This window comes from Bactrocera dorsalis, chromosome 3 (assembly GCF_023373825.1).
Source record: "Bactrocera dorsalis isolate Fly_Bdor chromosome 3, ASM2337382v1, whole genome shotgun sequence".
In the NCBI taxonomy this organism is placed as follows: domain Eukaryota; kingdom Metazoa; phylum Arthropoda; class Insecta; order Diptera; family Tephritidae; genus Bactrocera; species Bactrocera dorsalis.
The window spans coordinates 85,009,110-85,081,198 of record NC_064305.1 but is presented as its reverse complement, the minus strand read 5'-3'; positions in this window follow the sequence as shown (position 1 = coordinate 85,081,198).

The window sequence follows — 72,089 nt, the reverse complement described above, 5'->3', positions numbered from 1 at the left end:
TTTTTCCTGATAATTATCATCATCATACTAAGTGACAAAAAATTCTAAGAAATTCTAAAAAGTTCTAAGAAACACTTTGTAGTTATATAAAACGAAAAATCGTGTTGATTCGTGATCGGTAAGCAAATCGCAGCATGATTTTACATTTTTAACTGGAAGCAGTCATTTTGACTGGTGCTGGTATAAGTAACCATGATACGAAATTATTTTGTATTCATTGAATAAGAGAAAAAATGCTATTTATAATACTATTTCTTAAGCTATCGCTGGAAAAGTCAGACATTGTTGAGAGAAAAAAAATGTTACATCAAGGAGAAATTTTAAAACAAAACTACCACACCAGTCAAAATGACTGGTATGGTAGTTCTAGTGTTAACTGAATGGCACCGTCTTGTTGAAATCACAAAAAATTCACTAATTATGGCTCTATGACGTTCCCCATTCCCCGGTTCCACTTAGTTTTTTAATTGGATATGTTTTTTAGTCTTGTGACTTGATGTCGTAATGTGGTGCGATGTGATACTTTATTATGTTTTCTCAGCCTGAATTGCGTCTTTTTATTTGTTTGAGATCTTGATGTGATATTTTACTATACTAATCGTATGTGTTGATATCGTGATATGATTTTATAATGCTGCATTTTTTTATTTATCTTTGTGACCCTATGACATGATGCAGTGATGTGATGTTTTGATGTGATATTTTACTAATATATTTTCTCAGCAAAAACAAGTATTTATAGTACTTAAGTCAATATCCAAATTTGAGATCTGCCTTGATGTTGTGATGTGACGATATGATGTTATATTTTACTATATTTTTTTTAATTGAGGTTTTTTCGCTTGTTTTTGCGATCTTATGACTTGATGCCGCAATGTGATAATATGACTTTATTTGACTGCATTTCCTAATTAGAGTTTTTTTTGACTAAATATTAGTATATAATATTTTATCAGCCTGAATCGAGTTTTTGTGATATATTTGTGATCTTGTAATTTGATGTGGTGATGTGTTGATATGACATAAAATTTTTCTTTCTTTCTGAGTCTGAATTGATATATATTGATTTCTTTGTGATCTTGCGACTTGATGTCGTGATGTGATGATATGATGTGATATTTTACTGTATTCTCTCAGCCTGAGTTTGCTTTTCTTGATTTTTTATTAAATAGTATATCGTCACCTGAAATGCAAATTAACGTAACAACATTTTCAGAAATTTACAGTGGCATGAATGAAACACGGAATAAAATGGAACATGAGTGAAACAAAATATTAATATTGGTTAAAACTGGTTTATATATGACTGCAGAACCAGAAAATGTTGAACATATTTAATATTATGTATACAATTTGAAGTAGTGAAGCGTAATCAATAAGACACTCAATTTCGAATTTTTTGATGATACGTTATTTTGCATTTCAGGTGACGATATGTACTCGTATTGACAAGACTGTTGCTCAAATCATGATTCCTCCTTAAAGCTGTATGATTTTGCCATAATGAGTAGAGGGTTACTGAAACACCTAAATATCCTAATCCCTAAATATTTTTTTCCATTGTTCTCTTTCTATACTCATTGTATAAGTATACAATTTACACACTTTGTTAGCGATTGGTGCGCAAAATAATTCAAAAATGAGTTGGCAATCAAAAACATTCAACATTGTTGCATTTTGATTAATCCCCTTCGATCACACGCGGATCAGCGTTCGGCGCTGCACCAACGCCTTCGAAAACAACATTGATTTCCAAGGAAATGCAAAAACAAATTAATGAAAAGTAAAGCGCAACGTACATACGAAACAATATCATTTCAGCGTGGCTATAAAACCGCAGCAACACGCTTCGCCTGCGCACTGAGTGATCCTCTGCGCCGTGAACCGCCGCTCAGTTAATGACCTTAATCGTTAATCTCTGCCATAAAAATTTTGATTGAATGCGCGCCAAATATATCAAGTCTTCAATTTAATTTCATTTTTAATAACACACGGATTGCGGACTGCGGACTCCGTGAACGGTCGGTCAAACGGAGCGCGCGATCAGTTGTGGATCATTAAATTTAGATCTGCAACTGCAATGGCACAAAAGGCTGCGGTGGCGGTGGCGCTGGCGGCTTGACTTCACTTTTCGATGTTGCTGAGTTGGTGAGCTGGTGAATTGTATATATAAAAAAATATATTTCTTACTGGTGTATGTACATATGTATATATTTAGATGCGTAAGGACGATTGCAGTGCTCAGGGGTGTGTATGAGAGGTAGAGAGTGGAGGAGTGAGTGTGAGCTGAATCCGTTTTGATTTATGACATTGCTGCGGGGGCAAATAACATATATTCAGTTTTATTCGTTGCATTTAGGGGGTGTGCACTTGAAGAAGAAGAAGAATGATGCAAAAAATTTTATAATTAAAAAATACGTAGTACATATATACAGACCTATAAACAAACATAAACACATAAAAACCGCTTGTGTTGCATATAAAATAATTCAGAATTCAATTTTACGTGCCGCAGAATCTTATTTTCCGCGCTTGTAATCATTTTTGCCTCGTCTTAAAGTATATACACATACTTATATGTAAATTAGGGTGGGCCAAAGAAATATTTTTTTCATTAGATACTGTTAAAATATTCTCCGGAATGAAAGCAAGAAGAGATCCGAGTCCGAAAGAGATTCTGGCAAAGTTTAAGCTCTTCCTTCTGGCTATGGGGAGCTTCGGGAGGACTATACAACCCTCTTGGACTCTTAAGCCATGTTTCGAAGGGCCATGTTCCGAAGGCCAGAAAGAGTTCTCACGTCGGTGTCAAGGATTTCAGAGCCATTAGCCTCGTTTTTGTTGAAAACATTGAAGAGATTCATAGATCTGTACATGAGAAGCGGAATACACAGGGCTAAACTGTTACGGGCTCGCACCAACGGTAGTCTATCAGCTGTTCGAAACTGTAGACAAGCCAAAACTTGTTCCGTAGTGTATTCGTCTGGTGGAGGGCGCTCGAAAACTGAACGTGTTTAAAGAGCGACTCTCATCGGCAGTTTCGGTGGATTACGGCTTGCAACAAAATAAAACTGGATTCAGAGGCTACTCTTGGCGGACTTTTCTCTGCTTACATACCGAAGAGGGATATGTAGATGGGGAGGAGCCGCTGGTGATGAGGTGCAGTGAGCTCTTCCATGGATGGATCAAAGTCATCCGTCAGTCTTAGCTTTAGGCTATTTGTCAGGCAGAAGTGCCTACTTTTAAGGTGACTGTGGACTTTCTGCTTCGAAGAGCAGCAACTTTCAGGGATGTAAGCATTCACTCCGACAGCCGTGAACTCAAAGCTGGACAAAGATTGTCTGTTCTCACTAGAAATAGCGTCAACTTCTACTTCGCCATCAGACTCGTTTAAGGGCCTGGTCGAAGCAGTATCGCTGGCACCTTTGCCGCGTTCACATCGGAATGGGTTGGAGTTAGATCTTCATTGCGTTCTACCCCGTGGGCGTTTAGCAGGCGCTGGCTGACAACTCGCTCCTTTGCGACTGTGAGCTCCTTTTGGTCTAGAGTAGAATACAGGAAATATTCTGTAGATTTTGCTTTCTTATAATATACCAACATCTTTTATTGACCCAACCTAATGTATATGTATACATATGTACATATGTATGTGTTTTTTAGCACAAATCATTCAACGCTCGCCGCTCATTTTATTATTTATTATTATTTTTTAAAAATGTTTCTTAATATTTTTTCCGATTGTCTGCACGTTTTAGTTTTGATGCCATCGATGGATGGCCAACATACGGTTGATTGCTTGAATGCATGATTGAATGTCTGTGCGCACACATTTATATCTACATACACATACGCATACCTATAAAAAATATATACTTCTTTCGATCTGCGTTATTATTAATTTTTAAGCAGAAATTTCTTGCTCTGCCCCAGCTTTAGTCTCAGCGGCATCGGGCGGCTACCTCTCTGTCCCTCGCATTCGTATAAAACTTATTTTTGCGCTTAATGGCTTTCTGTCAATCAAATGATGTGTTGGTGTGTGATTGATTAAGTGACAAACAGTTGAAAAATAAATGAAATACAATAACAAACAATATATAGTGCGGCATATTGAAAACGAAATATTAAAATGAGATCAGGCGCACACACACAATGCCACATGCATATATGGTGCACAGATATAACTCACCGCCGACAGAGGAAGTAGTCGCAGCAGCAGCGTCAGCAGCACCGGCATCCTAAAATTGATGTGTGACTGGCTGACGTTGGGTTGTGGGGGGAATCTGTGAAATAGGAGAAACTGGGACTTGTCGCTGTCTGCGCATATACATACAAACATATATACATGCTTGTGTGTTATTTGGGCAGGAATATACATAATATAAGCAGTTTGGGGGAAAAATTGATGAACATCAATTTAAAGATGATCGACCTGTCAAGAGGGGGAAATAATAAGTTCACAAACATGCCTAAAATGTATCAAACTTATTTTGAATTTGTATTGCTTAAAGATAATAATAATTATTCTTTCTACCCATTATTGTGTGTGCAATAATATTGGGTACTAATCGCCTTCGCGCTGAGTAATTGAATACATTTTTGAAATTAACGGACCTTTACTACTTGCTGAGAGTCAATTCCTTCCCAACTTCTCATTTCTAATTCAGAGCAGGTCTCTTCTTTCATATGCGTGTTTTTTCTCTTTTAGAAACATTTTAAATTTTTGGAGTATATAACGGTAACAAGCATCCTATCAGGTCTGATCATAGGTCACCAAAACAACTATGTTATTGCTAATAAAGTTTAAAATTTGTAGCAACGATAGTCGGATCTACGTAACCGGAATGAAGCCGAATTTTTATCTTTTATCCAAGAATTGTCAACTCGGTAGTATTTTCTCAACTTAGGTTAGGTTAAGTCGGAGGTTCGATCCCATTGGACAGTGCCCAGTTAGAACACCTACAATTACAACGAGATTGACTTTACCAAGAGTAAATAATTCAAAGGACCTCTTACGGCTCAATCTGTAAGCTACAACGCAAGAGAACGAGTTCAAACCCAGTATAACTGAATGTACTACTCTCTTAAGGAAGCTGCGCTTTGAAGCAGTACATCTACTCTATTTTGAAGCACCCACCTACATACGCTTCAAAGACGCAACAGTGGTCTGATATCCTGCACCTAGATAGCTGGTGGAGAGTTTCACATCGAAGACTCCATTTCCTAACCTCTCTCTTAACTTCGATTGGTACTAGAAAAAGTTCACTGCGTTCTGTCGATGAGCGCAGAAAGAACCGTCAGAAGAAGGTTCTGCGCTGCAGTGATCTAGATTGTCACGATTGTAAACGAGGTCGTATAAAATTACCTTTTCGAACCCATATACCCAGCATCACGATCATTGGAATTGCTGACTGACAAATGATCGTAGGAGGATGGAGCTGGCGGAGCAGATAGACGATTCGACATTCCATCGCTAGTGGTGATCTGATAAATAGTAAAATAAAATATCAATATCAGAAAATCCTGCTCATGATTATCTCGATCGAAAAACCTTCCGACTTTATTTCTGTAGACAAGCGTACCTTCGTTAACTTTAACAAAGCTAACTAGGTAGGCTTCACAGTATTTACCAAGAGCACCTTCACTGCCCTATCCATTCCTGCGAACGGAAAAACGAACGGACAAATTGGATGGAACACCTGCAGTCTTGCAACATCTCCACCGGCGTAAGATTTGGACACTGGTTAAGGCATTTTCTAACCCGAAGTGACATGATGTCCGAGTTGAAATTCAATTCAATGCCCATTCCTCTTCGGTCCCGAAAAAGTGTGCGAGCTATTTTAGGCAATGCACACTGCACTCTTCGGTAGACAAAGCCAAACGATATGTTACCCAACAGCTGCAAAAACTGCCAAAAGACTGCGCTTCCTTTCCCCGATTTCATAGAAACCATCCCTGTGTCACCTGCATGAAGCCAAATCGCCTAGGAACATCAAGAGGCCCTTCCTTAGCTACGTCGCCGACATAAGACAATATGCCGACCAGAATTCGTACGCAACTATGTTGCTTCAGACATGCACTGACTGTCATTAACAGTGGACTTCTTCTCCGACTCCCCCTCAGTGATAGGAGTACTTGAAGTCAAACCACCACCCATTGCAGACGACGCGTTCGAGTTGGCGCGAGAATCGAGAGTGATCCCTTCACAGCTTCATTATAGATACTGTAGTAGGTTAAAGCCCTACTTATCCAGAATCGATACCCACATACCAAATATATCTCCATAATGCAACGAGTCCCCGCAGAACTCTAACCATCTCTTTGCATGCCCAGCTAACTCTATGGTCCGATCCCATCGAAACAGCACGTTTTCAGATTCCGACTTATCTGAACATTACCACCCCATATAAAAGTAACATTAACACGAAAAAATTGTTCAGATCAGAACACCATCATATATCAGCATTTCAAACAGACCGATCCAAATCGAGGTAAACATTTTTATTTATACCTTTCATTTAGCATGAATTTATGGTCTGCCTTGAAATTCAGCAAATCATTCAAACCTTCAATTCGAACTATCACATTGATTGAGTGATTTAAAATATAAAGTATGACATTTTAAGCGCCTCTAAAAATGCTCGTGTTCCTACCCCTACTTCCATACAGTTAAAGCTCTTCAGACTCTTGACATGAAAAAGCAGGTCGTGCCGACCATCCGAATGTCAAAATAAAACATTAAAAGTGCCAACTTTATAACGAGAAATGAAAGGAAATTACAAATCACAAGTAAATATGCTTTCAAGGAAGGTCGATTTCAGTTGAGGCCAACACCGCAGACACGGTGCGTCCATTACACTAAAGTTTTCCCATTATTAATCAAAAGCAATATGAAAAACACATGTTCGGCCCGGCATGGATCGTAGCACCGGAACAGGCGTACGATTTCCATATCGAATGTGCTGTGAATTGCGTTAGAGGACAACAAGAAAGAAAAAGAGATGCAGAGAGGAGAAATTCAATAAATGTGGGCATTTGTGTGTCAGAAAAGACGCGAGAGCGAGCAGGAACTATGAGAGTGATTACTTTGCCAGGCACAAACTTCGATACAGACACACGATCCACTCGCAATCAACTCGATAAGTATGCACCGATAATTAAAAGGAAATAAATGAACTCCCATAATGCACTCTTACTTCTTAGCATGTTTCGTTACACAAGCATATATACGATCTTGGAGTATTGGTGATATTTTTAGAAACGTCATTTGAAGCCGTGTGCGCTCACTATGTCCCGAAGGGAAGCTGTCAGTGTTGGATTCTGTGAAAGCGTTGATTGACGTATTCAAATTAAGAAATGTTGATGTTGATGCAATTGGTGTTGTTCTTGTTATTATTGCTGTTGATGGTTGATGTTGATGCATTGGATTTTAGATGATGCTGATGATGATGGTGAGGAAATTCAAAATCATTTAAATGCGTATTGAAATTTTATTCGTAAATTCTATGACAACTAAAAATAAATAATTCGAAAGCAATTTGTGTGCGCGAAACTGGGTTGCTCGTGTTCAGCTCCTGCTGCGGGCGGATATTCAGATAATTATACATTTAAATGTTTTAGACAGATCTCACACATTTTTTTAAATTATATTTTAAGTAAAATAACCCAAATTAAAACAAAAAGGTTTTTTGCTGACAGGAAATAATATGACATTGAGGTTATAGGTTTGAATTTAAGAAGCTCAGCAAATGATCGCAAAGCCAGGATTGACGCGTCGAAGGGTTATGCTGAGTGTATATTGGAAAGGAATCATCCACTATGAACTGCTCCAGCCGGGTCGAACGATTGATTCTACATTTTACTGTCCGAAACTGATGAAATGGAAGCAACCAATAGTTAAAAAAATGGCCAGAACTGATCAACAGAAAGGACTTCGTCTTCCATCAGGACAACGCTAGACCACACACATCTTGGATGACTCGGCAAAAACTGGGAGAGCTTGCCTGGGAAGTTTTGATGTATCCACCATATAGCCCTGACACTGCACCATCGGACTACCATTTCTTTCGGTCAATGCAGAACTCCCTTAATGGAATAAAGTTGGCTTCAAGAGAATCTTGTGAAAATTACTTCGCAGTTTTTCGCCGAGAAACCACTGAGAACTTTAAGAGAGCGACAATAGACAGTTTTTTTTAGAAGGGTTGCCACCTGGTCGAATTATTTTTCATTAAATTAAAAATTAAGTAAATTAAATAATACAGCGCAGGCATCAAAAGAGGCAGTTTAAAAAAAAATAATATTTTTGCTGGTGATATTTTCATGAAATGTTGCCACTAGTGTGAAAATTTTAATCTAACCGAAATTTAAGGAAAAAAATATATTACAATAATAAAGTACTGTTAAGTATTGAGAAGTTTTAGAGCATGTCAATAAAATATTTTTTAGTAGAAGGGTTGCCACCTAATTCCATAATTTTGAATTTAAACAGAAATTAAGTTAACTCTATATGAGAGCATAAGTATCAATTAAGCAAGCTTAAGAAAGATTTTTGGAGATACTTTTAAGAAGCGTTGCCACCTGATTAAAAACTTAATAATAACCAAAATTCATTTAGAAATATATAACAATAACGAAATAGTACTAAATAGTAAGCGAACTTTAAGAAAGCGAAAATAGAAGTTGTTTTGAAGAAGGGTTGCCACCTAATTAAATAATTTCTAATTTAATCAGAAATTAAGTTATCTCTACATTAGAGTATACAAATCAAATAAGCAGGCTTAAGACAGATTTTTGGAGGTACTTTTAAGAAGCGTTGCCACCTGATTAAAAACTTAATAATAACTAAATTTTAATTAAAAAATATATAACAATAACGAAATAGTACTAAATAGTAAGAGAACTTTAAGAGGGCAACAAGATACATTTTTTGGTAAAAGGGTTGCCACCTAATTAAATAATTTTTAATTTTATGAGAAATTAAGTTAACTCTGAATTAGAGTATAAGAATCAAATTAAGCATGCTTAAGACAAATTTTTGGAGATACTTTTAAGAAGCGTTGCCATCTGTTTAAAAACTTAATAATAACAAAATTTTAATTAAAAAATATGTAACAATAACGAAATAGTGCTAAGTATGTGCGTATTAAGAATTTTAAGAGAGCGACAATAGAATTTTTTTGTAGGAGGGTTGCCACCTAGTTAGAAAGCTTTTGATTTAATTGATAACATAAATAAAATATTAAAGCATATTCATCAAATTAGACAAATATTAAATTATTTCTGCCGCAGATATTTTGTTTTTGAAGCGTTGCCAACTATTTAAGAACTTTAATAAAAGAATTTATGAAATAAATTGAAGATAACAATATTGATATCCAACGCAAGGTGTGTAAGAAATATTTGATACACACAACATCTGTGATATTCACCAAAAGAAGAAATTCTCAACCGCATCGTATCTCGCTTTTTTGGTGATCGTGCAAACTTTTTTGTTATATTTCGTGGTAAAGTGCTATTTATCAGAATCTGTACAGTGGCGTTTTTCCTGACTTTAATATGAGAAATATTTTAAAAGACCTCAAATCCCTAACACTACATAAATAAACTCATTGGCCACACGTGCAATCAAAAGAAAGGCGACAGTTTGTCTACCCTGTGAGAGCAACTCCTGCTTTCGCTTGGCATGTTAACGCAACGCTTTCCAAATTTTATTTGCGCGTTCAGCAAGCATTCTTCCACCAACACAAACAAAACACAGGATGTTTCTATGTAGAGGAGTTCAAGAAATTGAAGGCAATTAAGAACTTAGAGTTTAATCAGCATTACAAGAGCACTTTACATTTGAGAGCTGTTAAACTTGCAACAGAGGAAACGACATAGAGAAATTGCAACAAATGCAAATATGTAGCTTGACCAGTGGTGTCTGGTGGGAACGGCACACATAAAAACGCCACCCAAATGAGTCCTAAAGCAAGCTGGCCATACACCAAAAGCACCAAACAGCTAATCGGTTTCATTTTTTCACACCACTTCAGCGCTCTAAACCGATTTTTGTTGCTTTTGTTGTTTGTTTGCCTATACGGAAAGATACTTCACGTGCATACATACAGACAAGTATGTATATACATATATAGTATGTAGGTACGTATTAGTACGGGAATTCTAAGCAGTCTTTATGTGTGTGTGTGTGTGTGTTTTAGGGCCTCTATGATGACTAAATGTTGCTGACAAGTATTTACCCTAAGTTGGACTTTGCGTTGCTGACAATTTTAGTTCATTTTTATTTTTTTCGGTTTTTTCTGTTGTACGTGTTGTTACTATTGTTGGTTCCGGTGCTACAATGGCACATTAACCGGCCAAAGCTAAGCAAAGATCAGCGACAATAGCAATGATAATGTTGTTGCCAACAATAACTAAGTGATAGAAGAAAATTCCCCAAAAGTTGTTACGTGCTTATGTAGATATATCTGTATGTAAATATGTACATAGCTCGTATAGAAGATTAGAATAAAATATTATGGAGTTTGAATTAGGAAAATACTCATATTTTGGGATATTTGAAGTCATCGAAAGCTTGACTCATGCAATACATGTCCATCCAACACCAACCTCCACATCGAAAAGATAAAGAAACAGTGATTGAAAATCGTGTGTTGTTATCATAGAGATAGCTGAGGATTCCAACGTCTCTTATGGATCCATTTACTCATTTGGTAAATGTTTAGGAAGGTGGGTGTCAATAGATCCTTTTACCAATTTGGTTAATGTTATGGGTATGAAGTTTTTAATGCTAACTAAAAGACCTAAATATTTTGTAAAAAACGACGTCAAGATAAGATCTGAGTTGAGAACCCTACATTCATTACGGCTGGCGAGATGTGGGTTTATAAATATGACGTCAAAACTATCCAACAATATGTTAAATGCCGCTTCAGCTTCAGGACCTTTTTTTAGAGGCGATAATGAAGAGCTTTGTAATAAAATTTGTGAAAGTTTGACCCGAACTGAAGGTAAAATTTAATTAGATGGTATATGTGATAAAGTACATAATTGTATATCTTTTCGGATCAAGAGTTTCCACCAGTAGATATATCAAAATACACCAACTGAGCACTTTGACAGCAGAAATACACCCGAAAATCTCTTTATCTTTCTGTTTATATTTCTCTTTATTCTGTCTCCCACTTTATGTTGTGTTTGACCAACGAAACCTTTGATGGTTGCAATGTCCGTCAAAAATATGTCCACCATCCCGAACGAATCAATGAAAGCTTTATGAATGTGTCCAATTTTGCGAACAACTTTGTCAATTTTATCGACTGGTCTAAATTGTAATAGTTGTTGTAGTTGTTTTTTACTTATATGCATTCACAATATTTGTCTACCGGCATGAAGCTAATGGAGTCAGTAACCTTTCTTTTAACTCATGAAAATTGATAATTTCCTCCAAACGTTACTGCTTAGATTAAAGTAGACAGGTAGTGGGTTCACTGGATGCAATGGTTCCGACTCTGTCAGGCAAAGTTGTTTCGGGAGGAGTTCAGTAGCTTCAAGCAAGTAAACAGTTATAAATTAAGCTGTCGTAATGGTGAGGTTATACTAGTCACTGCCAGCTAATCTAATCTGCATTAATATTGATACTCTTCTACAGATCTATGTCAGTTCTGTGATCATGCGATAAAGACACCAGAACACCACTTCGCCATCTCAAGAAGAAAAACTCAATCTTAGGATAATATATTCAGTTAGAGAGCATATTCCATTCATTAACTTATATAAACTGTTGTGACAACTTGTCAACTTTTAAACTCTTTTCAATTATCAGTTTAGATTTTCCTCGATACGCGATTTAATTAATCTTTCGGTGAATAAGAATGAACTACGCGTGGGTGTTTCTTTCAAAAGTACCTCGAAATGGATCACCCTTCAGTAGTACACTCAGAGATATATTATAATATTGTATATTCTCTTTTACCAAAGCTCTTCAAACTTCTTCAACAACTACAAAATAGAATTAAGCTCTCAGACCGAACTACGTCCCATCTCCATAAGAGCTGAGTTCAATAAGATGGGAGTACTTCTTAACGAAGAAGTTTCAGAACTCCTAAACGATGGATTTCCGTAGCCAACTGTAATACAAACAAGCAGTTATGGCTCAGCTGTAATAAAATAAGGAGCAGGTTAAGAAAACATACGGTATATCTGAACAAACCCTGGCTGTGAAAAAACAACTATTTTATACAAATCTTTACTATCGTTTTCAAAATAACGTTTGAGTTGATACAAGCATGCCAATGCTTAAACCATTTTTTCCATACACTCGTTCTAAGGCCTTTAAAGACTTCTGCGAATTTTGGTTTTCTCGGTTTCGGCTCAGCTTTGAAGCGCCATTCGCTAGATTCATGAACAGTTTCAAGATGATATTCATAAACTTACGTCTCGTCAACAGAAACGATACTTTTGATGAATGTGTTGAGTCGATCCATAAGAGATATTGATATCCTGTGCTTCCAAGAGGCGCTGTTATGAAGAGGGTGCACTTCACAAAGATGTTACTTTCGGCAGTACGGCGGAGTGGAGTGATTGCACGTTCGACCTACTACTGAGGAGCGGCACTATCTAGTGGTACACTAAAGGCTCGAAAACACTGGATTGGATTAAAGCAGGTATTACGGATCGGATCCTTCAAATGGGATGTTTATTTCATGCAGACGACTTTGCTATAAGTCAATATGCAGAAATCAATCTCCACTGCAACTATCGGAAGCAGCATATCGCTATACTCATTGATAGTCAAAGCGATCTCAGCTTATGAAGTCAAATCGCTGTTAGTGTAAAGAGCCAGAACCATGTATTGCGGTGGGGTCCCACACCATAAAAGAGGTGCTCTGCACGTAGGAGAAAGTGGGGAGACAACAGCACTGACAGCAGGCAACAGGAATATGCGACGCCAAATTTCTATTGAGAGGTTACAACCCAGCATGTTTTAGAGATATGATCAACCTCTCCCGAGACAAATTCCGTCTCTTTGTAGCGCTCTATACTGGGCACTGTAGGATCGAGAAAGAGGGGTCCAACATGAGTATAGTCTCTAGCGAAAACTTCCAGTTTTGCGACATGGAACCGGAAATTACAGAGCACCTAATTCTAGATTGTCCAGTAATTTGCAGGAGCTTGCTCTAGGCTCTTTGATTCATCCACGTGGACTGGGATCAGATAATTTTCATCGTGCCCATCAAGCTCCTGGAGTTGTTCAGAGTGCCGAACATGTTTGACCATATGTGATGTAGGTGAGGGCAGAATAGAGCTTAGGTCGCATTGCAAAACCTTAAATACTTTCAATTTATTTTTAAGTCTACGCCGATAAAGAAGAAGAAAAAATACTTATGAAATATTTCACACGTTTTGAAGCTCGATGGCTCAAATGGAGTAGCAACAAAGCTTGCAGTGACAAACAAGCTGTTTTTTCTTGAATAAATCATGGCTTTTCAGAAAATTTCTGTGTAAATTGCTTTAAAAAATATACCAATGGGTATCAGTAAATGCTTATATAAAAGAAAATATGTATATTTGTATATACATATGTATGTATGGCTGCAACGTCAATGGTATGCTGAATAATTGACACATTCATCACCGTCACAAATTCATAATCTCACCTACATGCAAACACTCACACACATATGTACATACAAGTGAAAAAATGTTAACACAATTTAAATTCATTTCGTTATTATTTTGTTATTTTTATACATCAACCAAACGGTGTTCACCACCAACACGTCGCATCACTCCCGCCGCATTGCAACAATGCGATCTTTTGTGTGAGGAAATGAAATCTTAATAACAATTACAAACGACAGTATAATGAGCATCTATCAGCATTGTCAAGTTAAGTCACACATCATAACGTCATATTTAAGTATGCGCGTATGTGTGTGTGTTTGATGCGCTGAAAGGTTGAGGCTCAGAGGTTTCCACCGCGATCCAGTTAGGCAACAAATGCCCTGACATTTATCACATACGCGATGTATTATTCATTTCGATCCGGACAAAGCGCTTGAGTATATCACAAAGATGCCATTTCAACACGCTTAAATATGGACACACGCATATATACATGTGTGTATGTATGTGTATGAGTATGTATGTATGAATAAATCATAATGCCCGATATTTATCCATATTTATGTACATTCATATTAACACGCAGTTGTGTGGCCACAAATGCCCACAATACCCGCTTACCGTGTTAATTTCATGCGTGTAATCCCTCGGAAAGCTACGTGATCGCAATCAATGAGATTTGTACTCAAATCACTCATTTTGTCATTTGTTAATTGCGGCTGAATAGATTCGAAAATTCACACAAAAAATATATACATGATAAACCGCAATGTAAATATGTATATACAAATAAATGCTGTTATATAAAACTATGTACATATCTATGTATGTATACGAGGTTTACATGAAAAGCTCTTCCGAAAAAATTTTTGAAATTTGCTTTATGAAGGAAGTGAAAAAGAATTTATGTCCAAATTTCAAAGTGAACGACGAAACCCCACCTCATCAATAGCCAAGGATATCCGAAGCCATTATAAAAGTCATCAGATTGGCTCTACCGGTGTTGGTGTTAGCTGTGTCCATTAGTGTTGGCCAGTGGTCTCTGTATTGCTCACGACGGTGCTAGTTGGAGATTCGCCCACGCCGAGGGGACTGAAAATCCTTCAAAGAACTCTACTCTCGAACGCTCCTAATGAATACTTTTCGGTGTTCGTTATCGTCTATGCTTACGCACCATACAGAGGGCCGAGAATTACGTTCCCACGATAGTCAGGTCTAAGTAACCGAAACGAACCCGGATTTTTATCCGGCCAAGGACTGTCAACCCGGCACCATGCCTCGACCATGCCTCGAAATAAATTCAGGAATGCTTTCTACCGCTCTAACAACAACAAGGAGAATTACGACTGGCTTGTAACGTAATAGTTTGATTTTGCGACAGAGTTCTGCTGAGCCCATGATTGCACCTGCCGTCGTTGTTAGTATACCTGCTGGGTCCCATATAGAAGAACTCTTTCACTACATCGATATTTTAGCTGTTAACGAGTTTCACACTTATTGAGGATCGGCGCCTGTAGACAGGAGTCTTGTTCTCGTTCACCACCAGACCTTACTGCTGCATTTTTGTTTTTCGAAGCTGGAAGCTGCTAAAGAAATCGCTGGATAAGGGATCGCCTTGCCTGAAACCTCATGTGCCATTGGACGGTTCGAAAAAGTTCTTCCCTATTCTAACCGCGCTAATGGTAACGCTCAACGACACTTAACAAGTCGTATAAGTTTTGTAGAGATTCCAGATTTAAACCTTAAAAATATAGGCGATTCCTTTTTGTGCCATCGAATCAGCTTATTAAGCGGCAAGAGAAGGGTATGAATCTGTTTTTCTTGTGTTTATTTTCTAGAACTTGGGGTAGCATATATACCTATGGATATATACGATGAATAATTTATCAGGTCGGAAGTCGCACTGATTTTTCGATAGAATTCTCGCGCCATGTTTCTGTCGACAAGCATGTCAAGCTCCTCGCACTCAGGAATTTCTGTTTTTCCCTCTTTCTGTATGAAAATACGTCTTTCTACCCTCTCCATCCCACGATATCGCTTCTTAACAGTTCCCGTCAGTGCGGTTCGCAAGCTGTGTAATACATAACAAGTGAAACAAATGGGAATATATGTTTAGTTTTCTAACCCTCATTTTACCGGTATCGTCTTTTTAGACTTTAGGATAGCTAGACCTTAGACAAGTGATTTAATTATGTATTTATGGACACCAACGATCATACCACGCTGAATACATAAGTTCCCGTCCGATTACCGAAATTAAGCAGCATCGGGCGCGGTTAGTATATACTTAGATGGGGACAGCTTGGGAACACCGCGTGTTGTTGGCTCCTAAAAACCCTCCAGCAGGCAGTGGGTAGAATTTGCCAGTGTTAGGGTTTGCCTGTCGTAAGAGGCGACAAAGTTCCAATATGCACTATGTCTGTTTTTTGGCTTGCTTTAAAATTTTAGCATAGTCCTGTCAGAAATAGTGCTATAATACTCAGCTTGAACTGATATTAAAGACCGTGAATGGGATTTCTTGTAATGAAAAGACATTTGAAGCTCACGCGACAAATATCACAAGCCATTCAGTTTGATGGGTGCTCAACTGGTAGTAGCAGAAGACTTAAATCTGGTACTACAGGGAGTAGTTACCCCTTGGAATTCCAATCTTGTCATTGGGTTTGACCCTTTGGGGAGATTCGTGGTGGCTGTGCTTAAAACCTAAAAGCAGATAGAATTGAAAATTCAGTTCAGTGTGGAGACGCTCTGCGGCCTTGTGCCGGACCCACAGCACAGCAGAGATTTTAGTTCGGTCTCGAACCCAATCAAGGTTCAATATTTACCTCTTCGACCTGACTAATTGGATCAAAATAATACTTGCAAAAAGCATGTATTGTTTTGGGCTTTGATCAACGCATTGTCTTGATGTACAATATAGTTTTAGATTTCATGGTCATCCCGAAAGTAATCGCATATCCATTCCATTTACTTTTCTATAAATAATATGACAAAACTAATGAGAATTAAGTGAATGTACACAACTCCCAGTTCTTCACTAAATTCCTGGATTTCATTGAGCCTAAAACCTATTAAGCTGTTTGTAATCTCCGAGCTTCGCATATGCCATCGATATACCGAACGCTTTTAATTTAATACGACCACAAATAGACGTGTTAAATCCTAATCCCCACTGAATGGGGAATTGCACTCACACAAATCAGGTGGAACAGCAAGACAAACAACACACAAAGCTAAGCGGGAGAATAAGGTAAAAGATAAGAGCGCAGGCAAGCAAAATCCGTTTTCAAACGAAAGCCAACAAATTATTTGAGCGCAGGAGTAAATTGCAAAAGAAAGAAAGAACTAAATACCAATGCAATGAACATGAAATTAAGTGCTCCAATATAAAACCACACATTTGTGGGAATTATAATAGTCAAAGGACGCAGAACGACAAAGGACATAGAACCGTTGACGTTGCACGACGGCAGGCGAAGAAACCTCAAAAGAGTCGAGGTAATGGGAAAATGCGATATGTAATGTTACGACAGCGGGTGAATATGGTGCAGAAAGAGGAAGTGCGAAAAGTGGACAAAAGTAAAAACAATAATAACAACAATATTGTATTGATGAAAATTTACACCCAGAATTTGTGCAACGTCCTGTCTGGCGCTGGATAATATTGTAATATCAAACAGAAATAAGCAGATAAGTCATAAGTAGACAAATGTTGGGGAGTTATTATTACAATAAGCATTTACAATGTTTACGAATTATCACGGAAGCCAAATAATGACTGCAATCGGACGGACACAGACATGTAACTTGATAATTGAATATTGGTCTTTCTGTCTGTCTGTCTCTGAAGTGAATATGAACAATATTAATAACCACGCGGCAGTGGAGGGGGAAGTTGTTGATATTAAAACAGGAAGAAGTGTTGGCACCTGCAGGGGCTTTATGTATCCCTGTTTGCTCGCATGCTTATCGCACACTGAAATGTATATGTGTGGGTGCACTCACATTGGGGTCTGGCTTGAAGGTCGCTTGACGACAGCTGTCACAACATGCAGTCTACAAACAGAATAGAAACAAGTAGCAATAAAATATATTTGTAAACATAAATAATCAATTTATATAAGGTACTTACATATAAGTAAGTATTGTATGTATAAGTATGAATGTATGTATTGTAGATTATCACCCGCTTATGGCTTCGTTTAGCAACAAAGCAAATTGAGTCAGGCTGTTTGGCTATATTCAAATATGATACCTGTGATTGCCCATAATAATTGTAAATTAATATATATTTATTTGTCGAACTCATATAAATTGCTGGCGTTTCGATAAAGGCACGTACCGTTTGATTTTCCTTCACTGATGGTGGTATCTGTAGGGCTGATACGTGATAATCGCTGGCGTTGAGCAATTAGCATGTTTTATAAAGGTACAGAGAAGAAAATGTTGTGTAACATGCAGTCAGTTAATATTTGTTGTAAATTGTTTTTGTAATAAAATTTTCATTGGAAAATTTAGTAGATACGATTATTGATCGATAATTGAAATGAAAATACTTAAAAGTTTCAATATTTTAGACACGGAGCTATTATAGCATAATTTCGTAATTGATCTTAGTTATATGTGAGCGTAATTATTTACTTACTATATAATATTATTTATTATCGATTCAATTAAAAAATTATCGATTTTTTCCTATATTTCTGATCATGGTTTCAGTATATAAATAAATAATTATGATTTATTAATTCGATTCGATAAAAAAATGTCATCGATTTATTCCGATCACTTCTGAATGAATTTCAAGCGTTTCTATTACAAAAATTTTTAATGGCATTTAATTTATTATTACAGGTAAGTGCGTTTATAATGGTAATAATCAATTAATCTGATATATTTTAGAAGCATGTAACACTCATAATATGTTATCGATTTTTATCGAAAAAATTATCGGTTAATATTCTTGAAAATCGTTTTTGTAATAAAATTTTTATTTGAAATTTACTAACTTTAGTTACTCACCGATAGTTTATCTGGAAATATAATAGTTATCGTTTGAATAGCTCTTATTTATTTCGACCAAACTTCTCCTTTAAATCAAAGTGTATAATTTAAAAACTCGATTCGATAAAAAATATCGATTTTTCGATAGTATTTAATAAACCTTTTATTCGATTACTAATTTTGGTTTTAATGGTAACAATCGATTTTTGGTCATTTATGACAAAAAAAATTAATTGAAAAAAAGAGAATTTAATCGATTACTAGAGTGTTTACAATGGCAATAAACGATTACTTCTAATATATTTTAATTCATGTAGTAATCAAAATTTTGTATGGATATACATATATCGAAAAAATAATCGTTTATTTTATATATACGCTAGATATCGTTTAAATAGCTCTTCTATATTTCGACCACACTTTTCATATAAATAAATGTTTATAATGTAAAAATTAGATTGAATAAAATACTTATCGATTTTTTCGATAGTTTTTAATAAAACTTGTAAGCGATAAATAATGATGACAATCGATTTTTATCCATTTATTTTTTAAATAATACTCATGATTTTGTATCGATATTTATCGTAAATTTTATGCTCATAAATTCTTAACGATATTTATTGAAATTAAAACAATCGATTAATATAACCTTTCAGAAATTTAATTGCAACTTTTAATTGAGATTTTTGTAATTACGAGAGTGGAACATGTTCTGCCGATTTAATTTTGAAGTAATATTATACTCATGAGCTTTTTCTCGATGTTTTTCGAATGAATTATTATCGATATTTATCGAAACCCTTATACATATTTACCAATTTGTATCAATATTTATTGAAAATGCAATACCCATCAATGATATCGATATATATAAATTAGAAAAATTATCTATTAAATATCGATATATATTGAAAAAATTATCAATTAAATTATCGTTTTTTCGATATGTTATATTCAATAATTTTTATCGATATTTATCGAAAATGTTATATTTATCAATGGTTATCGATATTTATCTAAAATCTCATATATAAAAAAGTGTATATCTATATTTATCGAAAATCTTTTATTTATAAATATGTATCAATATTTATCGAAAATGCAACACCCATCATTGATGTTGATATTTATCGGAAAAATTATAGATTAATACCATTTGAAAATTTATTGCTTCCTTTACTGGCGGTTTTAGTAATTACAACATTTAAAGATGGTCTGAATGATCGATCACATTTTCACATGATCTTCTTAGATATACAAACTTATGTATTTGCCAGATAATGATCGAAGCAATAAGGTTTTGAATAATTTCAATTATTTAAGCCGTTCTGGACCGTCGCTCTATGTAAGCTGTTCAAGTGAGAAATCTGTTAGCTTTGATCTCTTCACCTAACCTAACCTAAGCCGCTCTGAAGTTTATGTTTTGGACGCCGCCATTTTGTCAAAAATAACTTTTGACCAGACCTTCGATGATAGAAAATAAAAATATATACATACATACATATACAATAAAAGCGTAAGCCCTTACGTCAATGAAAGGTGAAACCTAGAGAATCTTTGTATCATTTTTGAAAACATTTTCTTCTCACTGTTATATTTTCGAACGGTAAAACTGAAGAATTAACGTTGACCACCACCGCCAATCCATCAGTTCACATTCTCAAACATTTGCATTGTACCAAAACTAATTTGTAGGCCTCAAGGAGCTATTAAATTTATGACTTTATAATCCATAATCACGCTACAAAACTTTCGTAGAATACAATTTATTAGCCATATACGAGGTGGCAGCGAAATGCTAAATCAACTCGGTTAGAGCCAATAAAATATTTTCCCTCGAGGTATTTAGTGTAGACAACAACTTGTTTTACGCCCACATCCTGTGTCAACAAGCTACACGATTTACAACATTATAAGCTATCTAAGCTATTAGTGTAAAGCGCAACAACAACAAAGGGCACATTACAAGAACATCAAAATCTCTGAAAAAATATGTAGCGTACAACAACTAACCAAACATAGCATTATAGAGCAGTTGCTGCTGTCTATTTGCCGATAAAAAACGAGGAAAATCTTGTTGTTCTTAATCGAGACGACGGCAGGAGACAAATTAAATGAACAGCGGCGTTAAAGAATTGCTGTAATTTCAATAATGTAGTGGTATTCAACGGGGCTGTGAGACGAGGTGTTAATTAATTTGCTACAACGCTCGTGAAGTCGCGATAAATGTTGAAACAACTGAGGTGACTATGTTTTAGAAAACAAGCTTTCTTTTATCTCTATATTGTACCAGAGGTTTGGGAGAAAATGTTAGTCTATTGTAATTTTAATCATAATTCTATGATACAGTTATTTTTATACAAAAATTTCGCGTTGGTCCATTAGAGCTGTCTCTGTTCTCGACACTTTCGGCTTAGCATATTTCTAACTGTCATAATTACTTCAGAGTCACTTTTTTTGGTTGGGATCCGAATCAACTGCTACACCTGGTTATCTTCCGGTAGCTGTTTTGAGCTCAATAGGTCTCCTTACTTTTCTATGTATTTTCTATTATTGGTACTCATGTTCTTCAGATCATGTTCCTAACGTCAGTTGTCTTCTCAAGCGTTTTTTAAATCACACAAATTTCATTGCGATTATTCCTCCTATAAAAACTTTACCCAATCTTCACTATTTCTTACTCAATTTACGGCAATTCTTTTCGACATTTATTTATAGCATTTAAATCGAATAACACGATAATGAATTGTTTGACGCACAAACGCTGTGGCGCCTGACGCAATAGCACCCCCAACCCCTCATTTCGATCTCTTCTGTTCCATTTCATATGGATCAGTTCCCCCTGCCTATGTTGTTGCTGTTGTGCGCTTTCTTTATAAATTCAACTAATGCCACCACTAAGAAAACAAACAATTTTGTCACTGCAACACATACGGCGAAAGCAACAACAACATAATAGAACAATGACTACAACAACTATTTCAAGATTTCTTCGGCGTATAGGGCGGCCATAATAGATTAGTATGCCAAAATAAATTAATCGAAATGTTGTTTATTTGCGATATCAAAAGAGAATTTTATATATTTTCAATGAAGCTTTGAGAAGTGGGAAGAAGCAGAAGATAGAAATTAACGTCAGCATTGCGGAATGTGACGCCGAAAAAGTTGACTAAGTGGATGCGCCACGAGCAATTAGTTGTTGGTGGATAAAAGCAGCACTTTAGCAGGTGACTCGGTCAAGTGCGTAGAACGCGTGACAATCATTCGATGGGTTTGGGTTCAGAGCATTATTGCCGAGAGAAAATAAATGTAATGCAATTTATGTGCAGAGTATACTACGCGAGTAACATATGATCCAAATCTTCATGCAGGTTGAAATTTTTTACCACAAAAATCGCGCTAAAGAACGCTTTGACCTTTTAATCACCAGACTTCATACACATTTGGGTGGATAAAAAATAAATGATTATTTTTCACTTTATACTCTGAAAAATGCTTTTAAGAATAAGCTCTCAGTATTATAGGAAGGTCCTCCGATTTCCAACTTCCTATTTTGGACTTACTATTCAAGAAAAATATAATAATAATTGCTCATACTTGTAAAGAGATCGTTTGAGGTGTCTCCAATAATTTTTCATAGAATAAAGTGAAAAAACTCAAATCTTTTGTAACCACCCTAATGCACACAAGTATCATTTGTTTACGAAACTAATAGCTCATACTTGTAAAGAGTTTGTTCGAAATGTCTTTCAATAATTTTTCTGAGAATAAAGGAATAAAATAATTTTTGTGACCACCCTAATACACACAAGTATCATTTGTTTCCCAAAATAATGGCTCATATTGTAAAGAGTTCGTTTGAGGTGTCTTCTTATAATTTTTCAGAGAATGAAGTAAAAATAATAAATTTTTTATAACCACCCTAATACACACAAGTATTATTTGTTTCACAAAATAATGGCTCATACTTGTAAAGAGTTCGTTAAGGGGTCTTCAAATAATTTTTCAGAGAATAATGTAATTTTTTTTTAACCACCCTAATACATACAAGTGTAATTTTTTCGGAAAATAATAGCTCAAACGTGTCAAGATTCATTTGAGGTGTCTTCAAATAATTTTTCAGAGAATAATGTAAAATTTTTTTTTAACCACCCTAATACACACAAGGGAATACACACAAGTGTAATTTTTTCGGAAAATAATAGCTCACACTTGTCAAGATTCGTTTGAGGTGTCTTCAAATAATTTTTCAGAGAATGAAGTAAAAATAATAAATTTTTGTGACCACCCTATTACACACAGGTGTTATTTTTTCGGAAAATAATAGCTCATACTTGTCAAGATTCGTTTAAGGTGTCTTCAAATAATTTTTCTGAGAATAATATACAATTTTTTTTCAACCACCCTAATACACACAATTGTAATTTTTTCGGAAAATAATATCTTATACTTGTAAAGATTTCATTTGAGATGTCTTCCAATCATTTTTCAGAGAGTCAAGTAAAAGAGAATAATTTTTTCTAACCACCCTAATACACACTTATTGAAAATCAGCAATTAGTACATGGAATAGATACTAAGAATCTGTGGAAAAACGTTTCAAAGCTGATTTCGGGAATTAATCCCTAAATTTTGGAGACATCGGTTTGAAGTTTGAAGCCGCTCATTTATCGGAATCGGCGATATCGCGAACCTAAACTTCAATAATCGACCTAAAGGAACACGTTTAACGTAAAAACTGTCTACCTTTCCCGTATTAATATGTATTTGTTGGAATAAAAAGGTGTGACATTTTTTATATATGTATATGTATATATATTTATATTTATATATATATACATATATACATATATGTCGATATATAATACGTGTATACATATATAATATAGCACACACCCAGTGCTGCCAAACGCTGACACAAAATGTTTTTCCACAGTTTTAGCTACTTATTTTTCATGCACGGGTGTTGTTGTTGTTGCCTTTATCGGTGTATTGATGCGCGTAACCATCGTTCGCTGTTACTTTTGCCACTGTTTGGCAAACGCTTTCTGGCTTGGTGTGCCAAACGGCACAGCAACAACACTTTAACAATTTTATGAACGTAAATTTATCAGGTGCAACAGCAGTAAAGTTGGGAAATGCAAAAAATGGAGGAAAGTTCAAGCGAGGAAATTAGTTCCACTTGCCGAGAAGTTGGCAGAAACCAACAAGCAGTTATATGCATACACAAGGGAGTACGTATGTACATACACATATACTATGTAGTCATGCGTTTCGATAAGGCACGGAAAGTTAACGTTTACTGTATGTACATAGATACACATACACACATTTGAATAAGAACAAATTTTGAAAATGACATTTTTTGGTATAAAAAATATCGCTTAAATAGAATTCCGTAAAAAACTGAAAATCTAAAAAAATTTAAATTATGTTGGATTTCAATTTTCTTTTAAAATAAATACTTGAATTTAGAAAATGCATTCAGAACGCCACCTAAAATCTATATCCGAAAAAGGGGCTTCTTGGAAAGAAAAGCACGTGTGCAAAAATTTCAGTTTGATATCTCAAAAACTGAGAGACTAGTTCACATATATATACATACATAGAGAGAGACATGGTTAAATCGACAAACTTGTTTAAAAAAATGTTTTTCAGCATGCTTTTAATAGAAGAAAATATGGAAATTGCAGAAATTATGCTTTTATTCTGGTCTCACTGAGCAGTAAATATTGTAGATGTAATACACCTATGCTAACGATTCTTGGAGTTCTCGAAACACTTGTTTTAGGTATGGTCTTCAGCTCCTTCAGGGAACTTTGTTTTATCTCTTCGATCAACTGAAAACGTGTTCCACGGAGCGGCAATTTCAGTTTGGGGAACAAGAAAAAATCACACGGAGCCAAATTATCATCTATAAACCCCATGAATTGTTCTTCCACAAACACGAAAACGCCTCAGAAGTACTCTTTATTGTACTGTCTGTCCCTCCGAAATTCGCACGATCAAGCATGTCCAAAGAGACCTGTTTATGATACTCTTTCGGAAAAAAAAATTAGCTTTATTAGGACGAGTCGAGCGATAACGCGTTTCATATCGAAAATATCCACCAAAATCGTTCGAAAGGACTGCGGAGAGATCTCGAGCTTTCAAGTTAGCTCTATAACATTTGCTTGACGATTTCCAAGCATCATTTCCTTCACTTTCACAAGAGGTCGTCCAGAACGAGGCATGTCTTCAACGACATCTCGACCGTATTTCAAGGCTTGTATTACTCGTAGACCTGTGTTTGTGATAAAACTGAAACCCTCGTGTATCAATCACTTACTATATAAATATTCAACGATATTGTTAACTAAAACAAGAGAATTAAGAATAATACTGTTTCGTATCAAATATTATTAACCAAAAATACTAATGGTACGAAGTTAAAGTATTCCTAACCTCAAAAGTCAAACAGACACACATAATGTCCCACACGATTTGAAGAATTTATCATGCGGCTTGAACCACCAGCCGCTTAAGCGTCATAATTATGTCAATTGTTGACAATGAGTCTTTTATTTTTTTAACAAATTTATTTTTAAAGTCATTAAATAGATAAATTGCTATGCCACGCAAGTATTTATGTACATACAAACGGCAAATATATTTGTATTTGTTGGTATTTGTACAGAACGCTTAAGCCACATTTTAAATTTAAATGAAAAGTACAAATAATTCGCATACGAATTTAAATATGTAGTTGAGGAAAATTCAAAAATTCATACAAATTTCATAGAAATGTTAATTTCGAAAAAATAAAATTAAAAAGAAACTAAAAAAATGCCATAGCGAAGGCGAAATAAAAAATATAATAACAATTTAGTATGTTTTCTAAAATATCACACACTAAGCCAGTACCTTTGGCAGATTTCATAAATTAATTCTGTTTGTCGGTTTGCTATATAGAGAGAGTAAATCAACTGATTTATTTAAGTTGTCACTAAGCATTCCAAGTTCAGCAGCTAGAAAATTAATCAATCTTATGAAGAGATTTGTGGATTTTAGACGCCATTATGAAGAAGAACAACAATACACTACAATTTATACTATATGCGAGTACATATTTATATAATGCAGTATATATAAAATGTGTGTATATTTGATTTACGAAAATATTCAATAGAAACACGTGACATTATTGGAAGAGTTGAATAATCGTCTCATGCTGAACGCACAGGCACATACACGCAAATATAGTGTTCAAGGCTAATCTCTAGATTAGATGAATGGGTGCTGAAATAAGTATATACGCACTTAGATTTTTATACCCTGAACAGAGATATTACGTTTGCCGCACCTCGAAGAAAACTTCACAGAAAAGTGACGAATTGAGTCAGTTTAGCCTTGTCCCTCTGTCTGCACATATAGTACAAATGCAAAGTAGCTCCTCAGTTTTTGAAATATCGATCTGAAATTTTGCATCCATACTTTCCTCACCAAAAAGCTGCTCATTTGTCGAAATGATCGATATCGGACCACTATATCATATAGCTGTCATACAAACAGAATGATCAGAATAGAGTGCTTGTATGGAAAACTCTTACATTTGACGAGATATCTTCACCAAATTTAGCATGAGTTATTGTCTAAGACAAGGGTGCAATCTCTGAAGAAATTTTTCAAATCGGAGCACCATAACATATAGCTGCCATACAAACTGAACAATCAAAATCAAGTCCTTGTATGGAAGACTCTTTTGTTTGAGAAGATATCTTTACGAAATTCAACACAGATATTTTTCTAAGACAGCGCTATAATATGTGATGAAATCGTTCAGATCGGATCATTATAACATATAGCTGTCATATAAATTGATCGTTTAAAGTCAAGTCCTTGTATGGAAATCTCTTTTATTTCACAAAATATCTTTTCGAAATTCAGCACAGATATTTTTCTCAGACAACGCTATAATCTTCGAACAAATCATTCAGATCGGAATACTATATCATATAGCTGCCATACAAACTGGTCAATCAAAATCAAGTGCTTATATAAAAAACTTTTTTATTTGTGAAGGGTATTGTAGTATATATGTATGTAGTATAAAGTACCATTAGTGCTGTCGGCAAATTCGATGTTTTATCCGCTGGCGTTGCCACTTGTCGGATAAATTAATCAGTCTGTTTGTCTCCACACAATGATTCCGTCAGCAAACCACCTCACATCGATTGTCTATAAGAGATTAGCTAAGTTATTGCGTTAACTATGCATGTTTGGCTGTGTTAGTTGTTGTTGTTGTTGCAGTTGTCAGCTCGTAATGCAAATAAGTTTGTATTGTATAATAAATAAATTGTGGATAAACTAAATCACGCAATCGAAGTCCCAACGCAGCTCCCACACTCACCAAACCCAACCAACTCATTCACTATTTATGATTGTTTCCTCTCGCTCTCTCACTGTCTCTTGGCCAATTTCAAATGGACGCGAACAACTGCATTTGTTATTTTAAAGAATTTCATTTTCTATTTCTAGTTCTTCTACACATTTCAGATTGTTTACATTTATTTTCTTTTTCACTGATTGCTTTCGTTGTTGTTATTTCATGTGACTTTGTATCAAATTAATAAAGATTTTCATCCTTCCTGCCTTACTTTGCGGCAAAGTGCTTAGCGTGTATGTAAACATAGTTTTTTATAAGAAAAAAAAAACTTTATAAAATTTATATTCGTCAATTCGAAATCCCCACAAAGCCCAACACACACACACACACTCACACACCTGTTGTTTTTGTGGGCCATTGTTTTGCTGCGCTCCACATTTGGCCGCTGGCTTTCGCCATTCGCTGCTCAGCTCGGCTGATGGATTGCCGTGCGGATGGTTTGTGGTGTCGCGTTTAATCACACCGGATACACGGTACACCAATTAGCTGGGGTTTATTATAGCATAATTGTTTATGAGATTTGGGAAATTTATTGTTATATTTATGTATAATATATATGAATGTATTTTGTTGCAAGTGAACTAGTTTCGATTTTTTATTATTTTTAAATTTTTGGGCTGATTTGTTTTGGTATTTAAGTTTAATGTTTGGCATGATCTTAGGTTTCGCATTTCAAAAACCTTGATAGCCCCGAGTTTGGTGAAAATTTAAACGCCAGAAACGATTATCTTACATATGGCTCAAACAGCTCGTGACTTCCGGCCTTGGACCAAGTATCCTCTGAGTAGCCAAAAAAAACATCCGTTTGAAGGCGAGATAAAGCGAGAAGGCGAAGCATCCCTTGCCAGGGTTGTGCGCCGGGTCTGGGACCCACCACGTATAAAGAGGACCCAACAACAAAATAGCTTCCATCGATAACGATAGAGCGGACGTTCCACCTCTTCGTCGATTTCAAAGCTGCTTATGACACAATGAAAAGGGACTGCCTTTAAGCCGCGATGTCTGAATTTGGTATCCCCGCAAAACTAATACGGCTCTGTAAGCTGACGTTGAGCAATACCAAAAGCTCCGTCAGAATCGAAGGGACCTTTTCGGGCCGTTCAAAACCAAACGAAGTTTCAGCAAGGGGGCTTTCTATCTTGTGATATCTTCAATATACTGCTAGAGAAAATAATTTGAGCTGCAGAGCTGAATCGAAAAGGCACAGCTGCTGGCGTCCGCCGATAATTTTTGACATCATTGGCCCCTACTATCGCGCCATTAGTTCAGTGTCTTTCCAGACTGGATAATGAAGCGAATCAAATGGATCTGGTAGTGAACGAGGGCAAGACGAAATACTCGTATATATCTCCTGTCATCAAAAAAACAGTCGTCATACCCGCGACTTGGCTCCCATGTCACTGTTGACAGTCATAACTTCAGAGTCGTATATGAGTTCGTCTATTTTGGGACCAGCATTAACACCGACAACAACATCAGCCGTGAGATCCATCGCAGTATGAGTTTTGCCAACAGGACTAAGTAAACGTCCTGATAGATGGTGCAGAGGCATGGACGAGGACAACGTCTGATGAGTCGGCGATGCGAGTTTTCAAGAGAAAGGTTTTGCGGAAGATTTATGGTCCTTTTCGCTTTGACCAAGGCAAATCCCGCCGTCGATTAAACTCGTCGTCCGAATGGACAAAAACACACCAGCTCTGAAAGTATTGGACGCAGTACCCGCCAGGTGAAGTAGAGGAAGAGAAGACCCCCACTACGTTGGAAAGACCATGTGGAGAAGGACCTGGTTTCGTTTGGAGTCTCCAATTGGCGCCACATTGGCAAAGGAAGAAACTTCAAGCGCGCTGTTGTTAACTCGCCTATAACATCGTAAGCGGTGTCTACGAGTACGACAGTAAATAAGAAGAATCGCAAAAAAATGCACTGCTCACTATTAACTTTTAGTTTCGAAGTTGTGGCTCTGAAAATTTTCAATTGAATGCGAGAGTTCACCGCAGAAAACATTATTTTCGAAGACTTGTGAAGACTTGTACTTGTTTTGCTTGCTTGTATCTTTTGACCATGTCTATGGTTGCATGCAACACGGGTCGCACTGACCCCAGCCACGGTGAATTGTATTGAACCGAGTATGCCAATTGATTTTGTAATTTTAGAATTATTAAAGTGGATTATTTTTCATCGCAATGCAAATGAAAGAAGCACCGCAAGTGCGAAGAAAAAGAATGCTTCGTTGCTCTTTTTCAAAACACAAACACACACGTATAAAGACACAATAATACATATGAATTGGCACAATAATACATATGAATTGGCAATCATATAAATGCCAACGGTATTATTTTTATACACTCGGCGGCTTTTAACTGAATACTTTTTTCCTTCGCATATTCGCAACTGTCAACAAAATAACAATATAATCGCGTATTTATTGTATTTTTATTTTATTGCATTATGAGTAGGCATGTACTTATGTAAGGTTATATGTATGTACATATGTATGTATGTACGCTATGTACGTCAACTTGTACTTGTAGTGTACTTATGCCGTTTGCGCCATCACAACATCTGCTTTCAACACCGTTGTTTGTGCGCAGGTACTTATTTTAGTTGCTGATTATTTTGTTATTTCATACTCCTTATCCACGTGTTTCTTGCATTGCTCTTTTTCCTTTTATATTCGTCTGCTTGTCACATAAGCGAAGTTATGTGGACAAATTACGCAAATGAAATAACTCAATGTCGATATTGCTATCGCATGGTGATGGCAACCTTGCTTGCAAATGAACTAGTTCCCAACTGGTTTGGTTTGCACCAGTGCTAAATGGTAGAAATTGTATAATATTAAAAAATTAGGAATTATTTGATTAAATTTTTTTTTTTAGTCCCTTACAAATACCAGCGATCCGAAGAACACCTATTGGGAATCCTAAAACAAGGGTTTTTGCAGCAGAGTTTAAAAAAAGAATAACCAGTTTTGTTTTTAATTTTCAGTTTACACATTTTAAACAAAAATACACAGTGAAATGTGTGAGGAAAAAAATTAAATATTTTTCGAGTTAAACGCACCCGCCTTTTTTTCAAATTTTTTCGACGGCAAGTCATTATATGACAGTATCTTTTAGAGAGAACTTTTTTTTAGGTCTCATCCATGAAGAAGCCCAAAATCATTGCAGACGTAGGATTTTATTTTTTAGCTCTTTTCAATACAAACGAGAGAAATTCAAAAGACACATAATATACATTTTATAAGAAAATTTTTGAATTTCGGAAATGAAATATTTCCAAATACACTATATTTCCAAATACACTTCTTTCGGGATTAAGCTCAATTAGCATTATCCAACTTTATCGAACTTGCGGAGCAGTACGCCTACCTACGAATCTGTGGAGGTACTCCTTGAAACAGCCATGGTTTGTCAAGAAATGCATCAGCTAAAAGTCTGTCTTTTTCTGTCCGTCCGCGTACATCTTTCTTTTTCTGCCGCGTTCCATTGTCTTTGGCACTCTGTGAGGCTCACCTGTCTCCCCTTTTTTCGCTCGCCAGCCTTTAGACGCCTATTAATAACCTTATATTTTTGGTGGGCTTTACTTAACTTTCAGGCCCTTAAATCCGGTACATAAGACCACATATTGTATAATACGTTCTAAACGCACAGGCCACTCTGATGGTGCATAGCATTTGCCTTATGGGCACGGTGCTCTTCTCCATATAAGAGCCGCGTATGTCAGTCTTGATTGACTGACTTTAGCTAGTAAGGTTCTACTACTTTGACTAGGGCCACCAGTGTTAGCCAATATTCTTGACAGGACCGCTGTCACTGTAGCCACTCGTGATAAGCACCGCTTCCGTCTTTTCTTCGGCAAGCTCCAGCTTAGTTTCAGTGAGTCTATCCTTATTTTTTTATTTGTTGTGGTCGCATTGCAGAAGTTTTGAATTTTGGAAAGTTCTTTCGCAACGATCGACACAGCAATGTCATTGTTTGGCAGCAGTAGGCGTAACACCATGTCATATATTACATTCCATTGTACTGTGGTACCTCACCTGTCACTACGTAGTTTTTAGACCTGAAACGGTGTCATAAAGTAGCAATCTGTCAGACATGTGGCTGCTAATTATCCTTAGCAGATATCCCGGTGCTTTTCTTTCCTCCAGAGCCCTGATGATATGGGGCCAGGATCCAGAATTAAAAGAATTTCTCACGTCAAGTGTGACAACTGCGCAATAATTTTTAAGCTAGGTATGTCCTTCTGTTTGTTGTTTTTTCTCCTTCGAGAGCAACTATTGTTATTATCGTTCACTTTTATGCATTTTAGTAAAAAGAGCTAAGCTAGAAGACTTGTAAATTTGTCTAACAAATGAGATTATTGATGTAATTTATAGTCTCAAAGGATGCTTTGAATAGTTTTTGATGACATAAAGGTTATTAAGTCATTATTATTAAGAAGGGTCTGAGATTGACCATTAGAAATCTGTCGTATGTATTAGGGTTATTGAAAAATATATAATAGCTATGTCGGCTTGATAGGGTGAACATATTTCTTACTCATATCCTCCCACGATGCTTCGAATGATCCTTAAGATATGAATGTTACTCATTTGACTTTATTTAGATTCATAAGACCCAAAACTATCCATTGCGAGGTACTTACTTACTTAGGTTACTTAGGTATAAGTATTAAGTCATTAGCTATTACATAAAAGACCTATGTATGTCATCTGTGGATAATTATTATGTCTAAAACTTCATGTAATTTTCATTTTACTATGTTTATATAGGGATTTATATTTCTTTTCTGCATAAATATTACCAATTTATATCTCTAAATGTCACCGAAAGTGTGAAATTTAAGAACTCACAAGAAAATAGACAAATCGAAATAAGTGAATAAACGAATCAAATAGTTAGGTTAACATGCACTAAAGTTTGGGTCTGAAAATTCATTAGATTGTTACTAAGCATGTTTAAGGGTACCCACTAGGAAACTTGAAGGGCTCATAACGAGAGAGCGGTGAAAAAACTACTACTTGGGTTTGTTAGTCTTCTTCCTAAAAGTGATAACTGTTATATGTTGAATCCGGGTTCCCTGATCTGAAACTGACGAGATATTGTGCTAGTATTTTAACATGAGTTAGGCCTCTAAAACTTTCTCTCTGTTGTTAGTAAAGAAGAAATCTCCACAAATAAAAACTTTAGTGCCTGAGAGTCATCATGTTGGCATCAAAGATATGGCAGAGGATCTCAACATGTCTTATGGATAGACACAACAAATTTTAGTTAATGTTTTGGGTAAGAAAGGTGTCAATGCTAGAATCATACCAAAAATGCTGGATTTTTTTCAAAAGCGACGTTTTCTAGTAGTCAGAAAAGAGATGCTTCGCAACGTAGCTTAGGATCATTAATTCATCAGTTTTTTTTTCGGAAATCCGGGTCAAATTTGATCAAGCGGTATTCACTATTCCATGGAATTTTTTCTCACCAATTATCTGAGATACAACAACTACCATTTCGAAAACAGTTCAACTGCTCTAAGTTTTTCCCTGCAGGCTTCTCCAGCGATCAAATGTTTATGCTTCTAGGTGTGTGTGTGTGTGTTTTGGGTTCTGCCATGTGTGGAAATTCGTCATCCCAACCGTGGAACCGTGGCGAAATAAATACAATACTTACCATTTAACTGTTGTTTATGGCTCATCGGTCATTTACACCGAAAATCAATATTTATTTTCGCTCGAAAGCATTATCGCGCGCCCAGTGGTTTGCATGGTGTTTTCCGCGACTTGTCTGCACACACACACACATACACATAAACATATATTTTTTCTACTAATGTGTGTATAGGCATGTGTGTCTGTTTGTTGTTGTTTCGATGTTTTATCTATTTCCTTTTTACATTTAATGCTTTACGAATTTGTGACAAGTCTGGCCACATCGAATAGCAAATTAGGCAAACAAAATTAAATTTGATGACAATTCGAGTGTGCACTGCACTGGTGGATAAACAAAATGACAAAAGTACAACAAATTAACAACAAAAAGAATTGAAAACGAAAAAATTAGATAACTAGTGGTTACAAAATACACTCACACAAACACACAGGCAAATTGCAATAAAAATTTTATCTTCAAATTGCATACAAAATTTCCGCTGAATTTTTAATGTTTTTATTCGAAAATGAATAAAATGCATGAAAATATGCTTAACATTCGTAGTTTAGCAAATTTATAACCATATTTCGTGGTATCTTATTGGTATTGCTAAATAAACAGTTATATTTGGCACATACTCGTAAATCACGGAGGGTTTGTGCTTTGTGCGTGTGACTGCAATCTCACGATATCAGGTTGATGGGAGAATAATACAGTTGTTTTTACAGGTGATCAGGATTATCATGGAACCTAGCTTATAGTACGTTATTTACTTTTCACATATTTTTGACCTCAAGCTGTAAGCTCAAGCTTTTCTGAAAATTTTAAATTTAAAAAGCTCAGTTTACCACAAATTTTTTGAAATATTTTTTCTTTAGTAAAATGAAAATCAAATTTTTTATTAATTGAATTTTTCACATAAGTTTTGAGGATATGTGTAAAAAATGTTAGTACGTGTAGAAACCATTTGAACCTAAGAAAAGTTAGGGCATAATTGGTTCCAAAATCCCTAAATTTTTTCGAAAAACAACGCTGCTTTAGTGTCTGTGAAATCCGATTACCACGATGTCAACGTATAAGAAATGTATTATTATTGGCTATGAGTCTTGGATCTATACTTACGATCCGGAAACAAACCTATCGGCCGAATATCGTGGCAAAGGTGAGCCGAAAACGAAAATTACTTGCCAAAGCAGGTCAAAAATCAAGGTTATGTTGACCGTTTTTTTTCCATTATTGAGGTGTGAGGCACCCCGAATGCCTTCCAATCAGCCAAGCTATCAACAAGGAGTACTATTTGAGTGTTATGCGTCGTTCTCGCGAAGCTATTCATAAAAAGAGGTCGCATTTATGGGCCGACAACTGTAGGTTTTGGATTGCAATATTCTACCGTGGCATACACCCAAGTGCTTTTAACAATTAAATGATCTGTGTCGAGATGAAAGCGAAACTAATGAATTCTAAGGGTGCTTTCAGGGCTGCATGTCATCACGTGAGAAAAATAAGAAAAAAATACGCTTTTTGCCACGAAACTCTCCCAATTAATGAGAGCAAATCACACAAACATACAAATTTTCAAACAGAAAACAGATCGGGAGGTATGCACCAATTTAAAGAGCTCGCATTCCGAAATGAGCGAAAACCAAACAAAGAAGAAAACAAGATTCCTTACCGCTATTTACCCTTATCGATGTGTTGTTGCGGTCTAAAGAATGTGAAGTGGTCATTGCAGCGGTCATAATGTGCAAACTCCTGCTGTGAAGCCTGTTGCTTGGCGGCTTTCTGCTACAATAGCAAGATTCTTATTGTTGTTGTAGTTTCTTTAATTTTGTTTTTAATTTTTTGTTGTTTCACTGCTTTGGCCGGCTGGTCAATTGCTCGACCGGCAACTTACAGATTGCAGACTGTTGGGTGACAACACGGTTGTTAGCCTAATTGTCATCAGACGAGAGCCGAGACGCTGAGGCGCTGCTGTGACTCTTGCCGTTGCTGCTGCTGCGGCGGCGCCTCGGTTGTGCGCGCTTGCCGGTGGCCGTTGGATATGTGAAGATGCCGCAGCTAAAGATAAATGATGCCTAATTGACATGTTTGCCAAGAAGGTGCGACCGAGCAGCAGCGCGCGATTGCCGAGCCGGACGCCTTGGTGGGTAGCAGGCAACTATATAGCCGTGTGTTTGCATGTATGTGTTTCGTTTGTATATATGTAAAGCGTTAATGTCATAGCTGTAGGCGCATATTGTCATAACGCTCCGAATGGGTGGTCATATGCGCTTAATTGTCAGTTGTGGCAAAGAGCAACAACAACAGTGTCAGTTTAAATAAGCGATTATGACATTAACAACTAAGCCAAATGCGCAGAAGGTGGACACTAATTTGACAGTTCAATTGGTATTTGAATTAAGAAATAAAATGGCTACGTAATACATACACACATGTATATATACATATGTACCTACATTTAATGTTTAAGTCAAAAAATACGTGATATTGACGAAATTCATATTCTGTGTCGTCATATTAGCGGCGCTCTGGGCAACTGCTCCTTCCAAACGTATTATGTTTCACTGGAACGGAAAGGAAAAGTTCGTGTATTTTTTTGACAAAGGCACTGAAACTGCAAGCATGGCATCTGATCAAATTTGACCCGGATTTTAATACACATTTTCATTATTGTCTCGGCCGGGATAGTTTTCCGTGATTTTAGCTCATAGCTTTTAATGCCTTCAATGGACTCATTTCCAAGCGGTTTTTTAGTTTCGAAAACAGAAAAAGTTCCCAGAGACCCAAATCTGACGAATGCCGTGCTCAGTCACTTGACTTTTGTTCGCTAAAATGTGGAGATTCATTATTGTGTTGCAAAATCCGAGAACTATCTACCCACAAATCCGGTTGTTTACGACGAATTGCTTCACGATTGCTTTAGATTCCTAAAAATGGCCAAGCAGTATTCTTTATTGACCGTTTAACCTTGTGGAACGAATTCATGATTCGCCATGCCATAGCATTCGTAGAAACGATAAACCTCACCTCGATTTTAGATCGACTTTGACTTGTTTTTTTTCGATTTGGATTGATTTTCTAGATTGTTGGGCAATTTCGATGCCACATTCAGTCTTCTATAGATTGTTGGACAGTTTCGAATGCACATTGATAAACCCAAGTATTGTCACCAGCAATTATGCATTCAATTGTCAATCGTTTTATGTGCGATCTCTACTCGACATTCTTTCATACCCAAAATATTAACCGAAATATGTTGAATCTATCCATAATAGATGTCGAGATCCCCTATCTCTGAAGCCAATACGACGATTTTGAAGCAGTCTTCTTGACTTTTTTGATATTTTCGTCATTACCAGAGGAGGATAATCAACCTCTGTTTTGAAAATTGGAATAAAAACTGATTTAAAATATATTTTATACAATATAGTTGATACCAAAAATAGCAAGAAGAATTTATTAAAATCTCAGCGTCCGGCGACGGAACAATTTGCAAAATTTCCAAAAGAGATCACAATAGTCGTTGAACATTCAAAAAAATAATTAAAACTATAACAAATTATTCCATACAAATCTTTTTTTTACGAATAGCTTCGCAAAAACGACGCCTAATACTCAAATTGCATTCCTTTTTGACATTTTGGGCGGTCGGAAGGAATTCGGAGTGCATAATACCTCGATAATTGAAGGAAGCTCTCAACACAATCTCGAATTTTGACCTGTTTGACGTGTTTTTTTGGCTTCGGCTCAACTTTGTCACGATATTCGGTCTATTGATCGTCTGTTTTCGGGTCGTAAGAATAGATCCAAGACTCATCGCCAATAATAATACGTTTTATAACATCTTGGAAGTCGGAAAGCATTGTTCCACAGACGTTAAAGCAATTATGTTTTTCAAAAAAGTTGAGTGGTTTTGAACCAATCATGCATGCTTTCTTTTTTCTTAGGCCCAAATTATCTTTCAAAACGGGTTTCACTGATCCTTCCGATGTTCCAAAGATAGCAGTAAGAGTTCTGACTGTTAATACTCAATTCTCAATCACCTATTCCTTTATTTCATTGACGTGTTGATCATCAGTTGATGTTGATGGCCATGCTGAGAGCGTTCTCGACCCTCTTTGAATAATTTGTACCAATCAAAAACGCATGCTCGAACAAGCTCTCACCGAAGTCCTTTTCAACATTCTGAACGTTCCCGCACAAGCAATTTGATTCCACACACAAAACTTAATGGAACTTCTTTGTTAAATAATTTCACTCATCGTAAAAATCGCCGAATGTACTTTACGTACTTCAGAGAGATACGCGTTTAATAAACATTTTGATGACAGTCATACCAACCTAGAAATATTTCGACGAATGTATTTTGTACGAAATTTAAATGAAAAAGTCTTACTATTTATTGCCCACAGTAGTTCAATATTTTTCGGTCCTCATACAACGAATATGATTTTCTGACCTACTAAAATTCAATTGACCACCACAAATGGATTTCATAAAGCTGATATCGTCGGCAGAGTCTCAGTAAAACTCTCAATCTGAGATTACGCGAATTTTAAATGACTCAAAGCAAGCGGAAATGATTTGTGAAAATAAAATATTTAAATTTTATAAAAACAAAAAAGGAGAAAAAGTTGTTACATCCACAAAAAGGCCGATACTTTTATGCCCTAATCTATTTATATTAATAAATACACAAAATTAGTGTTTGCTAATTGGCTTTTCTATATATAGATTGGGGCGTAGCCCATCACAGCCCAACACAAGCCGCTTCGTACAAGCTATCTACATACACACACACACGCAGGCGTAGTTATGTATTTGCCGAATCGCATGATTTCTTATAAGCATATAATATAATATGAAATAACTGAAAATATTTGCTTGTACTAAAAGCTATAATTAAGTTTAATTATTTCATATGCAAAACTCAAGTGACGTTGATTAATGGACGCGCCAAATTCGTTGTTTGTAAATAGCCATGGTGTACACAGGCGCAAGATAGAGAGCGAAGATTAGAAAGAGAGGCTGATAGAGAATGAAATAGTATATAATTGGATAGAAATGGAGAATTATAAAATTTATGGACGTAGACAATAAAGCATATAAGTATGTATTTATAGATATGTATGTAGGTATACTTGTAGTAAATGGGTGGCGGTACATAGTGTCTGCGTGAGGTGGAGCATGGGTGCTTTTCTAACCTACCAAAAGTCCAGAGATACACACATGATATATAAAATGATTGAAATAAAAGTATATAAGTACATACATACATATGTGTGTATAGCGCTGTGTACATATAAACTGATCAATTGACATGGACTGGTTCATTTAAACAATAAAACCTTTTTATTTCATTAGAAAATGTTTGGAACCTTTGGCCAAAATCATCGTCCAGAATTGATCGAAAAAGAGATGACAAAGTAGCTTAGCACGCATCGTTACTGGTAACACGACGACGAAACGGAAAAAACCATGTCAAAGTCAGTTATACTATATATCAGAGTGATGCCTATTGTTCTCAGTGTCCCTGCTTTCTCATTCGTCATTGTCGATGTTTTTGTGTCGTATAATTGGACAGAGATGATAAGCAAATTATAGAACGTAATTTTTGTTTTCATCGACAGAGGGATCTGCTTCTCAATTTCCTACCGATACCAAGAAAGCATCTAGAAAAGAACAATCATAGTAAGTCTAGACTCATTAATCAGTAGCGAGTCTATTTTATGTTCTACCAAGGACCAATACTATTTTGTCGCAAAACCTGGTCCACAAGGTATTTGGATTCGGTCTTCCGAGATATACTGATCTTGGTTACGAAATCGTCAAGTAGGTGTGAAATGTGTGAAAAGTTGTTCTGACCGAAACCGCTATCAAAATAAGTCGATATACAACGGTCCTTTTTACCAAATCTTTGTTTATATGGTCTTAAGGGGGACTCATATTTCACTTCCGGTTTATGTGACAATAAGAAGATATAATATGTTATCAGTGACCGAGAGAAAGAGAGAGATTGGGGACAATTCCTCTCGGGAAAAAACACGAAACGTGAGTCAACGCTCAGTCTCATTCGTCAAATTTGGCTACCTGTGTCTTTTCTCCGTTTTTTAAGCTCCGCAATCAAAATTTATTAGCTGAAGGCACTGAAGACCAGTTTAGTCCTATAAAAATGAAAATGCAGTATTTCTGGTCAATCCGAGTTAAATTTGATCATATGTTAAAATAGTGTAGTATTCAAAATTATTCGTCAATCCGACTCAAATTTGATCATATGGTAAAATAGTGTAGTATAAAAAATTATGCTGTCAAATGATTGCTAATTGTCTATATTCTTATTTTATCGAAATTCCATAATCGTTTCCAATGAATTTCGCTGTGCGATTCATTATCTGCGGCTACCAGCGCTGCGAGTTTTGCTATAAAATGTTGTATAAATAAATGCCTGTGACAGCAGCAGCAATAATTTTATATAAATAATTTGCCACTAATAGCGTGCGATAAAATACAAAGTAAATAGAAACATTTTAATTGCACTTTAATGTCGCTCACCATTTGTCGGGTGGAAATTGGAAATTCCACAGATAAGAATTTAGCTGCAATTAAATTGTTTGCTTTTCTTACATATGCCATGCTTATATACATACACACATATATTTATATATGTATATATATTTAATATCTATTTCGCTTTAATGACTGTAGCGTACTTCTATGGCGGATTCGTGGCTTTATCGCAATTTTCCTGAATAAATTGTTTGTGAGCGGAATTGATTTATTATAATTGCCAGTATTTGGCATGCTTACTCATGGGTATTTACAATACTTTATCTACAATGGTGACACGATATGCATATACATACATATTGAAGTGTATAGGTAAAAGTGTAATTTGTGTTTGTTTGGTTAAATTTTTTTCCATGGAGTTTTTATTTAATATATATTTTAAACGCTTGAACATATTCTGTTTTAGATCCACTACTATGGACCCTGATGAACAAGGGGATGCACAGGGTGCTAAGAATACATCAACCTAAACCACTTGCGGATCGCCTCATAGTGGTGGCATTGGCTAAACATCTGCATAACCTCCGGATCAAATGCAATGACTGCGTAAATGGTTTACTACCACGAGTCTAGGCTGTGAGCAGCAATCAGAAGTCTTGCTATAAGCTCCAGGAAAATTTAAGGAAAAATATCACTCACCATAGGAGAATGTGAGAATATTTCGCAGTTGAAGTACTTTGGTGTAAGAGTTGGCTCAAGACTCAAATTCAGAGAGCAAATCTATAATGATTTACATAGAATGATGCTTTATATAGAAATATGCCTGTATGCCTTCCAGCCGACGATTTTTGATAGCTAAGGTAATGAGATCAGTAATACTGTATGCGGCTCCAATATGGATACATAAAACTATATGCCAGAGCAATTATCGCAGTGCATAGCCTTTCTGCAAAAGGCGTGATAAGTGCTTTCCGAACCATATCAAACGACGCTGCTGAGATATTAGCCAGTATGGCGCCGAATGACATCCAGGGAGACGAATTCTCCCGAATATTCAACATATCAGAGTCGTCTACCCCAGCAAAAAGAGAGGAAGCAATCAAAAGAATCACAATGAAGCAGCAACGGTGGTAAACTTCATGCAAATTACGATCGACGCGCAGACTGATTCCTGACATAAGTTCGTGGGTAGATAGACAAAATGGGGACCTGGATTTCAATCTGATCCAAATACTCAGTGGCAATGGGTGCTTTAGAACCTACCTACACAAATACCGTCATGACTTTAGTCCATATTGTCCGACATGTACAGAGAGTACGTATATAGAACACTCTGATCACGTACTCTAAAATTTCTTTCGGTTTTCATGTATAAGGAAAAAGCTGAAAACCACACTTGGACGTAGTCTCACTGTGGAAAATTTTACTGCATTTATGTGAGAGTCCTCTGTAAATGGAAAGCTGTCAGCGAAACGGCAGCACTAATTATGATAAGGTTTAGACATTTACATCAGATTAGGAGTCAGTCAGTACGTCCAATATAGGGGACTTAGATGTCATCTTCTCTCCCATGAAATAATACCTAGCCCAGTGGTCCCGTGGGAGAGACATGAGATGGGAGTAGGGTAGGTTTAGCGGATTAAAGTCCGGGACTCTAAGTTTCGTTGCTTCCTACTACTATAAAAAGAAAAAAAAAATGTATATATCCATCAGAATTGGCACATACATCTGCACCATATGCTTCGCAGAGCAGCCTTCTGCTGGTAGACATCGAGGGTATCCGATAAATGAAAGGACTTGAAAGTTTTAAGCTATCAGAATGGTTACTAAGAGAAGTTTTATGTATGGAAAAAATAGGATCGAAGGTTCACCAATAGGTTCGGAAGTAGCCGTTATTAGAAAAAACATTGGTTGGAACAGGGATATAAAACATACTAGATACTGTAAAGTGGTAGTACGCTGCTCTAAGCACTATACCACGTTATCCCCTATAATTAGATGAAACAATTTTTTTAATTCAATAGACCTCTAAACAATTTTTTTTATTCAACGAAACAATCTGAGGAACACTCCAAACAGCGTTACAAAGACTTTGCTTGACTCGATTTCGCAAGAAAGCAGAAGTCATGGCCAACTAAAATTAACATGGCGTTGGCCGATACTACGGAAATTAGCAGATGAAAAATCACCTGAGACGGCACAAACCCATACGCTTTATCATGAGAGAGCGCGCAACCTTGGAGAGACCACATGTTTCAAATACTTGTAACAAGGAAAAAGAAGTAGTAAAGCATGAAAAAATCCAAAGCTTTTGAAAGGAAACTTTGACTAGTACTAACTAGAACAGAACAACTTCCGGCTAGCTGTCCATTAAACTCGTGTGTTTACATATTTGTTAAATTCAAAATCCATAATTCCTAATAATTTGTTTTTTGAAGCTCATCACTCTAACATTCTATTTCCGCACTTTGATCGTTTTCATATTTCCAATTCCGTTCGCAATTTCCTGGAGAAGTGGCATTTTCCAACACTGCGCCTTGGCAATTTCAGCAAAAGACACGTTCTGAGAATATGCCTGTATTAGTTTGTAGATTATGTACAAGTGTTTATGAAAATATACGAAAACTTTACGCGCTAACCACATGTGGCATGCAACGCATTTTGGCTGCTTTGTTCGGCATGCAACTTGGCCGCTGATAATTTTCTTTCTTCTTGCGACTCCACGCTGGACTTCGTTCTAATTTGTTTGATGATCTTGGGTGAAGGGCACAGTGGGTTGTATTGGAGATAACACAAGATGATATCAGTTGCAATTCATATGAAGCGATTTCTAGAATAATAATTTTTATCCGACAGGAAGATAAGGCAATATTGAGAAACCTGTAATCCAAAATTTAATAATACCATATTTAAGTGAGTATATGCCCTGACTAATGTGATAATCTTTCTTTTTTTGGCCCTATAACCGTGTGTCGACCTGGACCAATAACACAAGACTTTGACAATTAGCACAATCCTTTGTGAGGTCAAGCCAGTTGTACATCCTAAGAGCAGACGGAACTTGGCCATTCTATTGGATGCATGAGCGCCCTTGCGTCCGTTGTCTACTCATAGAACTCAAATCAGAGAAGCTTTTCATTTGACCATCGTCTTCCGTGTGTACGATACGGCTTAACCATAGTTTCGCGAACATTCCATCTTCTTCCGGCTCATGCGGACGGCTTGAAAGACCTAACGGAAAAAAGTTCTATTGGAGGTTTAGAGTGCTTTCACATTTCGATTCGTCATTGTCGATGTTTCTGTATCGTATAATTGGAAGGGAATGATAAGCATATTATAGAGCTTAATTTGTTTTCGCCGAGTGAGGGATCTGCTTTATTATTGGGGGCATTTTCTTACAGGACAGGAGTTCTTAAAGCGCCTCGGTGCTCTGCAACAATGTTTTGCAATTTTTTTTCCAACCGTTTATGAATTCGTCCCGATCCCGTTCCCGTATCCTATATCTAAGGGGTTCAGTTTTCTCTTCACTGCATGTAATGTAACCCATAATAGGCTTTCTTAGGGATATTTTCTAAATGTATGTTTAGCAACCATCTTTCAGTTAAATTCTGGCTAACTTAACCGAAATAAGGAGTCTTGGTTAAGTTAACCAGAACTTAACTGGTGCTAACCGGTCATTCAGAAGACTTTCCTTAAAGTATTATTTTACCCTTTGTCTCCTTCTAACAAATCTTTTTGTTGTTCTTCCCTTCATGTTATCCGCCTGTATATGTATGTATGTATATTTCTAAGAGCCGGCAACAAATCGATTGATCGTGCGGCACACGCTGTGCTCGTAAAACTTTGATCGTATATTGATGTTTTGCTGCTTGCCGCCGCTTCAACACACCTTCACTGCGGCGTACTTACATACTTAACATATCACGTTACTTCATTTTTGTTTTTGTAAAAGATACTAATGTTGTCAACCAGTTTTGCGATGCCTTCCCCCACATCTCACCAACATTTTTTTCAAATAATGTTGTTGTTGCTTTGTGACTTGTGGCAATTGTTGTTGTCATTTTCTTACAGTTCCGATGAGTGAATGGCTGGTTCAATGTGGCATGTGTGGTAGGTGGCATGTGTAGCAACTGGCAGATGGCAGGTGGCAATCATCGATTGCGGCTGTAATTTAAGGGCTTGCGACTCGCTGCTGCCTCGCCTAATGCCATTTTGGCGGCGCGCTAACTATGGAGTATGACGTTGGCGCTGATCCATTGTGATTATCATTGGATAGCGTAACTCAGCCGTGTTAAAGTGAAGGGCTAAAAACAAAAACAACAACGGCGAAAAGTAGAAAAATCATAGTTTAAAGCGGTTGCCAATTGATTAGGCTGGCTTACTCTACACCGAAAGCAGCAGCTGCTGCCTGATCGTCCTACTCGTGCTGCGCGGTCACTTGTAGTTGCGGCGGTCTCCGTCTAAAATGGCGTTGTCTAGGCGAAAAGGGACTTCTTGGTTGCCACATGCAATTAAAAACTGCTAAAATGATAGTATTTGTTGTATTTGTAGGCGTTTGCGCGAACTTGAAAGTATTCGGTGGCTTTTGTGAGAGTGAGCGTAAGAGCTTATATAAGTTATAGTAATATATGTATGTATATGGCTTTGGCTAATTAAAAAATGCATCACGTACTATTTGAAGTGTTTTCCCTTTATGATTTAGTCGTCTAGGATTATGTTTGTATGTGTGCACGTTTATATAATCTGCTTAGAAAAAATTTGTGCTGCCTGATTTGTCACTGCAAGCCAGTTAGAAATGTGCAACGAATTGCATTTTTCCCCCATTTAAATAATTTTCCTAATTCGCCTTTTTTCAGCTTAATTCCAGTACGTAAATATGTACATATGTATGTCTCGAATGGAATGCTTTTGGTTCTAATTTACACTGCGAGAGTAGTGTTAGAAATTTCCATTGTATAAGAACACAGTCACAGGGCCATTTAGCTTGTTAGAGAGGGCACTCTTACTCTAATTTCATCATATTATGACGAGTCGGTACTCTGTTGTCCTCTTGTGATTCTGCGTTGGATATATGCATCTCTTATCTACTCAGTAAACGCTGGTCAAAAAGCAGAACTTGCGCGGCTGCGAAATTCCTTTGTCTCAGAGTGGGACGTAAGAGGTCTTCTGAATCAATTGGCCTTAGAAAAGTCCATTTCGCTAGAATTATAACTATTCTGAGTTGTTCCAATAGGCTCAAACGAGGTGCAGATAAATTTCTTGTCGGTAGCAATTTGCTAAACCTGCATGAAAGAAGGCGAGGTAAATGCAGAGCAAGGTGAAATCATCAGGCACTTTCTTCTCAATTGTTCAGTTTTTCCAAACTGGCATTGCAATATCTCCCTAGACACATCTTCGGCCAACTTCGTGAGTGACTGGGATTGATATTCACCGGCTTAAAAAAACTTGTGGTAATCTCAAAAGGCTTCGTCACTATGTGAGGATCTGGTAATCGATTTTTTAGTAGAACGCTGTCCGAGTGAGATCCTGCACTACTTTTAATGAGAATATAAACTTTTCGTTGAATTATATTCCAAAAGAGATTGCAGTCTGGTTTGGAAATAAACATTAAATTCCGCATTCCGAAAAATAAAAGTCCTCTCCCGATAGACAAAGACCAAACTATATAAGTCACTCATCATTCCGTCCTGCTTTATGGTGCGGAGGAATGGTCAATGACATCATCTAATGAGTCGGCCTTAGGAGTGTTCGAGATAAAAGTTTGGCGGAGGATTTATGGTCCTTGGTACATTGGCAACGGTGAGTACCGCAGTCGATGGAACCATGCTATAAGGGATATGCATACGGCGATATTGACATGGGTCTGCGAGTCAAAAGACAGCGGCGCTAGGTCATGTTGCACGGATGGATGGAAGAAAACAATCCAGCTTTGAAGGTTTTCGATTCAGTACCCGTCGATGGAAGCAGAGGAAGAGAAAGACTTCGACTCCGTTGGAAAGACCAGGTGGAGAAGAGTGTGGCTGCACTTGATATCACGAATAGGTGCCAAATAGCGAAAAACAGAAACGACTGTTGTTAACTCGGCTATGCAAACTCGGGTATGCAAAAAAAAAGAAGATTTCCTTAGGTACCCGATTTGTTTCAAAATTGTTTACCTCTGTAAAGCTTCGAAAGATACAATATTTTCAAATGAGACCGAGAGATGTGCTACTCTAAATGCCGGTATCGAACATTGCACCACTAGAAGCAGTGAGAGTTTACGAAGCCACAATCAAGTCTTATTATCTTAGACTTCATTATCCTTTACTATCCCAGAAGACTAGTTTCAGAGAGATATTAGCTCTTAGGGAAAACAACTAAAAATTAAAAAAAAAAAATAAAATAAAATAAAATAGATTTTCTGCGCTGACATTATAATTTGACTTCGAACTCTTTTACAAATCGGAACAGGTGCGCGAACGTATCTCGAAATTTTTCAATTATACACACACTCACACAAACATGCATAGAATTGAGTCGAGGAATTAATTTGCTTCGCTTTTCCTGATATTCTTGTATTTCCTTCTAATAACATTGTGCAACAAATCTCCACTTAATAAAATTAATTGCTACAAAAAGAATGCAACAACAAGAGCGAACGCGGCAACATGTAGCTAAGCGAGAGAACATAAAATAGATTTGTTGACTTCGCCTGATTTGTTTTCGGCCAAATGGAAAAATAAGCGTAGAAACAACAAGCGCAACATGTTCACACACACACACACACAAACACACTCACACATACTCGAAAAACACACACGATTAAATAGACAATGCGATTTTTGTAAGACAGCAAGTTTTAGCAGTCAGTCGAGCGGCCAATACTGGAAACACACACATTAGTATGTATGCATGTATGTGCAAGAAATTGCGCCTGTGTCTGTGCTCGGGTGCGTGAGCGGTGGGTGGGTTGCTTATTGGAAGCAAATCTGTGAAAATCAAAAAGTGAATGAAATCACAACAACTTACAACAAACACACAAAGTTGAGAAAAATTTTGTATCACAAACTCCCACATGCCTTTACTGTTATTGTGTTGCCCTGTGTGAGCATTAATATAAAAATATATGAATAGAAAAATGTAGAACGCTTAAGAAAAGCAAAAAAAAAACGAAATTAACACATGAGAAGATTTAATGTGGGAACATTTTACATGGACAAGAACACCGCTTATGCAGCTCGCTAAGACTTCTGGTTGTTGTTGTTGTTCATTATAGAGTTTGTTTTGTTGCTGTTGGTACAATTTCGCCGACGGCATGTTGCAACGCGCATCACGTGTAAATGATTTATAATGCCCTTTTATTTACGTATGTACATAAGTAAAGAGATATGTACTATATACTAAATATACATATAGTAAATTTATTTTGTTGAAATTTTCAAGTTATGTCTCGAAAAATTTTAGCTAAGAAAGATGAAATTTCTTAAATCAAACGGAGTTGTATATTTTATAAAATTTCGAACGAATATACTATAAGAGTTAGAAAAGACTTTTTCTTGATTTTGTTTAGCTCGATTGTAATAACAGCTATATGAAATAGGGGAAATAAATTGGCAGTCCCTACATAAGAGCACAGTCTTGTGAAGAAAAAGACGTTTCCAAATTGCATATCTCAAAAACTAAGGGACTGGTTCGCGGATACAGGGGGACAAACAGACGGATATGTTCCCATAATAGTAGGATTTACCACCTCTTCGATTTCAAAGCTGCTTTTGACATCACGTAAAGGAGATGCCCCTTTGTCTGAATTTGATATAACCCCAAAACTAATAGAGCTGTGTAAACTGACGTTGAGCAATATTAAACGCACCGTCAGGATCGGAAGGGCCTTTGCAAGCCGAGTGCGACTTCTTCAATCTATTGCTGGAGAAAATAACTTGAGCTGCAGATCTGAATAGAGAAGGTACGATCTTTTACAAAAGTGTACAACTGCTGGCGTAGGGCGATCAACGTCATCGGCCATGACAACCACGCCGATCTGCTTCCTTCAGACTGGATAAGGAAGCGAAGTAAATGGGTTTGGTAGTGAACGAGGGCTGGACGAAATATCCCCGCGTCTCTGTTGACGATTTATCTTGAACCAGCATTAACACCAACAACAGCCTCTAAATCCAACGCAGAATAACTTATGCCAACAGGAGCTACTTCAGACTGAGTAGGCACTTTAGAAGTATAGTTCTCTTTCGACAAGCAAAAACAAAATTCTACAAGTCGCTCATCATCTCCGACATCTGATGAGTCGGCGTTACGAGTTTTCGAAAGAAAGGTTCTGCGAAAGATTCATTCTTCTTTGCGCATTGGCAACGGCGGATACCGCACTCGATGAAATGATCAGCTGCGCGAGATATACGACAACACTGTCTACTACGCTAGCTTGGTTATGTCGTCCAAATGGAGGAAAACACTAAAGCTCTGATTTCAACACAGTACCCGCCGGGGAAAGTAGAGGAAGACTTCCATTCAGTTGGAAAGACCAAGGAACTGTCAATTCGACAGAATTCTGCAGCTGCAACAACAACAAACACATAATGAATTTGTGAAAAATGAAGCGTGTGCCTTCAGGGCATTACAAACATCGTGGCTTCGATAATCGATAATAAAAAGAGCCTGCCACTAATTTATTGAGCCAATGTCTATTACAGCTATTTCGCTAAGTAATGGCAACCGAGAGCCAATCTTCAGTCTCGCGAATCCTGGACAGCGGAGGTGAAAGTATCTAGATATTTCCTCCTCATCTTCCCTGCTGCAACTTTGACTGGTTACCTCCTCTAAAATTTTTGGGCATGCCAGGTTAGTGCCAATGGCACAGTGTCCTATGAGGACATCTATCATTGCGGCAATGTTCAATAAACTTTTTGCGTCCCATACTGGGCCGGAAAGCTTTCTCAACCGCGGAAGTGCTGTTGAATTTGCCCGAAGCCCATTGATTCAACGCGAGAACGTACGAAGAGAGGGGAATACACGTTCGCATCGTGATGGGATTTGGGAAAGGGCGCCCTACAAGGTTATGGCAGTTGAAGCAATAGTTGATTAAGAGCTCCCGACAGCGCCCTGCAATCTTCCCCTTGACCTTCGATCGATTCGCTCTTATTTTCCGGCTACTCCGCATCACTCACATATCCCTCGGAGGTAGATGCTAACTTCCATCCAAATAAATGGTGGATCAAATTATCTTTCCTAAAAGCAGCATGAGAAAGTTGGAAGTGAATCGGGAGTTCTTGTCCTCTTTCTGCCAGTGGAAATATTTCCTTTTTTTAATCTAATTTAATGTACTATTATGAACATTTTGTCTTTGAGTCCTAATGTGTTGTGCGGTGACTAGAGTTGAAATTCATTACTTTCGTAAAGCCGTCGGTAGAATTGCGCAGAGCCGAGTTTTACTCATAAATTTGTCGGCTTTCGTTGGTCTTCTTCCGTTTTTCTTCTTTTCCCTACTGCTAAGCTTAGAACCTCAAGAAACTAAAGAAACAATTATCATTACTAAAATTTCAACATACAACTTTTTTAAACCCATTTGAACTTGATTCAACTAGTATCACATTTGCATATTCTTTTCAATTCTTAAAGTAATGGCTATGTACATATGTATAATAATTTGTATGAATGTATTTATATAAGCGCTGAAATAACCATGGCGCAAACCGGTATGGAAAAGTCACCATCTAAGAAACTTGTGTGTATGTATGTTTGCAAGTATTTACCAACTACACCAACAAATAACCAACCAAACAACCAACCCAATAACAACAACTAGCAGCAACAATAACATTAAACAAGCAATACGCAAACAAGTCAAAGAGCGAAGAACTCGCCCTTTATTAAAATAATATTGAGCGGCAGCCAGACACAATCTTACATTTTTACTCGGCTGTGCTCCAAGTTGAATGTCTGAGCAATTGCTTGGCTCACAAGCCAGAGAACGTAAACTTTACGTAAACGTAAAACTTTACATTCTCTGGTTTTGGTATGCCACAATGAAATTTTCTGAGCTGAAAATGAAGGTAAAATGAAACAAAATGCGAGAATGAAATTTCTCTGAGAGTGTTTCGTTTCTATGCATCTTCTCCAAGCTAGCGTATGGAAAAAGAACAAACGCAGAGAACATAAATTTATCCAGAAATTAATAACACTACAAATTTGCGTTAGAAATATGTTAACTAAACCAAATATTTTGGAATTGTCTAAAATTTAAGTGTTTGTTTAAATTTTACAAGCGTGAGTTTGATTTCTTCGTGCCGTGGCTCTGAGCTCTCTTTCAAGCCAACATTTCATTTATGAGTTCACATCTAAGGCGGCTAATAAGACTGGGAAGTATAAAGAATAATAATAATCGCTCAAAAATAGATAATTCTTGTGGAAAACCTACCGATGGCATTATTTTCTAGAGACGACACTACCAAGAGAAGTTACCTTGAAAAGAGATACAAAGTCTCACTGGGCAATAAAAGTGAATGGGAGGACCCCATCCTCGATAAGTACCTTTGTATGAGCGCATGAAAAACTACGTAAAGAGGAAAAGGCTTCTAGAAATCGGCCCTGCCAGCAAATTCGCGGCCTTTGAAAGAACAAGTTGCTTCCGGGAGAGTTCGTTCCGAAACGGCTCAAGAAACTAAATGTTCTACTTTAAGTTAACTTGTAGAAACTCATCGATCTAAATGGCGTTAGATCTCCAAGAACACAGCTTTTGGATTAAATCCGGTTCAATTCCGGTAACGTAGAACCAGCTGTTGTGGGAATTGCTGGTTAGCCACCAGAGGAAATATCTATCACCTCGTACACCGATGATTGCATGATAATGACGTCGGACAATGCAATCGATGGCATGTGCCCAAACATAAACAGATTTCTCCGACTTTTCTTGCTTCCTCGCTGCACAAAATTTAACACTCTCCCACGCTAAATCCACGGCAATCATATTCACACAGCGTACGAAGGAGGAAAGACTTGATCTTAATATTGCAGTCGATGGCGTTAAGTTTCCAACTGTCAATAGCCTTAAGATTTTTGATGTGACTTTCGACAGGCTGAGCTTTTTCACTCCTCACACGACAGCCATTATTGCCTTAGTACGGAGCTGCAAAAAAATCCTCAAGTCGCTAGCCGGGAGCAGATGGGGAAAATACAAAGAAACGTTGTTGGCAATATACAAGGCAACGGTCCTTAACTATGCCAATATGGTCGCCTGGATGCAGTGAAGCGCCAAAAAGAAAATTACAGACATGTCAGAATACTGCACTCCGGACTACAACGGGATGCCTCTTTATTTCTCCCATCGAACATCTGCACAGGGAGGCCCACATGCTCCCAGTTAAGGAACAGGATGAACTCCTCTCCAAGTTGGGGTGCTTTCGTAGGAATCATCCCTGCAGTCACCTGCTTGAAACGGAACTGCCTCCTATGTCAAGAGGTCCTTCCTCTTCCTCAACAAAAGCCATCTACTTCCTATATATGGGAATTCCAGCGTTCCAGCGTTCTAACAGTGAATTCGACTTTATGCGAAGATTCCATAAAACTGTTCTAACCATTTACTTCACCGCCGTAAGGTTTATGTAAAGCAGTTGGAGCTTGCAGACTCTTGCTGTGAGTTTGTAAGCATTAACCATAGTTTTTCAGTGTCACAGCCACTATATTGTTTCAGAGCCCCACACTTGTTGTTCCTCTTTTATATATCTATGTAATATATGCCTATAATCCGGTGTTTATAACTGCCATAGACATTCAATCGCACCGGCATGTAAATTCATTATATCTCTCAGCTTCGGTACTTTCTCAGAAGCGGTACTTATTCGAGTAAAAATATAATATATAACATTAAATGTCATTCTTAACTTCAATTGTAGACTTTTAGACTTGGAAGCACGGCAAATTTATTATGAAGGCAAACATTTCCTAGAAATTTAATTTTCCTTGTTCAATAACGGAATACAGATATGAGTAATAGCTCAATCGTGTTGAAGTTCTGACGGATTTACGCACTCCACACGGTTGCCTCCGCAAAGCAGCGACAATGTCTGTCTCCTGTGCGTGGCAACATACCATGCAGAGCTCATAAATGCCAGCAACAATTGGCAAGATTGTTGCACAGAAATGAAAGGAAATAATTTGCAGCAAAATCCCCCACAACAACAAGTCAAAGTGCAATAAAAGTTGGCAAGTATGCTTCAAGTAGATAAAATAGGCAAATATTAAAATATTGCAGATAAGGTGGGGCTGATTTTGGATGGAGCATAATATAACATATTAAAAATTAGTTTCTGACTCTAAGATTGACCAATATACTCAGCAACTCTTTCTACAGACACAGGAAACCGTTGAGAAGTTAAGTGCCTTCTATTACAGTTAGTAGAAAATCTCTCAAGCCAATAAGTAAAATGTCCTTGAATTCATGCCAACTGTTTAAATTACAAAAAAAAGAGAAAATATATTTTTTCTTGGAAAGTTCAAGAAGAAAGGTTCTTGACTGTAGCTGCGAGCTGCCGCGAGGTTGCGAAAGGATGTTGGGTATCAGTATGGGCACAGTGTTTTTTTGCAATCCCCATTTCCATGAAGCTTCTCCGATGGTAGTACTTTTAGAATTGAAAATCTCACACACTCCTATCGAAAGCGCTTGAACCAATCATCATTCAAATCCGCTTTGATCCAGGTTGGCTTGAGGTAGATCCTCCTATTGATTGTAGTCTCCTTTGATAAGGAGAAGGAGTTCACCTTCTATGACAGAATTATGGATATGAGGGAGTCGGGCTTAGTACAGACCAGCAGCTTATAGCGCTACATGGTCTTAGATATCTCTTTTCACATTTCTCGAGTGCTTAGAAATGATTGTATGGTATATATCACGGTTGGAACTAGGAAAGTTCCTAATATCCCAAGCATAATTAAGAAAAATCGGCAAAGTTTCTCTCCCAAAACAAATATAATACTGGATGTTGTTTTGGCTGCTCCAGTAGATGTCTCAGGTTCCAATAATTTCTGTGCCTTCTCCCGTGTATTGCATTCAAGGGTAGTGTGGGGTCAGTTTTTATTTTAACTATGTTATTAACGTACTTTGTAGAGGAACATTCTGCATAAATAGAAACAGCCGAGCCGAGTTATCACGGAGTTATCATTGGCAAAATACATACTTATCTACCGCTTAACCCCGTGGGCTTCTCGCTGCAAAGGAGTCGCTCGCTGGCAGCCGCACTTCTTCATGGACAGATGTGGTTTCCACGATAGACGGATCTACGTAACCGGAACGGATCTGGTTTATTATCCAATCAAGAACTGCGAACTCGGCAGCATTCCACGAAATTAATTCGGGATGTTTTCAGCCCTTACAACAGCACCAATAACAACAGAAATAGGTGTTGTCGTTTTCAGACTTCTGTGGGCTCTTCAGCAATCAAGTGAGTGAGTGAGTGAGTTTCGAAGAGTCACGACGGCGTAAGACTACAAGTTACACCAGGACTGCTCCAATGACTCTCCAAATGATTTCGTGGCTGACGACGTCATTGTTGGTATTTACGCAGGATCTTACATAGGCGAAGAGGTTAGAAGTTCTTCACTATCGCAAAATTATAACTGTGAACAGCGATGCGGCATCCCATTCAGTGAGATCTTTGAGAATGCTGCACACACGAGGTAGTTCTATCCTTAACGCATCGCAAGAAAGTTGCAAGAAGCTACATGTCTTTAAAGTTATGGTCTCAAAAATAAAGTACAATAGTCACCACATACCGCCACCTCTCCGCCACACCTCCCCGCACCATAAGTGCATAATATCAATTTCTCCGACAACAATCGATCAGCAGCAGCGATTGTCGTTATTGTCGCTTGGTGAAATCGTCAATATAGCACGACGAATATTACTATTGCTATTGTTGTTGTTTTTGTTACTGTTGCAACGTCACATGGCGTGTATATTTTTGCACGGGCCCGATAATTGATTGCGGCATAATTTATGTCATTTGTCGACAACTTTTCTGCGGCGCTCCGTACTCCTCTGCTCCTCCCTGCCAGCGCTCGGTGTATGCGTGTGCGTGCCATTTGCAGAATTCCGAATTAAACGATGCACAGCGAATCACAGCGCGAATGCACGGCCGCGTACCATCCGCGCTGCGGCGGCGACCGCGTCACCAGCCACTTGCTGGCTCAGCGGTAGGCGCTGCTAGCTAAGAGCACCTAAAAGCAACAACAACAAAACCAACAATAAAAGTGCCATACTTTTCTGCAAGTCTATTAACATTTCGTATTTCTTCACATTTTGTATTTCGTACATTTTCGCCGGCGGGTCGTACGTGCGGCTGTGTGTGTGTTTGAGGGGCGGCAGGCGTATGTGTTGCTGTTAAGTTAATGAACTCGTCGCATGCGTAGCGATCTACGTTGCAATTTTGTGTGTGACTCGCCGTTGCGCCGCATGCGGGCGGCAGCTGGCAGCCTACACACACACACTCTCACTCACTTACTTACGCATACATAGTTGCATTCAGCATCCGTGTGCATTATATTGCAGCTCGCGTACGCGGCAATCCGTCAGCACATTAACACTACATATTTATGACGTATATGCATAAATCTCCATTCTTGGTATATAAAAATAAAATGTTGTAAATATATGTATGTGGCATACACTTAAATTGCATTCATAAATACGTACATAAATAGTTATGAAAGTGCAAATGACACACGATTTCGTATGCAAATACACGTTTGCGCATTTAACTGATTTTGCGAAAATAATAAAATATTTTCAGTCGCATGCGAATGCTTGGGAACCACTGTCGATCGTAGCGTCTATTGTTATTATTGTTTTTTTTTTGTATATTAAAAGTTTATGTCGCCTCAGTTTTAAGCTCTAAGTAATAATTAAATAATACGGCTTCACACGTCTTAATGACGATCGCTTCCAAGTAATGGTCGGCCCTCGGTAAGACACGGCAATCCTCCATCTCCATTTCTAATATGAAAAAGCTTTTCAAAACTTTGAAAACTTCTGTTAGTCGCCGCATCTTTTCGTAGGATTACCCCTGTCGGCCAGCCTGCGAAGCTCTTCATACTAACGCATTTCGGCATTTTTCTTTTTTTTGCAAATGCGTCTAGCTTTCCTCTTCAACTCTGTTGTGATCTATACAACGTTGCTAGGTAAGCAGTCTGTTTTCCCCCCACTGCGACACGGCACTCTCCATCGTACCAGCAGTTCTTTTGCCTTTTTCGACCAATGGCTTCGTTTGCAGCTGTACATAAGGAGCTTGAATTGCTGACGAGTGCTCTCAGAGATCAGGAGTACAAGTCGAGTAAATAATCGTTCGGCTTTCTTGTGTTTGTTGAGGTGCGTTTTTTGCTGCGCAGAGGCGGATTCGTAACTTCGTTGCAACAAGATATTGGTCCGAATCAATGTTAGGAGCTCGGAGCATACATATGTACATCTAAAGCACTGGAGCAGTGTCTTCCGCATGTCATAACATGATTGATCTGGTTGGTGGCTTTTCCATTCAGAGACAGTCAGTTAGCTTGATAAATTTTCCTCTGCTGGAATCCAGTACTACAGTTAACCATATTTCGGGCTCCGCAAAGTCGATACACCTCAACCCCTTTGGGGATGTTGAGCCAAAGATACCTTCTTAGCCCATTCTGGCGTTAAAGTCGCCAAGTAAGATTTTGACATCGTTGCGGAGGCAGCTCTCATAGGTGCGCCCCAAGCGCTCATAAAAGACATCCTGGTCACATCATCCCTTTCTTCCGACGAGACGTGGGGGGCAAATCGGCGATATGTTGAAGAACATCGTCTTGATGCGAATTGTGGCCAGACGTTCATCCTTCGCGGTGCATGCTAGGACCCGGCGACGGGGGTATCATTTTTTCTGATTGCCGTGGTGTGGTTCAACATTAATTTGTCTCACAGAAAAGGACAATTTTAGAGCTATTTTCATTCTTGATATTGAAAACATTTTTTCTTGAATAATATCCCTTGAAGAACAGGAGATCGAGGAAGGCACTGAATTGCTAGATCGAATAAATTCTACTGCGTTTTCTCTATCTTAAATACAATATCTTAATCTGCAGTGAACGAGGTAGTGGAGCGACGGAGGATAATTCTTCCATTGTCCAGAGTTCTCAGAACACTTTACATATCCTCAAAGGTGATGTGATATCAGACGATGGCCAATCGATCAGCCCAAAACGTGAAATTATTTACTCACTGTGGTGTTCTCTCAATTAATCTATTGATTTATGCGATGTGTGGAAAAGAAACCAAATGTCGCCGAGATCACGAGCTTCAACGCTATAGCGCTATAACGGTCACCATTGACGTTACATTTTCATTGACAACATTTTTGCAGAAATATGGACCGATGATTCCACCCAAAGACGGCAATTTTGCTTTTTATCATACTTATTGAGCCAGAAATGGGCCTCATCGCTTTACAACTTTTCAAGAGCCCATAGACCGAAGCGACGTTGCTTGGGAAGATCGAGAGGCTTCTGTTCTTTCAATTTAAGATCTCGACAAAAAATACCCCAAGTCGTTCCATACACTCTTCGTGTGCACTCTCAGCTACAGCTGCTATATTTTCTTCACTGTGTGCTGGACGTGGACTATTCGGTTGAATATTTTCCAATAACGAATGGTGGATCTCAAGATGGTTGATGGTGTTGCGAATAGTACGTTTAGTAGGCCGATTATCCTTTACAGAACGTGAATTTTCGTAATAAAGTTGTACGATTTCTAAACGTTGTTCAGGCGTTAGTATTAATTTAAACATGAAATACTGAACAAAAATAATAGACTATAAAAAATATCTCTACTTGCATCACCCTATATATCTATTTATATACTTGTTTTAATTCTCAAGTAAGCTCTATATGGTCTCAATACATTTTTGTTAAAAATGTGACAAGCTGCGAACGCGACAATCTTTTAATCCTACAAAAGTATATTTTATAATTTTTCATGGACGTACACCACAACCGTCACAAATGATGGTTATTCATACACAAATTGCCATACATTCATACTCATACATATATATGTATGTATGTATGTACATACCTGTATGCATTCATATTCATAACCACAAAGTAAATAATTAATTTAAACACTTTGTCCGTCTGCGTTGCATTAAGCACGCTGCTTCCCCTAGCCGATGCGCATGCCTACAAGCGCGACACCTTCCTACAACCTATAACGGCTAATTCAATAATCGGTTAAACGTCAACTTGGACAATGCAACGTTTTGTCAATGCTTTCGACAAATAGTCCAACAAGTCCACGCTTTCAATGCAATCGACGCAAAGCCGTGGGATATTTTTTTAAAATACTCTCTGTAAAAGCATATACATATGTACATATGTATTTACTTATGTAAGTATAGTATGTGGATAGTATTGTCCACTAATTATCCAGCGACCTCGGTGTTGATGACAATAAATCAAGATGCATGCATCACTCTTGGCTGTTATTCAATGCAGATCTCTCTGTGAGTAGGTGGAATGACTTATGCTCATATATTTATGTACATATATACATACATGTGTAAGTGTATTAAGTGTATGACACCTTGCAGTAATCACACAAATATAAAGGGTGATTTTTTAAGAGCTTGATAACTTTTTTTTAAAAAAAAACGCATAAAATTTGCAAAATCTCATCGGTTCTTTATTTGAAACGTTAGATTGGTTCATGACATTTACTTTTTGAAGATAATTTCATTTAAATGTTGACCGCGGCTGCGTCTTAGGTGGTCCATTCGGAAAGTCCAATTTTGGGCAACTTTTTCGAGCATTTCGGCCGGAATAGCCCGAATTTCTTCGGAAATGTTGTCTTCCAAAGCTGGAATAGTTGCTAGCTTATTTCTGTAGACTTTAGACTTGACGTAGCCCCACAAAAAATAGTCTAAAGGCGTTAAATCGCATGATCTTGGTGGCCAACTTACGGGTCCATTTCTTGAGATGAATTGTTGTCCGAAGTTTTCCCTCAAAATGGCCATAGAATCGCGAGCTGTGTGGCATGTAGCGCCATCTTGTTGAAACCACATGTCAACCAAGTTCAGTTCTTCCATTTTTGGCAACAAAAAGTTTGTTAGCATCGAACGATAGCGATCGCCATTCACCGTAACGTTGCGTCCAACAGCATCTTTGAAAAAATACGGTCCAATGATTCCACCAGCGTACAAACCACACCGAACAGTGCATTTTTCGGGATGCATGGGCAGTTCTTGAACGGCTTCTGGTTGCTCTTCACCCCAAATGCGGCAATTTTGCTTATTTACGTAGCCATTCAACCAGAAATGAGCCTCATCGCTGAACAAAATTTGTCGATAAACACATTTCGAACCGAACACTGATTTTGGTAATAAAATTCAATGATTTGCAAGCGTTGCTCGTTAGTAAGTCTATTCATGATGAAATGTCAAAGCATACTGAGCATCTTTCTCTTTGACACCATGTCTGAAATCCCACGTGATCTGTCAAATACTAATGCATGAAAATCCTAACCTCAAAAAAATCACCCGTTAGTACGAGTATATATCTCACCACAAAGTTATGCATTTATATATATGTATATGTCAAACGGATCTACTATATTACTGCGGTTGGCTTGGTTGGTATTTGAAAAGCAATTTCTTATTTGCTTTTTTTCTAGCAGATTGTTTATTATTTTTTTCAATTATTTAAAGATTTTAGCTCACTAGTACGCACTATTGTCAATAAAAATTCTTTAAACACTTTAGAGGAAGAGTCAACACTTGGGAATTATTGAATATATGAAGAATACCATATGATCAAATTTGACCCGGACTGAAAGAATAAATATTTTCACGTATTTTAATACAAATGTTTATTACAGCCTTCAAAATAGGTTCCTGAGTCAATACAAGCTTATCAGTACAAGCTTGCCAACGATTGCTAAAAGGCAGAGATGACCTCAGCGCCTTCAGCGAATTTCGGTTTTTTCTGTTTCCACTCATTTTTGGAGCGACATTCGCTAAATTTTTGAAGAAGTCTGATCACTAGTAATGATGTGTTTGATGTACGTAATGTCCGCAACGACATTGTCAAGCATCTTTATCTCTCTAATGTCAACCGGATGATTTCCAAGCACTGTTTCTTAGTATTGTTTGGCATCATCATGGAAAAAAAACTGAACAACGTTAACAAATCGTTCACCTTATTATAAATACGAAAATTCATGTTCTGTAAAAATGTGTTTCCTGCGATTCGTTCAACTTATGGTCAGCATAATCGGCCGACTGAGCGTACTATTTGCAACACCATCACCCTCTTGAGACCCCCAGCATTTATTATTGGATGATATTCGACCGAATAAACTACGTCCAGCACACAGTAAAGAAATTATAGCAGTCGTAGATGAGAGTGTACACGAAGACCGTGGAGACTCGATTCGGCGCCGTTCGCGGCAACTCCGACTGACGTATGGATGTATGGCTATTGAAAACTTCCAAAAAGATCCGACGTTTTCGAACCAAATTTTGTTCAGCGATGAGATCCATTTCTGGCTCAATGTAAACAAGAATATGTCGCATTTGGGACGAAGAGCAAACTGAAGAGATTCAAGAGCTACTATCTTATCCAGAAAAACAACGGTTTGATGTGGTTGGTGGAATCATCGGTGCAATATTTCTTCAAAAATGATGACGGTGATGCCGTCAATGGCGACCGTTTTCGCGCTGTGATCACTGACTATTTGATACCTTAAATTTAAGCTCGCGATCTCGGCGACATTTGGCTTCAACAACTTCGAAAGTAATTGAAAATTGGACTCAAGGGACCATCTATGGCGTAGCCGTGGCCAATATTTGAAGGAGGTAATCTTTAAAGGAGGATGGGGTCATATGTAGAAGTTCACGCAAGTGAGGAAAGTTCTCTGATCGCCATTCACTTGGGAGTGGCCAGAAACGATTCTTTTACATATGACTCAAGCAGCTCACGACTTCCGGTCTTTGACCAAGTATCCTCTGGGTAGCCTAAGAACATCCGTTTGAAGGCGAGCTAACGTGAGAAGGCGAAATATTCCCTACTTAGGGTTGTGCGCTGGGTTTGGGACCCGCCACGTAAAAAAAAACCCCCAATGAAAAACAACAAACAGCCTCGGATGAGAAACCCCCCTTTTGATGACGACCATGGCAAACGAACTAAGGATTATGATTTGAGGGCATGCACCTGGAATGTCCGGTCCCTTAATTGGGAAGGTGCCGCTGCCCAGCTGGTTGATGTCCTCGTGAAAATAAAGGCTGACATCACCGCCGTCCAAGAAATGCGATGGACGGGACAAGGACAGAGACAAGTAGGTCCTTGTGACATTTACTACAGTGGCCATATAAAGGAGCGCAAGTTTGGTGTTGGATTCGTGGTGGGAGAGAGACTCCGTCGCCGAGTACTATCATTCACTCCGGAGAATGAACGTCTAGCCACAATCCGCATCAAAGCGAGGTTCTTCAACATATCGCTGATTTGCGCCCACGCCCCGACGGAAGAGAAGGACGATGTGACCAAGGATGCCTTTTATGAGTGCTTGGAGCGCACTTATGAGAGATGCCCCCGCCACGATGTCAAAATCGTGCTTGGCGACTTCAACGCCAGGGTGGGCAAAGAAGGTATCTTTGGCACTACGGTCGGTAAATTCAGCCTCCACGAGGAAACATCCCCAAATGGGTTGAGGCTGATCGACTTCGCCGGGGCCCGAAATATGGTTATCTGTAGTACTAGATTCCAGCATAAAAAGATTCATCAAGCTACCTGGCTGTCTCCGGATCGAAGAACAACCAACCAGATCGATCACGTTGTGATAGACGGAAGACACGTCTCCAGTGTTTTAGATGTGCGTACGCTCCGAGGTCCTAATATCGACTCGGACCACTATATTGTTGCAGCCAAGATACGCACCCGCCTCTGTGCAGCAAAAAACGCACGCCATCAAACACAAGGAAGGTTCGACGTCGAGAAGCTGCAATCACAACAGACAGCCGAACGATTTTCTGCTCGGCTTGCACTCCTGCTCTCTGAGAGCACTCGTCAACAACTCGGTATAAGGGAACTGTGGGACGGCATTTCAAACTCCTTACGTACAGCTGCAAGCGAAACCATTGGTTTTCGGAAAGCGCAAACGAACAGCTGGTACGACGAGGAGTGCCGTGTCGCAGCGGAGAGAAAACAGGCTGCCTACCTCGCAACGTTACGATCGACCACAACACGTGCGGGATGGGATAGATACCGAGAGTTGAAGAGGGAAGCGAGACGCATTTGTAGACGGAAAAAGAAAGAGGCCGAAATGCGTGAGTACGAAGAGCTTGAAAAGCTGGCCGACAGGGGTAATGCTCGAAAATTCTACGAAAAGATGCGGCGGCTTACAGAAGGTTTCAAGACCGGAGCATACTCTTGTAGAACCCCCCAAGGTGATCTAGCCACCGATGCCCAGAGCATACTTAAATTATGGAGGGAACACTTCTCCAGCCTGCTGAATGGCAGTGAACGCACAACACCAGGAGAAGGCGAACCCGATACCCCAATCGATGACGATGGAGCAGACGTTCCATTGCCCGACCATGAAGAAGTTCGAATAGCAATTGCCCGCCTGAAAAACAACAAAGCGGCAGGGGCCGATGGATTGCCGGCCGAGCTATTCAAACACGGCGGCGAAGAGCTGATAAGGTGCATGCATCAGCTTCTTTGCAAAATATGGTCGGACGAAAGTATGCCCAACCATTGGAATTTAAGTGTGCTATGCCCAATCCACAAAAAAGGAGACCCCACAATCTGCGCCAACTACCGTGGGATTAGCCTACTGAACATCGCATATAAGGTTCTGTCGAGCGTATTGTGTGAAAGATTAAAGCCCACCGTCAACAAACTGATTGGACCTTATCAGTGTGGCTTTAGACCTGGTAAATCAACAACCGACCAGATATTCACCATGCGCCAAATCTTGGAAAAGACCTGTGAAAGGAGAATCGACACACACCACCTCTTCGTCGATTTCAAAGCTGCCTTCGACAGCACGAAAAGGAGCTGCCTTTATGCCGCGATGTCTGAATTTGGTATCCCCGCAAAGCTAATACGGCTGTGTAAACTGACGTTGAGCAACACGAAAAGCTCCGTCAGGATCGGGAAGGACCTCTCCGAGCCGTTCGATACCAAACGAGGTTTCAGACAAGGCGATTCCCTATCGTGCGACTTTTTCAACCTGCTTCTGGAGAAAATAGTTCGAGCTGCAGAACTCAACAGAGAAGGTACCATCTTCTATAAGAGTGTACAACTGCTGGCGTATGCGGATGATATTGATATCATCGGCCTCAACACCCGCGCCGTTAGTTCTGCTTTCTCCAGACTGAACAAGGAAGCAACGCAAATGGGTCTGGTAGTGAACGAGGGCAAGACGAAATATCTCCTGTCATCAAACAAACAGTCGTCGTACTCGCGACTTGGCTCCCACGTCACTGTTGACAGTCATAACTTTGAGGTTGTAGATAATTTCGTCTACTTAGGAACCAGCATCAACACCACCAACAATGTCAGCCTGGAAATCCAACGCAGGATTACTCTTGCCAACAGGTGCTACTTCGGACTGAGTAGGCAATTGAAAAGTAAAGTCCTCTCTCGACGAACAAAAGCCAAACTCTATAAGTCGCTCATAATTCCCGTCCTGCTATATGGTGCAGAGGCTTGGACGATGACAACAACCGATGAGTCGACGTTGCGAGTTTTCGAGAGAAAAGTTCTGCGAAAGATTTATGGTCCTTTGCGCGTTGGCCACGGCGAGTATCGCATACGATGGAACGATGAGCTGTACGAGATATACGACGACATTGACATAGTTCAGCGAATTAAAAGACAGCGGCTACGCTGGCTGGGTCATGTTGTCCGGATGGATGAAAACACTCCAGCTCTGAAAGTATTCGAATCAGTACCCACCGCGGGAAGCAGAGGAAGAGGAAGACCTCCACTCCGTTGGAAGGACCAAGTGAAGAAGGACCTGGCTTCGCTTGGAATATCCAATTGGCGCCACGTAGCGGAGAGAAGAAACGACTGGCGCGCTGTTGTTGAATCGGCTATAATCGCGTAAGCGGTGTCTACGCCAGTAAAGAAGAAGAAGAATCTTTAAAAAATAAATACCAAAGAATGTTCTTTCGAATGGTAATAAACATTCCCCATTAAATTTGAAATTTCTGTGTTTTCTCTTTAAAAAGTTAGGAGCCTCAAAATGGATCACCGTTTATATATTATATCTATTTCTCAAATTCCTCATTCATGAATGTGACACCAAACGAAACGTTTTCTAATTTAATTTTTTTTAATTCAAGCAACAATAATAGTTCAACCCTTTGGCACCACCTCAACCTAAGTGAATGATATTTTAATTGCATAGTAAATGGGATAACAATTACACAATTACATTCTGTATGTATGTATGTGCCTATGCATGTACTTATGGAGAATGCGACATTTCATTGTGTTAAATAGAGAACAGCAAAGTAGAGAATGGCTTATAAATGATTTATTGCCTTCTTTTATACTTTTATAAGCACACACACGCACACATACACATTTCTGCATAACGAGACATATGTATGTACATTGACTTGTACTTAGCAATAAACTGACAATATTACAGCGTCTCACAAACGCTTGTCACTGTTCAAATTAAAATTCTATCATGTCCTCTTACACGAGCTCAGCGCTGGTAATCTTCTTTCAATGAATGCATTTTGTTGTCTTTTTTTGTACTTTCAGTGCTTTGTTTTTTTTGTTGGCTATTTGGTTGTTTGGTGGCTACATGTCACATCATTATTTGAATTTTTCATTTTTTCCTGTGTCATTGCACCGAAGAATTCAAAGTAGCTGTGCGCCGGTGTTCCAGCAGGAATGTTCGTGTGTCTGTGTCGGTGTTCCAGCAACGTTTTATGTAGGTGTAGCGACGCTGACATCCACCTGGTCTCGTCTGGTCGTTCGAGTTATTTGTTCGAAATGACTTTGCAGAAATGTTTCATGATTGGCTTATTGACTTTTTGATAGCATAGTGGCTTCCAGTTAAAAGACACGCCTTTTGGGATTGGTGGCGCTTAGCGATTGAACGAGAAAATGTTGAAAAGCAGATTCGATGTTGATAATGTCGTTATGAATGTACATTTTAATTTCATTTGTAAGTTTTGATCTATGAAAAGAATCGGAATGTTTGTTTATTCCTAATAATTCATAAAAAATTGAGTTATATAATTTCCGTTAAGGAGAACGGAGTTTTTATGTAATCGGCAATAAGAGATATGACAGTTTAATAGACGTCCTTATTTCAAGAATTTAATTTATTTTTTCACAACATGTCTTCAAGAACACTCAAAATATGGTGTTGTAGGATCTTGAAATATCCTACAATAGATCTACAACCTTGCAGTCGTTTCTGTAGTTTGAGCATTTATAAGAAATGGGTGTGGCCTAGCCCTCTTATAGGTTTATTGCACATATCTCAAAAACCAATATATTTAGCTGTATCAATAAAACTTGCTCAGAACAAATATGTTCGGCATCTGCTCAGACAACAATAAAATGAGTGGAATAAGTTGATAACTCCTCCTTCTTATAACGGTTATATCGAAAGTTACTAAAAGTGTGATAAATCACTAAAAAACATAAATCTGGGGCAGTAACCCTACACACCTACTTGATACGAAAGGCTCTCTAACAGCTGGTGTCATAATTAGACAGTGGGCGTGTCATTGTCCTACCTTAAGTTAAATTCTATATAGCAGTAATCACTAGACCAATATCAACCAAATTTGGTGCGTAATATTACTCCTAAATGATTATATGTATTACATAATGAAAATGATCGAACTATAATAGAATCACGCCTACTTCTCAGTTATCATAATTTTAAATGTCATCCGATTCTTTAAAGCTACGTTTAAAAATTGAGATATGAAATGACTATTTAAATCCAAATATACGCACGAGGTTCTCAGTGCCTATGACTGAGTTTTCATGAACGATCTGTCAGTCCTTGCGATATAATACTGAAATTCAGAAAAAAACCAGATAGATAGAGTGCCTGATGTCAAGAATCGGATAAATACTTTCGGTTGATTTTATACCATCTAGATCGCTAAATCTAAGAGCTACAAAAATTCAGATACCATATGTTTCTGATAACAATATGTCGTAGTGTCAGAAGTGGACAATATCGGGTCAATACCATTCGTGTAGAAGTTCACGCAAGTGAGGAAAGTTCACTTCACTTGGAAATGGCTGGAAACACAAGGAAGGCTCGACGTCGAGAAGCTGCAATCAATACAGATAGCCGAACGATTTTCCGCCACTCCGTTGGAAAGACCAGGTGGAGTAGGAGCTGGCTACTCTTGGAATCTCCAATTGACGTCAAACAGCAAAAAGGAGAACCACTGGCGCGCTGTTGTAAACTCGGCAATAACTACGTCCGTCAGTAAAGAAGAAGGTTATCAATCACACCTGAACTCAACTGCTGGATTTCTTGAGAAAACAATTTCATGAATGAATTTTGATTGATTAAGCTTTTCGCTAATTATAAAACATAGCAGCAATAAAAACATAACACACGTTGCAAACTAAGACACTGATCGTAAATTGTATTTTTGAGATGCGCGGCTGTCTTGCTTTAGGTGGCATGAATAGACTAGAAACCAATAGAGACAGGCTCAGCGGTTATGAATTCAATAATTTTTCATAAAAGTTGAATAAACTACTTTGTATTGACGCTAGAATGGTACCTTAACTATATAAAATATGTATGGATATTTGTGTATATAATACCTATTCTCATAAATAAATTATTGCCTCATCAGTGATTAAGATGAGTTATGCAACCAATTCTTGAATGATTTTAAAAGTCTTAAGCTTTAAAGCGAACTTGAGAATTTACATAAATTAAAATTATACCAAGTGGAATATTCCACGCCATTCAGAAAATATAAATGCTTTAGAGCCTGTGGCAAAAAACAGACTAATGTATGAATATTTATATTATACATATACATACATACACATACTCGTATAGTATGTAAACTATTATACTTTAATTACTATTTTCGCATTAGTTCCAATTTGAAATGAGTCTCGGCTGTCAAAGCAACAGGCGAAAAAGTTAGTGGAGCCTAAAGAGGGAAAAATATGATATGAAAAATATTTCTTCATTTCATAGCACAATTAGACTAGAATTCAAAGTAAGTGTAAAATTTAATAAAAATGCCTTTTATTGCTTTGTTTTGGTGTTTTAGGCTGAGTGGACCATTTAGTGTTAAAATCTTCTTCATCAGACCCGGTACATTTACCGATACTTTACTTAAAATGTGAATTGTTACTCTTGGGAATAAAAGTAGGGTCCTCGGAAGAGTTCGAGGCAAGGGATTAATGTCAAAATTATGGAACTGGAAGACTTAGCGATTTAGAAGTAGAGAAGTTTGAATTTGGTTAGTTTAGATGGCTGATCTAAAGAGATCGCACGTGGACTGCTATATGTGGTACTTTTTGAAGCCATAGAAATGAAGAACTCCTGTGTTCGAACTTATAAATTAACAAAACTTTAACCACGTTGCTTGCGGGCGGTTTCAACTAGCTTTCCCAATCATATTACTCGTAGAATGGCCTGAGGTACAGATTCCTACTGGGGTATCGGTCTAGTTCCTGCATTTCCGTAGCGACGGTTTCGTCGACCAAGGAGCGGTACACCCACTTGGGACAGATCTAGGCATCGATTTCGACATCTCTTCACTTCCTTTCATCACCTTTCCGTCAACGTTTGTAGTTTTAATTTTTATTCATGCAAAAGGGTTCCAGTTTGGACTTCATGTGAAATTAAGAAGAGTTGGACTCAGAAATCAACTAAGCAGTTGGAACAATCAATGAATCACGAACTCAACTTCAATCACAATATCTTTGCTAAATCTTATCTTAAATGTCGAATAGGAATACTCAGCAATCAGCTAGATCAGAGAAGTACTCTTTTTTACTTTGAGGGAGACTGAAACATATGTTCAGCTAGATTCTTATTTCTCCCCATCTACTTGTTCAAGAAGCTCTCTGGCGTTACGAAATTCGAAGATCTTACAGATGTTACTGTTATATTATGTTTACCGAGTTTTTATACGAATAATAATTGATTGTATACCTAGCAAGAGCCTTTGCTTACTTTAATCAACAAACTAAAAGAAATTCTATCTTTCTTAAACCGGCTGATTTGAAAGCGACTAGTAAACTTCGTCTACCAAATCCTTTCTTTATATTTTTCCGATATTTAGCAAGCCACAGAAATTAAAGTTCCCATTTTGTAAACGAAGATGATTAAGACGAGGAGGCAGCACACTCGTACGAACGACAAGAAACAATTGTGGTTCATCTTGGAGGCCGCAAGTCAAATGTCTTCTGCTGTGATTGATATCAAAATGGCACGCCTACACCAACAAAAAATAAATAATAATAATAAAACTCGCGGAAATGGCGAGAAGAACGCCGCGCAACTGCAATGATAGCTCAACGATCGCGCGCCGCGTCTGCAGTTGAACCGTGTGCCAACTGTGCACATTAAATTTATTACAACAACTCGAGGCATATCAAAAAACTTCATACATCATTTTAGTTGGCAAAGCAATGCAACTCGCATGCCTTTGTACAGACATTAGGGAGGTACTTAAATGTTAAAAGTTGAATTGTTTTGCTAACCCACGAGATGAGCTGAGCATCAAATAGTCGGTTATCATGGCGCGATAACGGTCGCCTTTCATGGTTACATTCTCACCGGTATCATTTTTGAAGAACTATGAATCGTTGATTCCAACGGCCCACAAACCAGATCAAACCGTTGTTTTTTCAGGATGAAATGGCAGCTCTTGAATCTCATCAGGTTCCTCTTCGTCCCACGTACATACCCATTGAGCCAGATATGGTCAGTGCTGAACAAAATTTGGCTCGAAAACATTGGATCTTCTTGGAACTTACAGAAACCCATAGGGCGAAGTGATGTCGCTTGGAAGGATCGAACGGCTTCAGTTCTTGTGCAAGTTGTCTTTCGATTAAAGATCTCGACGTAGAATGCGCCAGGTTGTTCCATACGTCAGTCCGAATTGCTGCGAACGGCGCCGATTCGACTCTCTACCGTATTTGTTTATACTTTCAGCTACGATCATATCTTCGGTGAAATCGCAGTTTAGTGGCAAATTCGAAACGAACGTTGATCCAAGTTTTTTAAGGGTCACCCTAATGTATTAAAAATGTCTGCTTGTATCTATGGCTGCTTCTCCATTTGCTCACCTGGCCGGACTTTAAATTTTCTTTACTCATCTTACAAAGAGACGACTAACGATTATGAATTTCTCAAGAGCATTAAAACCGTATGAAAAAATATAAAACATTTATTAAAAATGTAAATTAAAAATACTAAATACTGGTTATATCTAAAAATTAAGTCAGAGAAAATATATATGGTATATGTGTCCCTTGATACACTATGGAATGTGGCGCATTATACTTTAGTAGTAACCACTCTGGGTAGTTAATTATGCTCTGCTCGTATGCATGTCTTTCTAATGCCCGCGTTCATCACTCCACTATTTCACACCCACCAGGTAAAATTTCGACCGTGTTCAAATGAAAAGTTCTACTGCCTGCGGGCCATCAACGGTACAACTTGTATTGTTGTATTGTTGTATTGTTGCTTCTTTGCCGAGTTAATATTTTGCGTAAGGAAGCACTTGCCACTTGCCACTTGGCACTTGGCTTAATGCAGCGCAAAAAAGTATAATGTGAAATTAAAATAAGCAACCATAATAATAACAAATGAGAGAAAATGAAAAAGCGAATAATCATAAAATGTAAGAAATAGTGGAAAATATTAGTGCGGAATATGTGAATGCACGATTCTCTAAGTCTCCAAGTGCATGTGTTTAAATGCAGTTAGAAGAATAAAGGGTGTCTGCATATGTTTCGATAACTTAGTGAGATTAAATGTCAGAATTATGGTAAAATCTGAAAATTTTCTAATTTCGTTCCTATGTGAGTATATATCGTCAAACCTTCGTATAAGCCATATCAATTTTTAAAATGCACTGATTCTTAAATGTTTTAACTTTATATTTTTTTGTATGTAATGTATATCTAAGAATACTTTATAGCCCAGCAAAACTAAAGTCGAAAGCAAGTCAGTGGATACTGCCCTTCATATAAGTACTATGGTGTCTTGGCTTGAGGAAGCCATTAGGGTTAAGAATTTGGCTGTTGGGATCTTCCCTGATATGGTGGGAGCTTTACATAACGTCTTGCCGGAAACAGTCGTAACTACTCTGGACGGTCTTGGGCTTGAATCAAATCTCAAACTCCTCATTTTCAGTTTTCTGTACAAAAGAGTGATTGAAACGTAAGTGCTCAGCGAAATGTGAGTAGAAGAACTCCACAAGGTGTGTGGTGCACTAAGATCCATTCCAACCATGGCACTTAACGCCATCTTGCACATATTGCCTGTAGACATCGTCGGAAGGGTATAGCTGTGAAAGAAATCCTCACTTGCTCTCTCTGGCTCTGTGCCCTTATATCGGCGAGGCCATTGTGGGTGGAAAGAAGCCGTTGGAGAAGAGGGGCAGTGTACTTCTTTACGTATGGGTCAAAGCTAGCGGGAAAGGTTGGTGGAGGGATTTACTGTCCGGAAGTCTCTATAAACTCCAGCCTCAGACTTTCTGACTATTGCAGTGTCTTCCAAGCCGTGGTTGCAGACATTAAGGTAGCAGTAGATTTCCTTCAGAGAATTCAAACGGAAGAGCGGTAATACTAGCCTTGAAGTCATTAACAGTGCATTTAGGACTTTAAAGAATGCCTAACCGCGCTATTAATAGCATGGAGTGTCTTTGTGATAAGACTGGTATATGTGCCAGACCACAGCGAATTGCAAGAGATCTAGTAATATCTCAGTAAGGCAAGCATCTCCTCAGTAAGGCTGGGAGTCCGACAAAACACCATGTGCAGAAGTTGTATGGAAGAAGATCAGGTGGAAACAACTCAACACTTCCTTCCTGATTGTCCCGAGTTTTTTTTTATTAATCCGGCTCAAATTTGATCATATGGTATCAGGTAGCTAAAGAGCCGTCGACCATTTCGCAACACCCCTTAAATTATGAAATTATGAATTTTTTTAAACAGTCCGGTTCAAATTTGATCACATGTCATCTTGCAACTAAAGATCGGTCGAGCATTTCACAACACCCTTTAAACCTATGTAATTTTTTTTTTATAAGTCCGGGTCAAATTTGATCAGATGATATTTTGCAGCTAAAGAGCCGTCGGTCATTTCGCAGCACTTTTTAAACCTATGTAGGTATGAATTTTTACTGACAGTCCGGATCAAATTTGATCAGATTGTATCTTATAACTTAAGAACGCTCGACGATATCGCAACACCCTTTAAGCCTATGTGCGATTAAATGCATAGAACTGCAGTGCGTACATGCCGACACCGTTGCGTCTATGAAGGTCTGTTGGCTTTTTGGCTTAGCTTTCAACTGCCAGAAGTACATGCCTATGTATGTGTGTGTATGCATATAAATGTGTGTGTGTCGGCGCATATGTTCGCATGCAGTTTAGCTGGCTTTAGTTTGGCATTTTCCATCGCCTCAACGTATGCGAATAATAATAATTCTCTTCATTTTTATTATTTCCCTACCAAACGATGAGGGCGTCAATGGTAATAAAGTAAATTTTTCTTTTGTGCATTTCGTTTTTAGCGAAAATATACTTGCGAAATGAATGCATGCATGTGTGTGTAATGGAATTGCGAAAGCAACGGAGCTGTGCGGTCGAGGCCGAGGCGCAAACGCAACGGTGCCGGCGTGCGGTGACGCGACAAGACGAATTCAACTGTGAACATTAAATGTGGAAAGGTTTTAAATCATTTATATGGAGTTTGAGTTTAAGTTGATGTCGGCCTTCCTTCCTGGTCGCTTTCGTCGTCGTCGTCGTCATCGTCGCAGTCGCTGTGGACTCGTCATTTTTGATCGCTCAACGCCGAATGCCGAGCGTTGAATGGCTGATAGGGGATTAGAGTTTGGTGTGTGCGTTGCGCTGCGGCTGTTGGTGCTGGTGATGGTGGGACTTATGATGGATTCGCGTTTTGATGAGTTCACCCATACGTCGGCATTAATAAAATGTACATATGTACACATGTGTACAGGCGAATGCATGTCGGCATGTCGGTGTGTCGGTGTGTATGAATTTATGCATTTTTGTAAATATTTTAGTGCGCGTATTAAAAGTGCATTCACATGCGTTGGAGACAGCAGGAAATTAAGGAAACAAGTAATCGCGCACCTAGAGGTCAGTACAGCGCTTAGTTGTTTGTATATAAATGTATATTTGTATGTGTATATGTTTGCCTGCGCATTCAAACTTTTACGGCAAATAAATTCAGTTGTTCCTTTGTGGGAGCGGTATTTATACGTAGGCATACATAAATACATACATCTATATTTTGAATTTTCATACTTTCCGTATTTCCTCTTTCATTTAAATTAACTCTTTTATTTGATGTTATGCTCGTGTCTTTAGTTAAAACATGTGTTCATGGCATTGCCAATGTCTCTGTTGGATTGAAAGTAGTTCACTGCTTCGATCTGCGCTGGTTTTGCACCCTACAAACTTGCTTGAATACATGCCCAGAAATTATAATTTTATTTAATATAATATTCTTTTATGCCCAGAAGTTCGCAACTTGGACTTTCTTTGTCATCTGGAAATGTTAATGAGTTACATAGAGCTTTACCTTCATCTTCGTCGTATTGATATACTTGTATGGTAGTTAACAGAACGCACTCTATGGAGAACTTCACTTGATTTATTTTAAATTATCGTACAATTTATTGGGTCTGTAACTGTAGGCCTGCGATTACTTAAGGGATGGCGCAACTTGATTATTATTCCATTGTTCCAATATTCCGAACATGTTTTAAAAGTCTACTATCCTTTTCAGAACATGTTATTAATTTGAAGCAAAAATAACAACATTTTTTTTAATCAAATATTGCCGAATTTTGTGACTGAATAAGTGTTTTCGTGGAGATTTCTTCTTTGTTACTTTAATCAGAAGAACACCTCAACCATAAGTGATCTGTTTTTTTTTTGTTTGATGAATATGCTTTAGCTGCGCGATTGGGTCACAAGTGCTTTGCACAATTTAAAAGTGAGACGAAGAAAGTTCAGGATAGCCAAAAAAGTTTGAAGATGAGAAACTGGAAGCGTTACTCCAGGAAGTTTTTTGCCAACCACAAGGAAATTAGATAAATACGGTAATAAGTTAGAATGAAGTTCGAAAATCTTATATTTTTAAAATATCAGCAGGTTTGCTTAAGAGATTTGTTCTCATTGAATTCAGATACTGTACCTTATGTGGTTTAAGAGATAAGTATATACATTAAGCCACTTAAAAGGCGGGCCACACACATTTTTCTGACGGACGGACAGACTCAATTAAAAAATTTACTGATGTCGCATGTAAAGCAATAGAAGGGACTAGATGGATGAATGGATCCAAAGAGTACTGTGTAGTAGTCACATTCGAGGTTAAGAATGCCTTTAACGTCAATTACTTGTCGGACAGGGTAATACTATATGAAACAGACGAAGATCACAAAGAAATATAGTAACGAGCGGAGTTCCACAAGGCTCAGTTCTCGGCCCACTGCAGTAACCGTGATGGAGAAAGAAATTAGTGAAATAGAGGAAATCAAGGAATGGCTAAGGGCAACTGGCCAAATGAAGAAAGTAAAGGTCGCCACACTCAATATTGATGGATATCCCACTACTGAAACACTGGATTCACAGCAGGCCTCATGCCATCAGACATAATG